This window comes from Camellia sinensis, chromosome 3, assembly GCF_055761805.1.
Source record: "Camellia sinensis isolate YWXY chromosome 3, ASM5576180v1, whole genome shotgun sequence".
NCBI lineage: Eukaryota > Viridiplantae > Streptophyta > Magnoliopsida > Ericales > Theaceae > Camellia > Camellia sinensis.
In genome coordinates, this window is record NC_138963.1 from 23,008,422 (window position 1) to 23,080,510 (window position 72,089).

A 72,089-nucleotide genomic window follows, 5' to 3' on the forward strand; every position below is an offset into this window, starting at 1 on the left:
CTTGTTTTTTGCCATTTACGCTATGTAAGTGTATTAAACGTCAGAGGTGGAGAGAGACCAATAAGTTTCCCATTTGACTTGGTCAAGATGTGGGCATCTTTTTAACTATGCTAATATGCTATCTTCAATTTTTTATTTTACTTTTAAAAAAAGAAAAAGAAAAAGAAAAAGATTATGCAACTAAAAAAATAATTGATCTTCCAATTAATAGGTAGTATAACCCAAAGCATAGGGTGCAACATTTCATGGCAGTGTACCCACACAACTTGACATTGAAAAATGGAAGGAATGCATCCCTAGCTACAGGGCTTTTGTTTGTATCCCATTTTAACTCTCTCTCTCTCTCTCTCTCTCTCTCTCTCTCTCTGCATTTGAATTTTGGACCCTTGGATACAAACCCTACTGCATAGTTAAATTTTGGGATAGGTTAAATTAAAAAACCTATAACAAAGACAAATGGTTTTTTTTTTTTTTTTTTCGGTCTATATCTGGATTGAAAGGTGTTGTCAAGATTCATGAAACCTACCGTAGGTAATGGGTTTTGAATATGAATTATTTATTTCCTAGCATCTTCTATATATCATTTATAAAAAAAAAAAATTAGATTAAGCCTCCGTTTGGGAAGTGGGTTGGCTTTTTGGCTTTTTGGCTTTTTTGGCTATTTTAGCCTGGGCTAAAAAGCTTGGTTTGGGAAGGGCTTTTTGGCTTTTTGACTTTTTTGACTTTTTTTGTGAGAGAAGAATGTAATGATTATAGGTTGGATGTGATATTTTGTTTGTTATGGCTAAAATAGCCTATTTTGTTTTTTGTGGCTAAAATAGCCAAAAAAAGCCTGAAAAAGCCCTTGCCAAACACAGGCTAATTTGATAATTATAACTTATTCATTTTCTTGCGTTTATCTAAAAAAAAAAAAAAGAACAAGTGTATTTTTTAAAATATATCATTCAAATTTTCTTTAGACAAACATGTTAAGACAAAATGGTTACGATTATTTAATCGATCGAATTTATTTTATGCGTGATATACATAGAGAACATTACAAAATGAATAATTGAAATCACCAAAACACATGAAATATTATGGATTAGAGAGGTCACACCCAAGACTCATTACTTTAAAACAAAAACAAAAAATTTGTTGCCATGTCATTCTCATGGAACATTATGCAAAATAAAACTAAACAAAATAAAAATTCTCTTTTAGAATAGGCCACCACTTGATGCTGTGTGATGGAGTAATTGACTTGATTTTTATCATGCTTCCCGAGTGGAGGCTACCAGACATATATGCATGGAACATGCTAGTTGTAATATTCTTTAAAAGTTAAAAAAATTTAAAAAGGAAAAATTACACATACACCTATTGAGGTTTGAATTTAATATATATCATTCTTTGACGTTTGAAAATTACACTAATCGTCTGTCATTGTAATTATTTAGACGGAATAAAAATGTTGAACTTATGCACTCTCTCTTTTTTTACTTTTCTTTACTTCCTCTGTTCTGTTTTTTTTTTTTTTTTTTTATCCATTTCCTTTCCTTTGTTCTTTTTTGGATAAATTACAAACACACCTCCTGTGGTTTACTTAAATTATAAATTACCCCTTGTGGTTCTAGAAATTACATTATGCACCATAAGGTTTCTAATTGCATAACAAATAGGTCATTTAATAAATCATCAAGTTAATTAGCAATTTTAAATAATGTTAAAATTTTATTTCAATTAATAATTCAGATAATTTTATTATTGCATAAGTGAACAGTTAGAAATTTTACTTTTTTAATTAATTCTATTAAATAAAAAATTTTGACAGGGAAGAATTTGTAATTTTCCAAATCACAAGAGGCGATTCGTATTTTAAGCAAATCTCAATGGGTGTATTTGTAATTTACCTTTTTTTTCAATGTAATTTTCTTTATTTTTCTATGTAATTTTCTTTATTTTTCTAATAGGAGTTATTGCCTTTTATTTAAGTAAGGGTTTGTGAAATGAGACTATTAACCACAGGTAGGGCTGCAAATGAATAGAGTTATTCGTGAACTGACTCGAGTTCGGCTCGGTAAGAGTTCGTTCGAACTTAGTTCATTAAATTTCTTTTGCGTTCGAGTTCGAACTCGAGCTCTTTAAATTTTTAATAAACAAGTCCAAACATTTTAAAGTTCAGCTCATAAGATTGGCTCGTTTAATATTTATTATTTATATATTAAATAATGTAAAAATATGTATAAAAAATAAGATAAATATGTTATTTATATATTTAAAAAATATAAATGTAAATAATAGTTGACTATAGATAGTACATTTATATAATAGTGGTAGTAGATATTATTATTTTGATAAAATATTAACTTTTTTTTTAGAATGTTTATATATATTGTATATATAAATGTATAATCAAAATTTTAATTGTAACTTTAATTTCTTACACGAATATGAATTTATAAATTTTTTGGCTCGTTAAGGCTCATGAACAGGCTTGAGCTCGAGTCAAGCCTAAACCAACTACATTCGAGCTCAGTTTGTTAAATTTTTATTGAGCTCAAGCTCGAACTTGAGCTCGAGTTCGTTAAAATCTTAATAAACAAGCCTAAACATACTAAAACTTGGTTCGGTTCAACTCGTTTGCAGCCCTAACCAAAGAGGTGAAAATGTAATTTCACAAAACGTCAGGAGAGGGGATGTAATTAGACCAAATCTCAAGGTATCAGTGTAATTTACCTTTTAAAAAAATAGTAAGAGAATGATTTACACTAATTTGGACTCACATGTAGACCCTATCCCCGATCACTTGTTTCTAAGAAAAAGGTTGAGACCTCCTTTTTCCTTGACCCCCACCAGCCCCAATGTTTTGGGATTGGCTAACTTTTTGCTTTTTGTTTCTTGTTTTTTTTTCCCCCTCTCCTATCACTCACTACTCACTGACATGTGTTTGTGGAGGTTGTCAAGGTTAAGGAAAAAGGGAGCCTCTATCATTTCTGCTTGTTTCTAAAGCTGCAAACGAGCCAAACCGAGCCGAGTTTTAGTATGTTTGGGCTTATTTATTAAAATTTTAACGAACTTGAACTCGAACTCGAACTCGAACTCAATAAAAGTTTAACGAATCGAGCTCAAGCCGAGTTGACTTAGGCTTGACTCGAGCTCGAGCCTGTTCGTGAGTCTTAGCGAGCCAAAAAAATTATAAATTTATACTTGCATATGAGATTAAAGTTACAATTAAAACTTTAACTATACAATTATATATACAATATATATAATATATATAATATTCTAAAAAAAAAAGTCAATATTTTATCAAAATAATAATATCTACTACCACTATTATATAAAGGTACCATCTATAGTTAACTATTATTTACATTTATATTTTTGAAATATATAAATAACATATTTATCTTATTTTTTATACATATTTTTACATTATGTAATATATAAATAATAAATATTAAACGAGCCGAGCTTACAAGTTGAGCTTTAGAATGTTTGGGCTTATTTATTAAAAATTTAATGAGCTCGAGCTCAAGCTCAAGCTCGAATGCAAAAAAAAATTAACGAATCGAGTTCAAGCGAGTTCTTACTGAGCTGATATCAAACCTGTTCACGAACGACTCTATTCATTTGCAACCTACTTATTTCTCATCTGTAGAATTTTATTTATTTAGTTTTGTGCAAATAGCAGAGTTGCTATGATCACATGGCACACAACTGTATCAACAGTGACAGTTATGTACCAGGGCACATGGTAACTTTTCTCATGTGGCCCCCCAACACCACTGGCATTCTTCAAAGTGGAGAATACCATTGCAATAGACTCACTTAAGTTCCATTAAAAGGAACTGTCTCTCATAAATATATCACATTGTTATTACAGTCCTAAAAGCATGGAAGACTTTGATTTTTCCTTTCAAGAGAAGAGAGCACAAAGTGTATACAATGTTCATAACCCTCGAAACCAATTTTTAGGGCATTCTATGAGTTTCTTGAGCAAAGTTGGATTTTCCTTCAAATTGAATTACAGACAAACCCTTCAAAAAAAGAAAAGAAAAACAACCTAGAACAACTCATGTTCCATTGAGTCCATATTACATCATACAATTCATATAAAGTCTAATCCCTACCACCTTTCAAAAGTTCATGTTTGTGTAGTCACTAGATGATGATCATAGCTATAACAAATAATCTTAAAGAGTAAAAATTCTGTTAAAAAAAATGTAGGTCATTAACAAGCTGTTGTGTTATTGAGAGTCTGAAAACCAGAGAGGCAAGTACGGGCTATTTTCTTGACTTGTCACTGCTTTCGAGTTCCTTCTCAAGTTCATCGAATTCCCATCCACCAATCTCCTCCGTTGACTGTTCTTTGCTATCCGATGCCTTTTCTTTAGACAGTTCATTGTGTTTGCATTCCAATGTCTCAGTCTTCTGTTTGTCAGTGGGAGATGGACTTTCAGTGCCTGTTTCTTTTGATGGTGTCTCTATTGTTCGTGTTGGTGTCTCAGTTTCCAACTTTGGTCTCTCCATGGATTCAATTTTGTCATTTGGGGACTGTTTATGAGTAGGAGATGCACTTTTCTTGGGACTTTCTTTTGATTGAGTCTCAATAACCATCTTTGATCTCTCAATGGACTTTGATGGTGTCTCTGCTCTTTGAGTTGGAGTCTCGGATCTCTCAGTGGATTCAACTTGAGACCTCTCCTTAGATTCTGCCTCTGCTTTTCGGGTTGGACTTTCAATTTCCAATATCGGTCTCTCAATGGATTCAAATTCGTCTTTGATTTTATCAAGATCATCAAATAACTCTCTGACCCTATGATCACCATGCCTGATCACAAGTTACCATGCTCCCACTTTAAAGGGTGAACCACATGTTGCCAAAGGCTAGTAGGGGCAAAAAAACATGAAAGTGGAAACAGGAAATGAACCCTAACAGCTTCCAGGATCAACTCACCTGAAAATCGCTTCGTTTTGAGAGGAGAACTGCTTTTTTATGCTTTCCACTACACTGAATGTGGATATAAACTGAAAATGAGACAAGAAATGCAAAGAATGATATCTTTAAAGTTTAAGTAGATAGATGACAAACTTCTGTAGAGACCTTTAGAACTCATCCACAAAGTTTTTGCCTGTTTGGTATTGTTTTCATCTTTTTTAAAAAACACAGAAAAATTGTCCGGCAAACTGTATCTGAAAATTATTTTCGTGAAAATGTTCAGCAAAGTCACTTTTTAGGAAAGATCAGAAAGCTTACTTTGATTTTCAAAAACTGTTTTCACGCAAAAATGAAAACGATATGAAAATGATGATTGTTTTTTTCATTTTTTTATTTCCAAAAATATGAAAAACGAAAGCAAGAAATGAAAACAGAAAATGGAAACACAATCAAACAGACCACTTATTTCTAAAAGAAACTTTTCAGATTTAAAGGGCCCTTATAACGGACCTACATGAAGTGCAACATGTTAGAATTTCCCATCTTTACCTTCACCTACTCCACTACACACTCCACTTCACCTACCTCTACTCCACTACACACTCCACTTCACCTAACCCACTATCACCTCCACTACACCTACTACCACATTACCTTCACCTACTCCACTACACACTCCACTTCACCTACCTCTACTCCACTACACACTCCACTTCACCTAACCCACTATCACCTCCACTACACCTACTACCACATTTTCTTCTATATATAGATTGTATAGGAATTGTAATTAATGAATCTTGTAATCTATCAATCAAGACATCAATCAATAATACATAAATTCTTACATGGTATCAGAGCAAGGTTAAGAATTTAATATTTTTTCGCTTCACCGGCGGGCGGCAACCTCGCCTTGGCCGCCCGCCGGACCTCAACCTAGTCCGCTAGAATTGTCTACTACATACCTACCTCCTCATCATATCTTCATAACATCTCATTCTCTCTCGGCATCATAGTAGCCGTGATACTGCTCATACTTCTGGACAGCGGAGAGAACATCGTCTTTCTCGATCTTTCCGCCGACGCCGGTGGCGAGATCCAAGGCTCCGGCTTTCGACATCACTCTCCCCAAATAGTCCATAGCAGCTTCTCCACCGGAAAGATACTCCTAACAGCAGCGGAAAAAAGGTGTTTCCCTCAGCCAAACAAGGCTCAATAGCTGTGGTCCTCATCAAAATACGTGTAATTGCTACTCCTGAACTTGGTTTCCCTATCCTTGCTAACAAGCTTCTCAAATGCTTCCGGGCCATGTTCTTCTATGTACTTCTCAGCAGCAGTTAGAATGTCATCTGGCTTACTGAAGATGTCCTTCTTCCTTGGGACATACTAGACGTTAACAGTCTGCTGTGGGTTAAGAAAGAAAGGCCTCAAATAATGCTCATAAACATATGCAGCACCACTGATACTCTTTATGATGGTGGATATTTCAATGCCATTACAACACAGCACCTTGAAATTTATTTTATTTTATTTTCTTATCTCTCTTTCTGACCATTACAACACAGCACCAGCACACTTGTTCCCACCTTTCATCATGGTCTCCACTTTCTTTTTCTTTTTTTATATTTATTTTAATCCATCTTTTTGAAAACAAAACCAATATCACTTTTTTTAATTCCTTAATTTATTTTAATAACATGAGTGGCCTCTCTTTTCCACCATCTCCCTCTTTTTCTACACAATATTTTTGTACCACCGCCCACTCCATGATTTCCATATTAATATTATTATTATTATTATTATTATTATTATTATTTTCACAAAAAAAAAAAAAAAAAAAAAAAAAAATTCATTCCAGTTGATTTTTCTGCCTTACCACACCTACCATTCGAGTTTGCCAAACACACTTATTTTATTCATGTCAGGATCAACCCCGATCATAATTTTACACGAGAAAAAAAAAAAAAAAAACAAAAAAAAAAAAAAAAAAAAACCACCATAACACACCCAACACCCACAGTGGGATTTTTCTTCTCTACTCTGCTGCAGATCTCTTCTTCTTTCCTCCGTCCTGGGCGGCCCTTGACGGTGCTGCCTCCGTGTTTCCTACGCCGCCGAGCACGTTCACTCCTCCATACTCCTCCACTGCAGCATACGGCGGACCTCCAAATCGGAACATCACAGTGGCCTTCCGCTTCAGCTCCTTATTTTCTGCTTTCAGCACACTTATCTCTGCTCGCGCATCCTTATACATGCGTTGGAGCAGAGCCAGCTGGGAATTTAAATGCTGCACCTCATTTGTCCTACTCTGCAGCCGGTTCGACAAATTTGTGACCGCCGTCATGGTTTCCACGCATGACTTCAGCGTATACTGATTAGCCTCAATATCAGTTTGCACCGCCATTTTTTGCTCCACCGACCGCATCGGAAAGTTCAATGGAGCAAAACCAGAGATGTTTGGTTGAGGTTCACTGGCCACCGCACCAGTTATTTCTCTTGTGGGCTCGTTCAGTTCTGGAAAGAGCATGAGCAGGTTCTGGGTAGCTGGACGGGAAGAAGAGGCCATGTTTTTGGGTTGCTAAGTGTTTCAGCGAAATAGCAATTTCAGACTGGTAATGTTCGGAAGGGTTGGTGACAGAATGGCAACAAAGTGTTCCACAGTTTCTCTCTCCGCAGAGGCAGAGTTTTTTCAGCGAAGGGTTGGTTTCAGAGGTTTCAGAATGGTATGCCTCAGCCTCAGCCTTCGTCTTGGTTAAATAGCCGAGGCAGCCACGCGTATCGCGCGCCTCTTGCCGCCCGACAAACTGGCACGCCTTTTCATGGCACATCTTTTGACAAAGTGGGCACGCCTTTTGAGGGCGCGACTTTTGAGGGCTCACTATATATATCCATATATATATATATTTGGGCAGCCTATATACACCATCATACAGTGTATTTTTTATGGGTCCGACAAGACTCTGTAAACTGTCCCGACATCATACAGTGTATTTTTTATGGGTCCGACAAGACTCTGTAAACTGTCCCGACATTGATTCCGGTTAGCTCCTTTATGGGTCCGACAAGACTCTGTAAACTGTCCCGACATTGATTCCGGTTAGCTCCTTTATGGGTCCGACAAGACTCTGTAAACTGTCCCGACATTGATTCCGGTTAGTTTCTACAAGGGTCCAGCAAGACTCCGTAAACTGTCACAACATTGTCTTCTACAACGGTCCGACATGACCCCATAAACTGTCTTCTACATCGGTCTGACACCACCATACAGTGTCCTCTACAACGTTATGACACCCCATACAGTGTCTTCACCAACGGTCTGACACGACCATACAGTGTCTCCTATCCTTTTTTATTTTTATGTATTTTCTTGTTTTGTTACTCTCTCCAAACTCAAGTTGGTTAGTTTCTCTCCTCCTTGAGTTTGCGGGGGGCTACCTCTACTCCACTACACACTCCACTTCACCTAACCCACTATCACCTCCACTACACCTACTACCACATTTTCTTCTATATATAGATTGTATAGGAATTGTAATTAATGAATCTTGTAATCTATCAATCAAGACATCAATCAATAATACATAAATTCTTACACAACAGATGAGAAGTATTAAGAATGATTATCACTACCAATTGATTATTCTTAGGCTGTGTTTGGATCTTGGATTTGAGAAGATATTTTTCACTTTCCCTTTGCTTTTTCATTTCCCTCCTCAAACCCAAGATCCATACACAACCTTAGAGATAACAACAAAAAAATGTTAAAAATGAAAGACATCCATACCTTGGTTTCAAAATCAAGATAATCTTCTTCAAGATTTCTTCTTGGGTTTATTGCATGGGAATTTTCATCATCTTTACAAGCTGCTAAGTCTGACCTGGTGCAGGCTAATAATTATTAGTGCAAATCAACTTGAGATTGTGATTTTAAAGTTAAATTATGAATACCTTCCAATTGAATTCAAGTTTTCCACAAGTTTCCTAAAAGTGGTGATAGAAGGTCCCAATCCTTCCTGATAGGAAAACAAGATGGAAACATAAAATATACATACACACACACATATATTTACATAAATATGAGAATTAAAATGCATCATAGCATTATGTGGCAAGCCTAGGTGACAAGAGTTCATTAATGTAGATGGCTGTGAGTGAATAAATACCTTGTAAGCAGATAAAAGACAAATAGCTAAGTTCACAAAATAGTCTCCGTGTCTCGCCAATTCATCACTTGTACATTGTAAACAAAACCAAACAAATATGTTAAAGATAAAATATTCATGAGCTACTTGTAACTGAACAATGGGGCAAATAAAACATGAACGTGAAAAACACACAATTTCTGTTCTATTATTGAAACAATTCTCTGATAATTGAAGAGTGACAAAGTAGTCCTTACTTGATCAGCTTCTCCTTTTGTTCCGTGTGTTTGGACTGGAACACATAGGTATCTTCCAGAAAATTAACAAATGCATTGCAAACATCTGCTTCCTCTTTATAACACGCAATAGATCTTGACAGTTCGTCTTCCTACCGTTTCAAATTGTGAAAATAAAATAAAATTCTGGTATCAGTGATTGAAAGTTTCCAACTGTGTGCTTTGATATAATGGTGTAAACCGTAAAGCATGCTAGAAAATGATTCTCAATTGGTTTTAAATTGTATATATAGTAAGTGCAAACACCATAATACCTTTGTCTTGAAATGTTCAAGAATCTGGTTACTTGCTTCATCAAACTGCTCTCTTTCTTCCCTGGCATTATGAAGACGTGCTCGGGCAGAAGCTAATGAGGTTTTGACCTATGGCAACCATTCATTCTCATAAGATGTCTTATGGTTAGTCACCATGGAGATGTTAATGACCAAAAATGATCTGACTATAGAATGGAAGTCACGGTTTCAATTTTTAAGTTTTGAATACATCATTTACTACATTTCTGTGAAGTCAAAGGACACCAAACACTTCATTTTATAGGAATGCATAAACTTAGTATCCTTTGCGAAAGCTGATGAAGCACTACATATTGTTCATGCAAGTACAAAGTACACAATGATAGTTGCAATTATTATGAAATGGCATTGACTGAGATTATTAAAAAAAGAAAGGTGACCCAATGCTTGAGGCTCCTGCTTAAGCATGGTCTGGGGAAGGCAAGAGGCCAAAAAACGTATGTTATCTTCCTAAATGTCAGCGGTTAACTCCATTCCTAATGGAAATGGAATGGAAAATTCATTTATCTCCATTTTCTTCCTTGAACTAGTTACACTTCTTCAAGAGGCCAAGCAAAAATTTCGCTCATTTTGCTGTTGAAATAAATTTATCAGGATTCAGGAAACTAAAATGGTAGCAACATTTTTTACCATGATCAATTTCACTTCATGTTTTATCTTTAACTAAAACATGTAAAGACACGTATCAGATATCTATACCCCTGCTGTGTCATATTATATGCAGGTAATGCCACATGTACTGAAGTGTTCATGTTCAGCAGGGAAAAACTAAATTAGTGATCAACCTATGTACACAAGGCCAGGTACAAGTGTACAACATTATGCATGCGACACAAATGAAAAAATAGGTAGAACTGAAAACTTGAGTAAACATTTAATGAAGAGAATTCTGCAATTGCAATAATGGGGTTTTTCAGGTGATGGGGGACCACCAGGTAAGCACCTTTTTCAATTCATCTTCAAGTTCATCTCTTTGCTTTTCAAGTGTTCCAATCTCGCCCATCAATTCCTGGAAAAGGCTGTGATACTTCAGGCATTTGAAAATCCTCATGAATAAAATAGATAAGACAATTGTAACATACCCAGATGCAAATATATTAAAACGAAAATTTATGATCTTATTTATCAATTAGATTCAACCAACTAGTGCATAAATGTGAAACCTCATGAGGCTAAAGAGTATGGCTTATAAATGCGCAAAAAAAAAAAAAAACGACGACAACAACAACAAACAAACAAACAAACAAACCTTACCAAGCCGTAGAATACTGCTTATTTCAGTCACAGTTTACAAGAAAATGGTCAGGAATCATGCGAATATTTTTGAAGAACGTCAACAATATTAACATACAGAAACAATGTTACCCTGAAAAGAATATTGAAGTGTAGCTATGCAGGATCTGCACATCAGGATAAGCAAACAACATGGGCAGATGAAAAAAAAAATTGAAAACTTCAGAAAGGCAAAACCCAATCTAACAATCATTTCATTTAAGTCAAACCGACATTATAGTAAACAAGGGGAGAAAATGGATACTCAGAAAGAAAAGAGAAAAAGTTGTGGCAAAAGTTAGTCATATATGTAAAACACCTTATGCAACAGAAAGAAATTTGGTTCTGCCCTTGATGTTAAGAAGAGCTAGTTTAAAACACATGTCAAAAAATGTAATCATAACATTTAAAATCATCCAATTTGATAATCCTCTCCCAAACAATGCCTAAGTTGACTAATTCCACGGGGTAGTTTGATAGATTTTTTTTCAAGAAAATGGTGTTATTTTTGCATGGAGGTTTACCTTTTCGATTTGGCTGACTTCACTGGTTCTGGTTACACGAAAATTAAGGGCTTCTTCTTTCTGTAATCTGCTTACAAATGGAGAAAAAACAAGAAATATTTTATCCTAATATTCGTACTTAGGAAATACAAGACAGTAAACAAGGAAAGAAATATTAATCTGTCAGGTATAGACAAAAGTCCACCTTTTTGAAAATTGGACACTAATCAAGTCCACTTCATTAGGAAATAATATTGAATTGAAGACAAGTATTCTAAAGAACCATTCAATTGGATATTTACTTCAAAAAGTCCACCCCCCAAAAAAAAAAAATGTATTAAAGAATTGTTTCTGCTTTACACTTCAAGAAATACACAATGGCCATTGAACAGTAGGGTGAACAAACCCTTCAAACATATAACATATGCAGCAAATTTGACAAATGTGTTCCAGATTTTGAATTTGAGCAGCTTTTATGATTGTAACTTATTGTCAAACCCCTCATCGACCACATTAACAATTGAAAAACAGAATTTTATTTTTTGGTCTGACAAATTGAAACTATGCTATAATGCTATGAAACAAATTGACCCTAACCACATTTCCATTTTATAGCTTGATCTCAATCAATCAAAACCCATCTGGTGTGCAAAATGAATAGTCCCCCATCATTTACACAGGAACACTGTGTGAATAAGGTCCGCAAGCATTGCCTGTATCTGCTTCAACACTCACTTTATTTATATACTACATATTTCCATTTATTTAGTTAATTATCTTTTTCTTTTCCTTTCTTTCCTCTTTTTTTTTTTTTTTTTCATCTTCTTCGGGGGAAAGGAGGGAATTAGATGATTGTGATCCATAACATCAGCCAATAAAATTAGATGTCAGAAAAATATGTGCAGCTTCTAAATAGGTCGTCAGTTAGTCAATGGAAAATTTTAATAAAAGTAAACCTAATCTCTGTAATAACAAAATCCAATCAAATGGTAATCACTAAACTGTTACTTCCTATAGTCCACAGAAAATATCTTAAACATCATCGTCCAAAAATTAAAAACCTCCAAGCTATCCCTGATGAATTTAGATTCCTATTTTTTGTTTCTTTGAGTTGTAAAAAATTGCACTAATTGAAGAACATGTCTAATAGCCTTGAAAAATGTAAATGCATCTTTCAGATAAATCTCTGTAGGCATGTAGCTAATAAGGCCACAAAGTAATCTACCTCCCAGCTCTTTCTTTTCGTATGTCAAGGAAGGAAGAACTATTTCGAGGTGTGGTACACATTCTTGGAAGAGGTGCACCACTATACAAAAACAAATAAAGACAGGCATAGCTAATAACCTGTGGTCTGAAATACGCTTTTCAGCTTTTGAAGCAGAGTTAGCAAGCGATTCTGATAAAATTTTTAATTTATCAACCTGCATATTAATCACAGTGAAAATGAGAAATGATGAAGTAGGTTTTTAAATAAGCATAGAATAGAAACAAATCTAATCATTGCCCAACTGCACAATCAACTCTAAGAATAGACAATATTATCATTTGCATATAAACTATACTGCCTTATCACATTGTACTTTTTTAAATGCAGTCCTTAACTTGGAAAGTTGATGTATTGGCCTTTCAAATTTTATTTATTATTTTTTTTAAACAGAAAACAGTATGGCCACTGACCATCTAGCCCGTTTGTATCAAATGTTTGGTCCTGAGGAGTTGAGAGGTTTAAGCATCCTTTTTTTTCTCCTTTTTTATTTTGTTGGGGGGTGGGGGGTCTTTGGGGTTTAACCCACAGTGACTACAGGTGTGGAAGAGAGATTGCCATATGGGCTAACACTTTGGGATGGAATTTATGAAAAGATAACACAATGTCCAAATTACACATGCCTGGCAGATGGGATGCTTACCTCAACAAGACAAACCACATTTCTTAAGAGAGGCAGACTTACTTGTGGAACCCAAGAAAACAGTCTTCAAGAGGAAAACCATACCTTTTTTGCATGAATGTCTGGAGAATCCCCGTTCTTTAAGAGTTTCTTCTTTAGTAAAAGTTCCTCCAGCCTGGAACACAGTTGAACTTGTTCAAAGGCTTCTTTCAAAGCCTACAGGAAAAACAAAAAATCCATTTGGTTTTATGAGTTTTACCATTTTCAGTAATTCAAAAGACATGTGTATAATATATACACACACAAACATAAACTTAGTAATCCTAAAAATCATTCAAAATGAACCTAATGATCAACAATAGAACTCTAGTAACTTTTCTATTAAATAAAAGAACAACACATGTTGATTTTATTTCAATAGAATAACAATTTCAAGTGTCGCTTGTAGTATTGAAAGATTAAAATCCAAAAACATTACAATCATTCCAAAGGTTTTTTCAAATCAGTAATTGGCCCAGATATGTAATCTCACTATTAGACGTGTGCGAGTATTGAATCAATCTCACCTCTACTGGTGCAACAGTTGTTTCTTCAGTTGAGGGCTTTTGGGGCTTCTCTCCATCTAGAATTTTATGTATGTCGGAGACTTCGAAATCTATTCTGAGAGCAGATCACAAAACAAGGGAACAAAAAGAATTACAATTTTAGTTTTAACACTTGCACGATAATGATGTACATGCACATGGCTGCAAAAAAAAAATCTAATGTATCAAAAAGAAAACTTAAACCTGAGCTAAAACTCAAAAAATTCAACATTTCAATTAGTACAAAAAAAAACTATTAAGTAATGAATTACAAGGACAGGATTAGTATAGTCAAAGCATACGGGAGAACTGCCCCCTCGGTAGACATAGGAAGTTAGGAACACACCTCAATAGATATGGGCACATGCACGTTCACACTTACATATTGAATCCAAGACAAATATATGTGAACTTCATTCTAAAAGGAAAAACAATGACACTTCAACACCCAACTCCTGCAACAGACAAAATAAATGTTCCTTAACAACCTTGCAATATCAGCATTTAGTTTCAGCCCTGCAATAGCACCTTGAGCATATTGAAGCAGTTCTTCCCGCTTAACCTGAAATAAAAACAAAGGGTCAGGGGCCAAAGGTCAATAAACTCATAAGTTTTGGCCTGAAAAAATACTGTAAACTATATAGATGCTTCTAAATGGACGGATGTGCATGTCGTCTGTACCAGTACTTCCTCCTCATAGCTTGAGAAAGCTTTTGCCAAATTTTGTATGCAGCACATTGTTGTTTTATGAACTTCCTTTCCTCCTATGAAACAAAGCCTAAATACAACCATATTAGGAACATATTTTGCCTAAAATTCCATCAATAACTTTTTACCCATTCAGGAGGAGGGTAGACAACCCTCTAAGAAGCACGGGCATGGATAGGTGACATGACACAGATATGAAATAAACACACCGACATGGATATTTTCAAAAAATGTAAGAGAGGACATGTGCAAAATTTATAATTTTATATATTTATTATATATCATATATATGGATAAATAATTATTATATGTCATATGTGTAAATATTTAACTCAATGATAATAATTTTTAAAATATGAAGGAGGAGCATGGATATGAATTTACATTGCTTTTGTTTTATTAGTAGATTTCAAGTTATTTTATTCAAATTCGTAGTATGTTATGTATGTCTAAGTGTTGAGAAGTATCCGATGAGAGTTGTGTCAAGTCGGTGTTAAACACGGTGTCAGACAGGACACATGAAATTCTTAGAAGTGTATGTGCTTATTAGATAACCCTTATAAGCAACGTTCATTTTTCTCATAACTAACTCATCGTATAATCCCAAGTAATTAGTTGAGCCTTTATAAAGCAATTGGTAAAAAATCATGAGAGTGAGAAGAATTACCCAAATATCTCTAGAAGTAGAGAAACTTCCTCCTCATTTGGTTCTTCAAGAATCTGAGTCAGACAAAAGAGTTAACCTGCGGTTAACCTCCATGGATCAGCAAGTACAAAACCACATTTATGTTTAACTAGCAAATATCACATTGAATTAAAGAGGAAGGTAGGGAGATGATGCTCTACATCATATGCCACAGCTCTCTGGTACAATATAATTTGCAGGAAAATCTCGTTTACTGATGAAAGCATACAAAGCAGTTGAAGTTCCTTTCTAAGAAGTAATGTTTATGGTCTACTATAATGCCATTGAGTGTATATATTACTTTAAATGGCTGTGGCCTTTTCAGTGGAGAGTGGAAATACAATAACGCAAGCCCAATGCATCTAAACTAAAACAATCAATGCATACCATGCAATTACAGTAATGATTTAAATCTAACTTTTTATGTCTGCCACAAATACAACAATACATCATGTGTAGCATATTTTGTCACAATTCTATCACATATTGGAATAAATAACCCTAACAATATAAAGATCAAAAGACACTAAACAAAAGAAAAATGAAATGTTGTAAACATGCTACTATGCATGAAAAAGAATACAGTAAACTGTATAGATTGGATATCAAGACAAATCAAGATTCTACCAGAAAAGGTAGGAGAAGACTGCAGCAAAAAAATAACATTACGTAAAACAAATATTCTATGGTTGTAACATGTAATTTGCAATTTATGACTCATAATAAGGAATAATCAACTATATTACCCAAAAACATAAATGGCAAGGAACACTAAACATATGCTTCCATATGTAGAAACATTTAAGTGTAACATATATAGGTACTTGCATAATTATGATCATTCCCATGTTAAAAATTCATGCAAGTTAATTGTGTCTTAATTATGGTAAAATTTAAATAATTCCTTAATTCGATTTTTTTTATTTATGATTATAGGCTTTGTTATATACTAAACAAAAGCCATACCCAAACACCCCAAATTTCTTGGTCATATGTCGACAAGTGTCCAAGCATCCAAAATTCTAAATTTAATTTTAATGTATAGAGTCGTCCACAAGATGCCAAACACGTGTTGAAAACTGTCCAAGAATGTCAGTGTTTGACCCAGACACACTTTATTTCATATAGATCATAAGAAGAAAAATTATCATACTGTTACAAATCTAGAATTGAGTAATACGATACCACATAGATCACTCGAAGGCTTTAAATTCCAATTCTTCTTTTGTATCTTAAAGAAAATCTTCTCACTATAACAAGCAAGCAAAAAAGAGCACAATGACATGGAACTTTAAGATACCACAAAGTCCTCTTTCAAGGTGCTTCCAAGGCTGAAATCCAGTTAATCAAGCTTCTCAAATAAAGACATCTGGAGAAGAGCAATCTCAGCTAAAAAGAGTAACTTTCTTCATATCACTTCAGCAGACAAAAGCCTGTAAGTATGTCATCTAATAAGCTGTACTTCAATCTCACCAAACAGATGTTCCACTCAATCAGTTACCCACTTGACAGTTTTATTTTATTTTATTTTTACGAGTAGCATGATCAATGTTGTTTCAGTAGCATATTGCTACAGTATTAAGTTGAAGAATTTACCAAAAGGTTGGCCTTGCTATAAGCCCTTACATTTTATAGGCTAGAGTTTTGATCCTGGTTGCAGCTTTCATACAAAGCCATAAGAATCTATGGAATCAGGGCAATGTAAATAAACTACATCTGACAATATTTTAAATTATCTGAGTTTGTGAACAAAGTTGAGTAAGCTAGAGAGAGAAAGAGAGAAGTGTGACCTTTGAGTAATACCAAATTATGGCTGTTAGTTTACCAGGACAAACATCGGAAGATGGAGCAGCTTATAGAAACCATTGATATTTTTTGAACTTACCATCGACAATGTCATGCCTTCAAGAGCTTCACTGTGAAGAAAGACATCAAAGAAATTCATGGGTTCTCCCCCAAGATCAGGGTCATAATACAAAACCTGTCAACGGATAAATAAATACACAAAAAGCTACTCAAACAGAAGAAGAAGAAAAAAATAGTATAGAATTATTTTCAAGTTTGATAAGCACTAGGAACTGTTATTAAGCATGTAGAAAATGACAGAAAGAAAAGCCAAGCCATTTTTGGCATTTATACACTGAGGTAAGGAGCCTGTCTCTAGTATAAAATAAAGACAGCCATAGTTATGTAACTTCTACCATCAATACACAGATTGAACTACAGCTTAAGTAGAATTTTCAAATTATCTGAGGCACTCACGCTTTTGATAAAAGTTGACAGAATTTATAGTATTATGTGCTTGCTGATGCTGACAAAGTGTGTCATAACTTCATAAGATGCAGTATGCTTAATAATAATATATTAGTTTAAAAGTGTAAGAATGTGAAACAGAAGTAATTTAGTCACTTACTCACCAAAGTAGGCTTTCTCGGAGAATCCTTTGATTCATCAGATATAGGAAGCTGCTCAGAGTTCTTTCCACTAATCTCAGCAGAATCTCCAGATATTCTTTCAACCTCTTTAAGTGCAACCAGCCACCTTCTTAGTAACTGAACTCTTTCTATCCCTCTGCAAGAAACGGAAAGTTCTTCCAATCTCTTGACGGCTTGCTTCAAGCTTTTGAGACTCCGAGATGACTGCAATGGCATGCAGTTTTTGTCAAAACAATGGTACTAAATAAGCAACCCAATATGAAAGATGCAAAATGCAAGTATCTGATATGATCTACAACCAAACAAAATTGATGATTTATATAACAGGATCCCAATGCTTTTAGTTGAATCTATTAATCTAAGATTTATCTTATTATTATATGTTGCAGTTTATATGTCATAGGCTTTTGCTGTTTTGTACTATTTCCCATAAGGGTCTGTTTGTCTAGTTTTGAATTTTGAATCTTTTGATTAGTTGTTCATGAGTTTTCAGACAGTATGCCACTCAGGTTTAGTGGTTTTGCTAGACTATCCACCTGCAAGTTACATTTTCATTCATTTTTTTTAAATTCTACTTAATGAAGGTTTAAAAAAATAGGGGAAATTACTTATCAGTTGTACTATCAGGCCCTGTTTCTTTTCCGTTGTAGCAATCCACTCCAGACTCCTAGTGATGAACAGTGAACATAAATCATGTTTGTTTGGTTTATGGGACTCTGGAATGAAAGGCCTTGGGCGAGGGTATTAGCAGTCTAGGTTGGGAAATGGTATTAGAAAATAGTCCGTTCAGCTTAAGGTGTTACCGGTCGTCCGCAAGGACTTCTAGCCAGACAACTGGCCGGTCAACTGGTCAACTGCAAGTTTTTTTTTTTATTTTTTTTATTTTACATGATGGGCATTTTTTTCCAACATTAATGTTTAATGATTTTGTTTTTTTTGTTAAGTAAAAATCATAATTTAATTTTCTTTATCATTTTCTATTTATTTAATTTAACAATTCCTATAATAACAACTATCATCAAAATAAACACAATTTTACTAATCCCCTCACTATCAATTTCCTCCTCACTAACAATCCACTCACAAACAATCCCCTCCATTCTACCTCTGAAAACCAATGGACCCTCAAAAAATTTATTACAAAATCATAAAAAAGTTTGACTTTAATTATTAATGTGTATATAGTTTACCACTTATCTGCCATTTTTTTTAAAAGCTTACGCAGAATTGAAATTCCCCCAAAAAATAAAAGCTTCATTTCTTTTCGTTCTTTTACATTCATAATATAAATCAAATTATATTGTTTTTAAGCTATTCCCCAGCCCATTGAAACTCCATAACTAGGTTATATCTTTAAAGTTTTAAACTCAAAAGAAATTGTAGCAACAGCTTAAAAATTGGGTCAAAGAGCTCTAAAAATACAAGCTTGAGCAGAGACTTAAACCATCAGTTTTTGGATTTTAGGTTTTTTTTATTAGGGCAAACTATTTTGATACCAATGTTGAATCACATAAAAAATAACAAGCATACACATCTATAGATACACATTCATAAAACCAATATAGAGCTCCCTATTAGATATTCATAAAAATTGTTTCATAAATAGCTACATTCTGGTCAATTTATGCAGATCATGAAACAATTCCACTTATCTTTTCAGAAATGTTTAGCAATACTGGTCAATCAAATTGTAATCAAAACAGAGTATAAATTAAAAAGTCAAAGGCACAAGATAATTATTTGAATTGTAGAGAGAGAGAGAATACAATGCGATCTTGTAAAATCTTAGCGCCCTCGGCGACGGCTTGACCGGCATGTTGAACGACCGAATCGGCATAGTTACGGACGGTGCGAGTGAGATTGTTGTTGCCGCCAACTTCGACAGCTCTGTGCACTGCGGACCTTAGCCACGACATCACCACCACCACCACCACCTCCTCCTCCTCCTCCTCCTCTCTTCTTCACCCCAAATTCTAGAGAGATAAATATGATATATATATATATATAGAGAGAGAGAGAGAGATGTATATATAATGTATATACAGGTCGATTGTGTTGTTTGAATCAGAGAAATGTATGTATGAGGTGATGTTGATGGAATTGAGAGAGAGAGAGAGAGAGAGAGAGAGAGAGAGAGTGGAGATGGCGAGGCTGGAGAGAGGGGGTCAACGGTTTCGTATTCCCAGTGAACGTTCGTTACGAGTCTGTCGCCGTTCATTTCGCGTTTTTTGATTTGCTAGTTTTACCATATTGCCCTTGGGGACTGATTGCGCGGGAATTACACTCCGTTTGGTTTGCCTATTTTTTTGATGGAAAAGGAATAACAAATCACCTTTTCCTTGTTTGATTCCTAAGAAAGAAAAAGAAAAAAAAAAAAAAAGGGAAAAATTACAGCACAATGGTTATAATTACAAATTCATGACAAAACTTATGAATTTAAGCTTGCATGTTTTCATTTTTCAGAAAATTCTACTTTCTTATTTTTCATATTTTTTTATTTTTATTAATTTTTTTTAATATTTTAAGTAATTTTTTTATTTTTTAGACACACTTAACATAAATACACCTAAAAAGTAAAAAAATTATAAAAAAAATCTTTTAAAAATTCACTAAATACCAAAAATACAAAAAAATACAAGAATTCAATACATTTTTTGTATTTTTATGTATTTATTAATTTTTTAAAATATTTTTTCACAAATTTTTTACTTTTTAGATACATCTAACTAAGGTGCATCTAAAAAAGTAAAAAAAAATGTTTAAAATTTAAAAAATATTCACTAAAAACAAAATAATACGAAAACTAAAAAACTCAATTTTCAAAAAATTTAATCCAGAAAACTCGAACCAAGCACACTGATTATTTTTTATCACTTATTTGAAATTATTTTTAAAAACATACCTGACTAGTAATTATCCCAAAAAAAATTACAGGGAAAGCATATGAAGAGAAGATAATTTCTTTTGTTATAATGAAAATAGTAGAAAGTGAGAAAAAATAATGATAATAATAATAATAATTTTTCCTGAGTTTACTTAACATTGAAAATGTTGAAAGTTATATTAAAAAAAATTTAATTTTGTTTTACAGTTGATAACTACACTTTTAGTTTCTTGCAAAAAATATATATAATTAATTTATTATAAAAGTAATTATTTATAATTAGAATTCTTATCTTCTTGTAAAATCTTCATCATAATTAAATCCATACAAGAAAATTACTGTTTTACAAATGTTAGTTTTTGCTTTCTTAATTTCTGACCATTTTAAAAGGAAAGAAAAAAATAATAATTTGTGCTTTCAAGTTTGAATAAAATACGCAAATCAAACTTTTTTGAAATAAAATTTGAAGGAGCTAAGAAAATATGATGGGAAAAAGTTTTTTTCTTCGACAAAAAATATTAGCTTGAAAGAAGAAAGAAAATATGGTGGAAATTAGTTTTTTCTTTTCTTTTTTTTTGTTTTGTTTTCCCTCGATCGTTGATTTATCAAAATAATCCCCCATAAAAAATATAAAAAATAAAAGATATCATTTTTTCTTGTTGCCAATAAAACATAAAATATAAAATAAACAACTTACTTTTCTTCACTCTCATAGTTTTGATCAAAAAATGACAAGAAAGATGAAATTAATTATGTTTATTTATTTCTCTACATAACCAAACAATACACAATTTTTTGAGAAAAGCATATCAATTTTCTTGTTTTTATTTCTAACCAAACAATCAATAAATTTAAGTTATACTTGGTAACATTTGTCAATTTTTATTTTTTGCCAATAGAAAACGACAGCACGTTTTTATTTTTCTTTTCCAATAAAAAAACAAAAATAAATAAAACATAATTAGTACACGTAGATATTTTCAAAACAAAAATAAGAAAACAAATTTAACTTCTTGCATTTTCTTTTCCCCTTCCTTTCATACTGCCTTGACAAATCCAAATTCTAAACATAGCCTAATAGGGAGGAAAAGAGGAGAGTGACCCGAGCTTTAGCCCAAGTGGTCAGGAGGGATACTTAGGCCCACCTCAAGTGAGTGCCCACTTAGATTCGAGTCAATAGAGTGATATCGACCTGCTATAGTAATCTACTAACATCTTATCCTGTGACCCAAAAATAAAGAGAAATCTTCGACTTGCCCTAAAACCTTTTATTCACTAAAGGAAGCTGTATGGTCCTTTATGAGTACAAAAGATCAATTGTATACAATTTTACATCAGTGCTAATAAATAAGAAGGAGCATCTTAGCGTCATTTCTAGGATGAATTTTGGGAATTAATTGGAGTTATCTTGGTTGTGAATGCATCTCTGTAAGACACCATGGCAGTGTACATCTTGTCTGCAAAAAGCCACAAAACAATTACTATGAACTTTCATTCAAGGTCTGCAATCGGCATTTTCCAGTAATTCCATGAGTTGAAATCTTCCTGCATAGATATTAATTACCAGAATGTTAATGAGACGTTAGACGATAGAATGAGAATCAGATTTGCTAGTAGTGAAAAAAAATAATGAGAATCATTAGTGAAAAATGATGATCTGTTTGGCCATGTACTTCATTTATTTTATGTTTATGTTTATGTTTTCTTTCAACATATGTTTTCCATTTCAGTTTGAAATGAGGAATATGCAATCGGCAAACTTTTTACCTGCTCAACCATTGAAGTTGGTGGGAACATGTCATTGACCAGTGTGTGTAAAGAGGTGTATGACTTCACATCAATGCGATGACTGATGGCTACCTCGCCCTGTTAGTTTACACGGAACTAATCAGAAGACCAAGAAAAAAGGGAGAGAGAGTTTATGCACCCAGATGGGTATCGGTGGAACAAATTGACAGAAGACAAACAAATACCTTTGGATTAATGATAAAGATTTTGCCCTTTGGGATCCCAATTTTCCTGTAACTGAGTTCATCAGTGTCTCGATTCCCAAAACCCGCATAGAATGGATTGTAATCAGTAGGGAAGAGTGCTTTAATATCCTGCACGACACATTTACTTTCAGCTGAAAAAGTTGAGCAGATCGTTGCAAACAGTAGTTTAACTGGTTATGAGACAGTTCCGTTCTATGTCAACTCAAATGATTTGGCCTAGAAGAATTACCTCTAAACACGCGATCTTGAACTCGTGAGGTGCTCTCCTTATCACTGTCACAACAAGATCAAAAGTAGGGCATTAGATCAGAAATTAACTTAAAAGTCAGTTTCTTATTGAAAGAAGGCAGGGAGCCTTATCAAACAAGCATGCGAACATGGACTACCTTCGAGGAGAACCAAAAAAAAAAAGTGACTAATTTCCAATTTAGGGGTCAGTGATTCAACAACAAATGACAAAGACAAAAGTCAGTATGGGATAATAACATTACAAGATAAACCCACAATATAATCTTATTGTCTTTTACAAGAAACTAGAAGAAAAAAGAAATTAAAAGAAAACAATCTTGAGGATCTTCTAGATGCAGAGACTGATGCACAATTGCACACAATCAGTCCACATTTCAAGTGCCTACATGAAAACAATTCAACAGTGGTAGGTGCAGTGCATACGCTGCAAAAGTTTCAAAATCAATTCAAAGAGGTGAGACAATTTTGTTGTATCATAAGTGGATCTGTACATCTTAACATACATGTCTCTCACTGAGCATCACTATTTTTTTTCAATATGCATTCATAGCAAGCTGAAACAAAAGATATCCATGGCCATCATCATCAAAAAAATAAGTAAATAAAGTTCCCAAAAAGCATAAAGCTGTTCTGTATCATCTATTACAGTTTAAAGCAGTTCATTACAGATTAGAGGCAACAAATAATTATTCCAGGAATAGGAGCTCACCTTCTCGGTACAATGAGGGAAATAGACCATCAGGTGAAATAACAACAGGTCCATTGGGTAAAGCTTTTCCATCCTGCAATCATTAATAAAGTTACAAAAGTTCATCTTATAAAGTTCTTTTGGCATGGTAGCAAAACTGTCAAGACAGGCAAGACAGAAAACGGCAAGAGTAGAGACCAAATGCACTCGTGGAAATAGTCTATCATATTTAGGGAACCAGATGTGAAACATGGCATGTAAATATTCATCCACGTGAAGCATTAGGTCCTACAGTTAACATGAAAGCTAAAGGCTAAAGGCCACACACAATATTAAACTACTAATTTTCAACCATCACTCATTTAGCCTACATGGAAAGTCCCAACTGATTGGTTCTGTTAATCGATAACTAATAATTTCAATAATTCAATAGCCTTAATATAAGAAGAACGAAAAAGAATACCAAATTTGAGGGCATTTTATTACCTGTTTGAGATTGAGTAGAAAACTTCTAGTTAGATATGCTTGAACAATTGCGCGCGCACTCAAAAAAAGCAGCTGATACCCATTCTCCTGAAGTAGAAGTTCAATATTAAACACTAATTTTCAGGGGGGGGAATTCCTAGCGTTCAATAAAAACACAACAAATGCAACTAAAAAAATAGTGTTCAGAAAATATCTAACCACAGGGTGCCATAAAATGTATTTAATCAGACCAAACTCCAAAGCACAGGAGACATATATATAGATGGTTAAACTAATTTAAATAAGATCAGTGGTCAAAAATAAAGCAAGGCACCCCATCTCCCCCTGTTTTTGCATAAGGCAACAATTAATAAGCACTCTGGAATTATAAAAACTAAAGCTAGTTGAGCTCAACTGCACATTGGACGACAAACCATGGTATATAGAAACCACTTGGATCTTTTGCTGAATATCACAGCCTAATAATATCCCAGTTATAAATGTTAACTTGCGGATGATACTAGACCTTAAACATTAGAAATAGGAAAAACAAACCTTAATTGCAGAGAAAAGCCGAGCTACCCCAGATTGTGTCCAATCCTTTCCAACCAAAGGCATGAATTGACCAAGAACATCAGACCTGGAAAACAAGCATGAAGGTAATGTACAAATCATTGTAATCATTATTGGACTGTGTGCAACAGATGCTAAGTCAAGAATTAATTAATAAGTTGTCTTAGCCGTAACAAGATTGAGTTTACTTCTTTATTCATTGTTTGAAAAACATAACACCATTGCTACAAATGCTCTTTTCTTTTCAGGTTATTAGTTCTGCAACAACTTTACACAATGATGTGTTTTATGAGCATGTACTACATTCAGTTTGTTAGAAAATATTATAGGTCCCATAAGATGCCCTTCCACTGCTCTAGAGACCAGCATAAATAAAAGGACCACCATAAACATCAGATTGTTTGTTACTATTTGTTAAGCCTTATCTTCAGCTTCATGTTCATGGTAAAGCAAATTACTCACCCCAATGTGTTTTAAAACATTCTAAGATGAATAATCATGTGCATGACAAAACACAAAGTGTGCAATACACAACTTCAAAATATGAAAAAAAGAAAAAACAACAAATAAGTTTTAAAAAAAGGGTCTTGCTAAAAAGTGCCCCTAGCGTGCAAGTAAAAGACAAAAAAATTGAAGAACACATGACACTTTTTATTAAATTCCATGCAATTTTATTAAAATCAATACACTTTTTAACATTTTTACATATTTTCTAGACACTTTTTACATACTTCCCAACATTAAACAATGCATAAGGGGCACTTGTTAGCATTTGCTTTAAAAAAAAAAAGTAATAGAAAGTAACTAAATTATACACATGCCATCTGTGGAGCTTTATCTTCCACAATTTGCATTATTAAAGTGGAAATATATAAATAATAAATTAGATTAAACATTTTTTCTAGAATGACTTCCATAAAAGATACACTAATACATTAATATATTCCATTTCCTGGCCGTGTTGTCTTCTGTACAGTGTCATGCCCTGTATACGTGTCCATGTTTGTCCCATCCCATGTCTGTGTCCATGCTACATAGAATGTTATTTAGCATATTCCCATAAGTTGATAGCTAACAAATTTAGCAGCCTAGTAAATCTTACTTGGTTATTGTCCCATCAACGTCTGAAATTACAATTCGTGCATTCCACTTCCACAAGTAAATATGAGCATCAACCTGTCGAACGAGAATGTAGCTGAGCAATTGAAACAGAAGGGAACCCAATAAAACAGATTATCACCTTGAAAACGCAAGCATTAATACCAGAAAGAATGGTATACCTGTTGCATTCCTAAGACCCTAGTAGAGAAACTGAAAGTCACCATATTTTGTCCTTCCTTCAGGTTCAGTGATGCTATTTGCTCAGTGGTGGGGACATTTGTCCTTAAAAGTTGCTTGTGAGGAGATTCACCGCCACTACTGGATGTTGGTGTTTGTACTGGAGGGAAGTTCTGTGAGCCAGATTCAGAATCAACAAATACCTCCTCACTAGAAGCATTACTGGTAGTGTGTTCGAGTGTTTTGACCCTTCGAAATGGATTGGGCCACAGCCTCCATCTGCGCCCAGAAGGAGTGGAAGTGATTACAGAACCATCATCTCCAGCTTTTGGTGTCTCATCGTGCTCCACAAGAATCGCATCTTTGGCCTCAACAGGTAAATCTGAGCCATATGCAGCCACTCCAAGAACAACATGAGCAGCTTTATCCCATGGCAAGTACCTATCATGAAATCTGACAACTAAGTTTTCATTCTTGGTAATTGATGCTGCAGAAAGTTTAAATGCCTCCTCAGATATACGATGTGCATCAAACACTTCAGCAGCCGCATTCAAACCCATACCAGCATGAAGTAAGTTCCCACAAAGAGAGATCTCAAGCCCTGCAAAATTAGATGATATATTATTTTTTAGAACAAGCAACAAGAAGAGAGTCCATAATCATATGTAAAGCCAGCTAACAGCCCTTACTTGAATCAGTTTTGATCTCATCACCAGAAGTTACTGTCTGAGGTTCCACAATCTCACTTTTACTGCATTCATCTTCGGGAGCAGATCCTTGTGGGCTACATTGTATCCCTTCAACTGCTAGTGTATTATCAACCTGTTCCTCTAGCTCTTCATTGTGACTAACAGAATCAACAGGACTGTTGTCAGAATCCATATGATCTGAACTTGCTTTATCCTCAATGAGTTCCACTTCAACCTTTAAATCTGGACCCATCACACTGTCAGAAGCACCAGAACTAGAGGGAGTTAACTCACCACTATTTCTTGATTCACCAACTTCTCCATCTCCAGTTTCATTGACAGATCGAAGATTGCAAGGAGATTTTTCAAACTCGCTATTTCTTGATTCACCAACATCTCCATCTCCAGTTTCATTGGCAGATCGAAGATTGCAAGGAGATTTTTCTAGCTCCCTATTTCTTGATTCACCAACATCTCCATCTCCCGTTTCATTAGCAGATAGAAGATTGCGAGGAGATTTTTCTAACTCCCTATTTCTTGATTCACCAACATCTCCATCTCCAGTTTCATTGGCAGTGCAAGAAGATTTTTCTTGTGAATTGTCTGTATTATCATGAATCTCCAATGGCGAGTCCACATCTTGTTGATTGACATTTCCATCTCGTGTGGCCAATGTTGTTAGCTCCAAACAGCTCTTGAATATGTCTCCCCCCCTAATACCAGTTGAAGCAGCTTCCAGATTACCATTGACACAAAGGTCTTGTTCCTGGTGTGCGACATTCTCAACTTCTTGAACATGACAAAGATGCTCCCCGTCTCCTTCACAAACTTCCATCTGCTGCCCAACAGCATTACCAGCATTGCTTACACTGCAGCTGTTTTCAGAAGCAACTTCAGGTGCAGAAGTGCCCAAATCACCTAAGTAATCAGCAGCCCATGTCTCTTCACCTGGGCTGAAGTCAACATTGCCCTCAACAAAATCAGCCTCTTGGCCTGGGCCCAGATGAAACTGGGGTGTGCTTAATTGCAGAATATCAGTGTTCGTTTCCGATGAGGAGATGGGTGCTGTCAGTATGTGACCATCTATGCTCACCAAAACCACTTCTGCATTCAAATTCTGTGATTCCACAAAATGTTCCACACTGTCCAAATTATCATACCGATTAGACCCATATTCCGATAACTCACCCGAATCATCAAGAGAGGATTGATCATCTGGAAATTCATAGAATCTCCTTTCACTATCAGATTCGGTCATCTCACTCAGGTCGACACCCAATGCAACATGTTCATCTTGCAATTGAACCTCACCATTAGAAACACCACCCTCTTGCTCACGAAGATTCCCATTATTCCTTTGATTAATTACATTGTTATTATCACTAATACTACTATCTTGTCGTGTAACTACCAAACTATCAGAATCATTCAGAACCGCACTTGCATTACTCCCTTCACCAGAAACCACCTCCCTGACGAAATACGCCTCACCCGAATTGTCAAGATGCATATTGAAATTGGCCTCGACGCCATTAACAGATATCCGAACTATCTTTTCTGCCCCTTTAAGAACACCCTGAAATTTACCGAACCGCACGTACCAAGGCGCACTTCGGAATGTCCCATCCTGCTGCTGAACAACAATTATGTCAACTGCCCCACCAAAGGGATGGAATGGGGTAGCAACAGAGTATACACCTTGTGATATAAAGCTCCCAACTCTTCCCACCACATTCATTTGATCAATTCACCTCCCAAAACCCTATAATCCCAAAAAAAAGACCAAAATAAATAAATTCTTTTTTTTCCCCACAATACCTGCATGCAGTTCAAGATTCGAAATGAACACAATCAATGCGAATTCAAATCCATTGAACATAAATCGAAACCCTAATTCATGAATTTGCATCAAGAAATTCAAAAAATAGCGAAACAAAGCGACATTAAAAATGAGAGTTGACTTCGGATCCACACAGATTAAACTGAAAATCGACTTACAGATTCAAAATCGACGAATTCGAAGAAAGATTTCGCTGTGAGAGACGATTGTCGACGAAGACAGAGAAGAAATCAGACAGCTGAAGCAAACCAAGACGATTCTCTCTCTCCTCTCCTTCTCTCTCTATATAGGCAAGAAAATGTGAAGCTTTTGCAGGAAATTGATGTTCTCTCTCCTCGTTCTCCTCGTTCTCTCTCTAGAAGGAGTTCATATATGAAGTGTTTGTATGTCGTTTGTTCTTGATTTTTCTAACGTTTTTGTGTTGTGTTGTGTAGCGTGTCAATCCAAAAACACATGTCATTTTACAATAATAAGAATAAAAATTTCTTGGGCTGCCAAGTTTTTTAGATTTTCGACTTTATACGAAACCAACCCAGCCAGAGCCATAAATTTCCTACAATTTCAATTTTCAATCAATAAATAGGTAAATGTTTGAGCAACGAAGGGTTTGGTTACTTATTTGCCCCTACTTTTTTGTTAAATTTACGGAAAAAACCTATGAAGTGTTTGGGAGGAAAGTTAGCTTAAAATAGACTTCCGTACTAAACAAATAACATAAGTTAAAATAATTAATAATATAAAATATATATTTAATTTATCAAAAAAAATTCTAATAATCATTAAATTAATTATAAAAAAAATTAATTAATTTTTCAAATACACCTATTTTAATCAAATTAAAATAATCAAAAATTAAATAACTAACTCAAATAACCCCCTCACCAACCAAAGCTCAGTTGTGTTGGTCTGGTAGGTGGCATGGGCTTTGAAACGCATTGGTCTTGTTCATACAAAACGAATCTTCCGTGTTACACGTGTCTTGACCTTACATTTGGTGGTGGTTTTCCGAGTCGGTAAAAAATTAATTTTTTTAATTTATTTTATCTTTTATAAATAAAAAATATGAATAATAATATAATCTAAAATAAGTAAAAAATTAAAAACTAACTTTTTATTTAGTCGTCAAAGCATCTCAAATGAACCTTCCCCTCCTATCAAACAAAAATACTTGCAACTCGTTTTTTTTTTTTAATCTCACAATTCTCTTTAAATTTTAATCATTGATGGTGTAGGTCTCACACATACAAGAGTGAATTCCACACATATATCAATAGTTGAGATTCAAAAGGGATTGTGGGATCCCAAAAAAAGGTCTCAATCATTATTGCCTATCAAATCTCATTTTAATTTTTTTTAAATTATAAAATAAATTACAAATATTTGTTTAAAATATCAATTTTCTCTTGTAATTTTAAAAATTATAAATACACCTTTGTATTAATTTTTATTTAAGAAAATTAACCCCAAAAAAATAAAAATTTTAACTACTCTTCTAAACAATAATAAAATTATTTAAATTATTAATTTAAATATATTTTTGATATCATTAAAATTATTAATTAACTTTATAATTTTTTAATAACAATAGTCATTTATTATCTGATTAAAAACTTTAAGGAACGAGATGTAATTTTTATAACCACAATAGGCAATTTATATTTTAGACAAACCTTAGAAAGTGTATTTGTTATCACACTTATGCCTATTTTAAAAAGTCAAAGTTTTTAGTCAAAAAGTCACTACAAAAAGTTAACTATTTTATTTTCTTTTTATGTTAAGGTTGCATTTGATAGAATTTTAGAATTGTGATTTGCTAATAGAATTGTATTTTGAGTTTGTGAGTTTTGAAATTATGATTTGAGTGTGAAAAATTTGTTTAGTTATTAGTTTTGAAAAGAGTTTTGAATTAAGTTTGGAAAAATTAATGTGACATATGATATTTGATTCAAAAACTTACAACTCATAACTAACAGACACAATCCAAAATTATATTCAAAGCTTATGAAAAAAATTTAAAAATTGGAAAAATATTTTTTTATTTAATATATAAAGAATTACAGGTGCCAATTGCCCCAAAAAAAATTACACTATTTCGGTTAACTGACTAGACATCCAGGAGGACAACCAGGTAGGCAAAATTCCAAAATTCAAATCCCGCCTGAAACGAGTTTTTAAAAGTGGTGTGGAATTAATTTTTGAACGCTCTATCCAAACAAAGGGTACAAGGAAAGGGGTGAAATCATATTTCAAAACCCTCTCCAAACACAGTCTAAGGCTCCATTTGGTAAGAATTTCTAAGTATGATTTGAGAATATGAGTTGTATTTTGAGTTTGTATGTTTTGAAATTATGATTTGAGTGTAGAAAATTTGTTTGGTTATGATTTTTGAATAGAATGTTAAATTGAGTTTTGAATTGAGTGTGGAATTGAGTTTTGAAACTTTGATTTGACATGTGAAGCAAGAAAATGTGTTTAATTATGAGTTTTTGAAAGAGTTTTCAAAACTTAATTCAAATTGTTATAACTCATAACAAAACACACTATTTCACACTATTAAAAATTCTGATCAACACTCATAACTAAACTCTTTTTAAAATTCAATTAAATTTTTTTTATTATTAACAGAAAATAACATTAATCAATTTTTTTAATTGAAAATATTGCAAAGGAAATAATTTTTTTTCAAAATAAATATTCAAAAAATTTAAATCATAAATATTTAAATAATTTAAATAATCTAAAAAATTTAAAAAGTAAAAAATTAAAATAAATATTCAAAAAATTTAAATCGTAAAAATTAAAAGTTTAAATAATTTGAATATTCAAAAAATTTAAATAATGTAAAATTTTAATATTTTAAATTTAAAAACAACTCTACACTCAAATTGTAACCAAACACATAAAACAAAACTCAATTAAGAAATTATTTTTAAAACTCATAACCAAACACATAACTCGAAACTCCATACTACTTTCACAGCTCTACACTCAAATCGTAACCAAATACATAGTAAAAAAATTAAAATATTTAAAAATATTTTTATACAATAGTGTTTGAATTTATTTTTATAAAATATTTTAAAATTCAAAAAATTAAAATCGTAATATTTAAAAATTAAAATATTTAAAAATATTCAAAAAATTAAAAAAATTGTAACATATTTAAATATTAAAATATTTAAAATCTTAACAAAATTAAAATATTTTTAAAATATTTAAATATTTAAAATATTTAAAAAATTAAAATACTTATTTGAATTGAGTTTTGAAAAAAGTTTTGAATTATATGTTTGGTTATGAGTTTTGAAAAGTAATGATTATGTTTTGAATTAAGTTTTGAGAAATGAGTGTAGAATTATGATTTGAAAGCTCAAAACAAACACTACACTCAAATCAATGAGTGGAACTATAATTTGAGAGGTTTACCAAACAGAGCCTAAATTTTTCTTAAAAAGTCAATTCTCAAAAGGGGCACTTGGGTGATAAATCTACTTTTGGATTTTCTTTGGGTAATTCTATTTTCACACACTAATTTCCCTCAATATACACACTTAATGAACACTTTCTCAATACACACATTATAAAAATATAAATTTTCAGTACACATCTCTATATTCTAATATTACTCTCATTTTCAATTTTAAAACCTTAAGACTATGTTTGGTTTTAATTTTTGAATCAAAATTTTAAAATTTTTATGAGAAAAATATAAATTAATTTGACAAAAATAAATGTCAAGAATTTTTTTTTTTTTCATTTTTAAATCTCTTTACTCCTGAAAAGATGAAACCATATTAATAAGAATTTTATTTTTTTTTTATGTTTTAAAACATATTCTAAAACTATACCAAATAAAATCTTCTTTTTTTTTTCCATTCATCCACTCATCTTTTACTGTCGTTGCCGCCACTTTCAACCCTCCATCACCACTTTTAGCTCACCCCCCTCCATCCTAGACTACCAGAGTCAACATTGAGTGATTCGTGGTGAGAGACTTGTGGGAGTATATGATTCATGGCGGAAAGTAATCGCAAGCGGATAAGAAAAGAGGTATCGGGAGGGGATAACGGATGAGAGAGGTGGCGTTGGCGATAGAGGATGGTTGTGGCGTTTTAGAAATACAGTTTGAGTAGAAGAAAATGAGAGTATTATGATATTTTTATTCTAATACAAAATTGTATTAATGAAAATTTTCATTAAATATGTGAACGGAGTGAAATTAATATATAGAAATAGAATTGCCTTTTTCCTTGCCTAAAGGTCCAAACACTAAAACATTATGGGATTGTTTGGGATGATCTAAATAAGTATACTTTTTGACTTTTTATGAAATATGAGTTGGCATTATGGGATTGTTTGAAATGATCTAAATAAGTACACTTTTTGACCTTTTTATGAAATATGGATTGGGTATGGTTTCGGTTTGAAGAGAGGTGATATAACTTAAATAAGATAATAACTTTAACTTTTTGACTTTTTTAGTTTATAACAAACAAGGCCTATATCATAAGGATAGACTATTACAGAAGAGTAATGTTAGGAATCATGAAAAAAATATCATGAAATACATCATGAAAATTTTTCATCATTTAATTAGTGTGTGGTATTTTATTGTATGTATAACCCAAAAGTAAAGAATCTTTCATGATCATTTTCATGACATTTTTTTTTTTTATGATCCTAGCATTACAAAATAATCAAACTACCATGTATATATATATATATATATATATATCTATATAACAATGGAAGGGTTCATTTAAAACAATCTTTGAAATTAATGGTTCAGATCTATCAAATTTAAAAAGCAATGGCTCATATTTGTTTTTAAAAATATCTCTCTCACAAACTATCTTTAATGGTTTAGATTTGTCCAATTCAAAAATAATGGCTGAGATTGAAAAGGGTTTCAATGGTCTAGATTTATCAATGACTAAAATTCAATGGTTCAGCTTTGTTTACCTCTCTACTCTCACCAACCCACTGCACTTACCAGGTAAGGCACTCTTCACATCATATGTATCAATGAACAAAGCTCTAAGAAAGCTTTGAAGAAGGAAGAAAGCTCTGAAGAGGAAGAACAAAGCTCAATCGAAAGCTCTCTTCTCCACCATCACCAGGTAAAGCACTCTTCTCTCCTCACTTTCTTTCTGTTTTTCCATTCATTTTTTTTACCTCTGTTTTTTTTTTTTTCATCATTCCGTCATCCACCATCACCTTCAGTTTTACCTCTGTTTTTTTACCTTCAGTTTGTTTTTTTCTGAAGCAAAAAAAAAAATTCTGAAAATCAAACATCTATGGGTTAAGATGATTTGTTTGTGTCTCTTCACTATTACAGCATATAAGATCAAAATGTGTCTCTTCACTATTACAGCATATAAGATCATCTGTTTTAGCTTTTTCCCTCTAAAATTTTAATTTGCTAAATAAGATCATTTGTTGTTTAATTTGCTAAATATTACAGCATATAAGATCTGCTATTATTAGAGCTTGAGAGGGAGATTTATGGTCTGGAATTGGGCCGGAGTAACGGCCGAGCAGGTTGAGAGTCTAATGGTGCATGGGGCCGAGATGATCGGCGATCCGCCCGCTGACGGGCTGCCAGGAATTGGGCCGGGCAGAAATTGGGCCAAGCATGTGCCGACCAGACCGTAAAGAAGCTGCTCGGCAGGAAGTGCTCGGTTGGACCGAGCTCCTTGATCAGGCAAAGGCGGAGCCAGTCAAGATGAATGACCGGCGCCCGGAAAGGCGTGGTTTACTAAGGTAATCATTTGATCGGCAATAAGGCCGACCACAGGAGGTGCCTCGGGCTAGGCTTCGCCGAGATGCAACCTAGCCCGGTCCTCCTTGGGCTTAGCCAGTGAAGTGCTTGGGTATGAAGCACGGCACGGCAGTGGATAGAGCTGCTCGGCTGCCGAGCTCCAACTGTGAAGGCAGGCAGTTGAGATTAGGTGATGTTCAGCAAGGTTTATGCTGACAGATAGGATAGCAGAGCCACGTGTCGAGAGACCAATGAGAGTAGATTTGGGGCGCAGAAGGGTATATAAGCATGTCTGCGCCCCCCATACGTGGGACAGGAACATTTTGGTAAAGAAATTCTTACACTTAAACACTCCTCTCTCTCTCTCTATCCTAAGGTGTGTGCTAACTTGATCGTCGGAGGGTTTTTCCGGCCACACACCGCCGGGTAGCTCACCCTTATTGGCTCGCAGGTGATCGGACAGAGACGGAGCTTGGAAGAAAGGAGTACGGGCTTGCCGGAATATTTGCTCCCCGTACAGAGCTTATTCAGAAACCCATCACAATCTATATGTCATTTGAATCCACCCCTTTGCATCATCAGTAGTAGCAACACTGAAACCACTCTAAATCAACTCTCATTCACAGTGACTTACTTCATAAACTCATGTGGGTTCTCTCAGAAAGACTCTTTAAGAAGCAAAATCCATTGTTTCTCTTTCCCATGTTAAGAGATAGATTCATCTCTTTCTCTTCTTACATACTCCACCAACTCTCCATTTTCCTCTCTGCTTTTAGTGATCGGGGATGCTGCTACTCTTCAGGCGCAGCAGCAACTGCTACGAGATTAAATGACATCGTTTTTAGTTGTTTTGGACCTCATCTGTGTACTGCACTTCTTTCCACTTTATTTCTCATCTCTTTTTACTAAACCTCTCAGAAATAAAATATCAGGTTAAATTACATTCGTCTCTTTTAATGTTTAAAAAAAAAAAAAACTACAGTTTATGTTATATTTTTGATATAATTACACTGATAATCTTTAAGTATTAAGTAATTTTTAATCAATAATTCTTGAATTGTACAAATGAAAAAAAAAATAATATTATCATTTCTCATCTACTCAAATAATTTATTTATTTATTTCAACATTTAGTCACCATCTATTAAAATATAAAAATTGAAGAAATTTGTGTTAGAAGAAATAGCATTTCAGTGGAACAATTACAAAATAATTGTACATAATTTATTTTTTATTTTTTGGTGCAAGTCTCACAAAAAATAATTGCACCAAAATATTAAAAAAACAATTACACCACACGAAGGACTTGCAGCCTATTAAAAATAATGAGATTTTTCCGTTGTGCAAGTAAAATGAAAATTTTTCTTTATGTTATGCATTTCTAAAAAGACATTACGTAGTGTTAGTTATGCTACTTTATAATAAAAGTTATGTAGGAGTGAATTTGAATTGTGCACGTGAATTGAAAATTATGAACCATTATTTTTATGTTATGAATAGTATAGCTTAAATTTTAGGAATAACATGTGGTGAAATCTGTCCCCCCAAAAAAAAAAAAAATGTGAAATTTTTTAGAATCATTTTGGTGAAAATACAGCTAATCATTTATTTTTGACATAATTAAACTAACGTCCATTTTAATAAGGTTAGTGCGACGGAAACTAATGTTGCAGACATTGAAATAAATAAAGATAAATACATATTTTGGAATAAAATAGACTACAATATCATTTCTTTTACTAATAAATTATTGATTAAAAATATCTTAACTATTATGTAAATTAATTTTTTTTTAAAAAACCAATGTAATTACTTAAAAAATGTAAAAGTAATTATATTTTTTTTTTAAATTTGAAAGGTGGTAAGTATAACTTATTATATTTTATTTAGTCTGGCAAAGAGAGTTGAGAAAGTTGGGAGATTTTGACAAAGAAAGGAGTAATGTATACATGTTGGGTATACCTCCTTATTAGAGTGTGGGACCCAATTGATTTTTGAAAAAGAGTTTAATTTGATTTAGTATTAATTATAATATATTTTTATATATTATATTTAATTTGTGGAGACCTAATTCAATTTAATAATAATTAGGGTTTGATTATAAAACCTAAGATTTAATTATATATATATATATATATATATATATGTGGCGTGGTTTTTTGGTGTAACACACAGTTTCGGAATTGGTGAACTAATAGCAGAGGCTACAGTTTGATATTGAATTGTTTCTTCCGAAGCAGAGGATAGCAATTTTGTCATCATATAGATTCAATTCGGTGAGTGTGCTGGAAGAATTCATTGGTTTTCAAGGGTTGGTGCTTATTTGGCTACTTCGGTAGAATTAATTTGGATTATTATTTTGGGTCTTGTACAATTTTGATTTTGAAGATTTTGGTTCATCTATTTGGTGAGGTCTTTCCTCTTTGTTTATTTGTGATTATTTGAAATTCACCTAAGGGTGTTTTTTGTGAGACCATTCGTGTCTCGTTTGTAATCGTTTGGAACTTATTTGATTGATAGTGGAATTGGATTTCGATCCCGTGGACGTACCTTATATTGAGAGAACCACGTAAAAATTCTTGTGTTGCCTTTGATTTAATTTTTTCGCATTAGTTTTTATTCCCATTGATTGATTTACTTGTGGGAAATCACATATTCTCCCTAACGACTGGTATCAGAGCTTACGGTTTATTTGGGTTTATTTATTTGTGTAAATCAATGGAGGGGAATGTGGGTCGTATGTCTAGCTTCAATGGAAGCAATTGGGTAACTTGGAAAACAAAAATAAGAGGTCCAAGCTTGATAGTAAGTCAAGAAAATGTATTTTTCTTGGCTATGGGCGTGATGAATTTAGGTATAGATTGTGGGATCCGGTCAACAAGAAAGTCATTCGAAGTCGTGATGTTTTGTTTCTTGAAGACCAAACAATTGAAGAATTTGGCAAAGTTGACCAACCGGAGCCAAAAACTAGTGATCTCATTGACATGGATCTATCTCCTTCATCTTCAGTTAATGATGAAAATGGGAGAGATGTGCAGCCACCCATTGAAGATGTAGAAGATGATGCTAATCCTAATGAAGTTGAGCCAAAAATTGAGGAAGAGCATCCAACTCAAGAACCGCCACTACAACTTGAGTTAAGAAAATCTACAAGGGACCGACAACCTTCAAGAAAGTATCCTCCCAATGAATTTGTGTTGATTTCTGATCAAAGGGAGTCGGAGAGCTACCAAGAAGCAATTGAGCATGCAAAGAAAGGTGATTGGAAAAAGGCCATGGAAGAGGAGATGAACTCCTTACTTGAAAATCACACCTATGACTTAGTGAAGTTGCCTAAGGGGAGGAAAATTCTGAAAAATAAGTGGGTTTTCAAATTGAAGAATGATGGCAAGAATCTGAGGTACAAGGCACGTCTTGTTGTGAAAGGCTTTGGGCAAAAGAAAGGTATTGACTTTGACGAGATTTTCTCACCTGTTGTAAAGATGTCTTCTATTCGGGTTGTACTTGGCATGGCTGCAAGTATGAACCTTAAAGTTGAGCAACTTGATGTGAAGACCGCATTTCTTCATGGTGACTTTGAAGAAGAAATTTACATGGAACAACCGGAAGGTTTTGTAGAGAAAGGGAAAGAGAAATTTGTTTGCAAATTGAAGAAAAGCTTGTATGGCCTCAAGCAAGCCCTGCGGCAGTGGTATAAAAAATTTGACTCTTTCATGATGAATAATGGTTTTTCTAAAACCACTTCGGACCATTGTGTGTTTGTGAAAAAATTTTCGAATGGCAAATTTATTATTCTTTTGCTTTATGTTGATGACATGTTAATTGTGGGTCAAGATTCTACCATGATAAACAGGTTGAAATTGGAGTTGAGCAAGTCTTTTGCTATGAAAGATTTGGGACCGGCAAAGCAAATTCTTGGTATGAAAATTGTTTGTGATCGCAAAGAGAGGCTGATTTGGTTGTCTCAAGAAAGCTACATTGAGAAAGTTCTTGAGAGGTTCAACATGAATAAAGCAAAGCCGGTTGGTTGTCCACTTGCAGGTCACTTCAAACTTAGTTCGAATCAATGTCCTACAAGTGAGAAAGACAAAGAAGAGATGTTGAAAGTTCCTTATGCTTTAGCAGTTGGTTCTTTGATGTACGCCATGGTTTGTACAAGGCCAGATATTACTCACGCTGTTGGTGTGGTGAGTCGTTTTCTCTCTAATCCGGGTAAAGAACATTGGGCAGCGGTAAAATGGATTCTAAGGTATCTTCGAGGGACTTCGAAGGTGTGTTTGTGTTTTGGGGATGGTAAGCCGATGCTTGATGGGTTCACAGATTCTGACATGGCTGGTGATGTTGATTCTAGGAAATCTACTTCGGGGTATTTGATGACTTTTGCAGGGGGAGCTGTGGCATGGCAATCTAAATTACAAAAATGTGTTGCTCTCTCAACTACCGAAGCTGAATTTATTGCTATTACAAAAGCTTAAGCAAGAAAGATATGTGCTTTATTGTGATAGTCAAAGTGCTATTCACTTGAGCAAAAATTCTACTTTTCATTCGAGATCGGAACACATTGATGTGAGATACCACTGGATTCGTGATGTGTTAGATTCGAAATTGTTACAACTCGAAAAGGTTCACACAGATGATAATATTTCAGATATGTTGACAAAGACTTTGTCGAGGGACGAACATTTAAAGTGTCGAACTTTGGCAGATATGGTTGATGTCTCCACCTAAGTCGGTAGGGGGAGAATTGTTGGGTATACCTCCTTATTAAAGTGTGGGACCCAATTGATTTTGGAAAAAGAGTTTAATTTGGTTTAGTATTAATTATAATATATTTTTATATATTATATTTAATTTGTGGAGACCTAATTCAATTTAATAACAATTAGGGTTTGATTACAAAACCTAAGATTTAATTATATATATATATATATATATATATATATGTGGCGTGGTTTTTTGGTGTAACACACAGTTTCGGAATTGGTGAACTAATAGCAGAGGCTACAGTTTGATATTGAATTGTTTCTTCCGAAGCAGAGGATAGCAATTTTGTCATCATATAGATTCAATTCGGTGAGTGTGCTGGAAGAATTCATTGGTTTTCAAGGGTTGGTGCTTATTCGGCTACTTCGGTGGAATTAATTTGGATTATTATTTTGGGTCTTGTACAATTTTAGTTTTGAAGATTTTGGTTCATCTATTTGGTGAGGTCTTTCCTCTTTGTTTATTTGTAATTATTTGAAATTCACCTAAGGGTGTTTTTTATGAGACCATTCGTGTCTCGTTTGTAATCGTTTGGAACTTATTTGGTTGATAGTGGAATCGGATTTCGATCCCGTGGATGTACCTTACATTGAGGGAACCACGTAAAAATTCTTGTGTTGCCTTTGATTTAATTTTTTCGCATTAGTTTTTATTCCCATTGATTGATTTACTTGTGGGAAATCACATATTTTTCCTAACAGTACAGTAGGAATATGACGCTCAAAACAACCAAAACGACATCATTTAATCACATAGCAGTCACTGCTGCGCGTGAAGCGCAACAAGATCCCCGTTCCCCTGGTTTTAGCTCAAATTTTTCTCTCAGTTTCGGTTCTGCAATCTCCAGCAACTCTTCATAGGTGACACTCCTATTCTTCTCTACTCTTTCACTCTTCTAACCTATGAAATGGATTTCTATTTCTGTAAATATTGAAATGGGTTAAGAATATGATGGATTTTGATTTCATTGAAGTGGGTTTCTGTTTCTGTATGTATTTTAGAAAATATGATGGTTGAAAATTTATATTTTCTTTTTGTACGTTTGAAATTAGTTGCAAATATGATGGGTTTATATATTTATATTTCATTGATGGGTTTTATCAACTAACCTATGATTATAATGGGTTTCGATTTTGGTTTTGTATTTTCAAATGGGTTTATATTTCGATTTTGGATTTCTATGAAATGATTTTCGATTTTAGGTTCATATCTGTTGGTTTCATCAACTAAACCTATGAGGATTTCAGAAAATTATTGAATAAGATTTCTATGAGTACATGGGTGCTGATGTCTATTTTGGGATTGAAACATTAGCATTCTGTCTTTGGTTTGATTTTGTTGCATTATAGGGCTGTTTGCACCCTGTTTTATTTTGTTGCATAATCAAAAGCCCATTTTATTTTGCATCCTGTTTTTGGTGATAATAATTCCTATAATCTATTAAATGTTGTTGTTGAGGATGCGCTTTAATAGCAAAAACAAAAATGTTAAACATTTTAAAAAAATTATCAAATGTTAAACAAAATAAAATTTTGTATTGCGTTTTTTTCTTTAATAATCAATTGGGTTTCAACACCCACTTCTCTCTCTCTCTATCAAATGGGGGTTAAGGAAAAATGGATTTCAAATTAAGAATCATTTTTATTTCATCTTGTTGGGTTGAGACTCTCTATAATTATTAATGGTTATAATTATCAATAGTCATATTTTTACTCACCAAATATGGGTTGACAAAATGACGGTTTGTCAAGATTTTAAAAATTTTATCAAATATCTCAAATGTCTCAAAATACAAAATAAAATTTTGTATTGTGTTTTTTTTTCTTTAATAATCAATTGGGTTTCAACACCCACTTCTCTCTCTCTCTCTCTCTCTCAAATGGGGGGTTAAGGAAAAATGGATTTCAAATTAAGAATCATTTTTATTTCATCTTAGTTAAATGGGTTGAGACTCTATTTAATTATCAATAGTCATATTTTTACTCACCAAATATGGGTTGACAAAATGAAGGTTTGTCAGAATTGTTTTTTTTTTTTGTGATTTTTATTTTGCTCTTTTTCATTTTTTTGTTTGATTTTTGATTTTGTTTTGTTCTTACTTGCAGATTGTTTCTAGAGAATACTTATTTAGTTTATTTTTTTTAATAATGATATACAAGCTCATTTTTTATAACCACTTTATAGACCCAGTGATGTGTCAAGAAGGTGATTGGTTGATTCTTGACATATCACTGGACCTATAAAGTAGGTCTAACTTTTGAGCCTAAATAACTATTATTTATTTATTAATTTTTTACAAAGATTTTGTTACAGTTTAATTTTGTAATATGATAGGTCTTTTTTTTCTTTTTTTTTTCCATCTGTCTTAAGTTGTATTTGGATTTAGGATTTGAAGGGAATTTGTTGATTGAAAGGAAAAGGAAACATTAAAAAATTAACCATTTTTTTATTTGATGACCATTTTTTTTGTTTTTAGTGAACTATTTTTAATTTGGTTTTTTTTTATTGAACTGCTATTTTAAAATGTTTAGGCTTCTCTCTCTCTAAAAAATTAGTTTTTTAAATTTTATTTTTGGAATTTTTTTTTAAAAAAAAAAGACTTTTTAGATGTTTATCAAGACTTTTGAAAAAACTTAAACTTATTTTAAAATTTTGTTTTAATAATTTTTTTAATGATTTTTATGAGAGTATTACTCCTTGGAGTAAATAAACTACTGTGTAGAAAATTTTTTATGATGTGTATTGAAAAAGGCATTTGTAATTATATAGATAATACAAAAGATATTTGTAATTATCCAGTTACAGTGTGGTGAGCCCTTTTATAAAATTTTATTATACTTTTTTACTTATTTTTTTTTTCACATTTTAAAATGCAAAATTAGTAATTAAATTTTTGTAATTAAGTTTTTCTAAAATTTTATTCATAAGTAGTATAATTTATATTTTTTTATAATTTACTTAGTTGTTAGTAGGAAAAGTGGGCAATACAATCTATAAGAATCAACCTTTGTCAATGCAAAATTACTATATAGAATCAACCAGAAAATCATGTTTTGCAATAGTTCTACATTTTGGCCAATAGAGAAAAATTATGAAGATTTCTATGAGAGAATTTAATTTTTCTTCTATCATTTTTAATGTATATTGAAGGCATTAAAAAAATTATTATTTTTCTTCTATCCTGTAGTAGTTCAATTTTCCCATCTGTGATATTCATGCAATGATGAACTTTTTAAAGTAGGTTATTAACTAAAATATGTTATAAGGCTATTAATTCTGTGTCAATTAATTTTTCTTTATGGCAATTATTAAACCTCATTCTGCCTTCTTACAGTTATATTTCATGTCAACAATCATTTTTATTTCATCTTAATCAAATGGGTTGAGGTTCTTATTAGTCATTAATGGTCATATTCTTATTCGTCAAATATGAAAATATATTCGTGTACATTTTTAGTGTTGAGGAGTGCTCTTAGTAATTGTGTTTTTCTTTTTATCCTTCTATCTCAGATTTCTTTAATTTTGCTTCTCAAGCAGATACTCAGGTTAAGAAGTCTCTCCCTTGCAATTCTTTATCAGTTCCTCGCTTTCTTTTTTGAATTGCAGTGGATTAATGAATGTTCTAGATTAATGAATGAACTCTCTCAGATTTCTTTAATGCTCTAGAATTTTCATGTTTGGTCTTCGAATTTTCAATAATTAGATTAAGCATTAAGCTTTTAATGTTTGGTTTAGAAAGAAGTCTAATATAGTATGTATAGTTATATATCTTGGTATATAGCTGTTCAATTTCAAGAGAATACTTTCTCTTTTTTTTTTTCTTTTTTTTTTTGTGTATAGTTGGAATGTATGATGAATTATGTGAATACTTATGTCTTTTTTTATTTTTTTTATTTTAATAATGATATACAAGTTCATTTTTTATACCCATTTTATAGACCAAGTGATGTGTCAAGAAGATGATTGGTTGATAATTAGATAATATTTAATTATCAACCAGTCCTCTTCTTGACATATCACCGGACCTATAAAATAGGTCTAACTTTTGGGCCTGAATAACTATTCTTTTTTGTTTAAAAAAAAAATTAACAAAGATTTTGTTATAATTTAATATTGTAATGTGATAGGTCTTTTTTTTTTTTTTTTTTTTTTCCCCATCTCTCTTAGGCTGTATTTGGATTTATGATTTGAAGGGAATTAGTTGATTGAAAGGAAAAGGGAACATTAAGAAGTTAACCTTTGAGTGAACTGTTTTGTAATATGATAGGTCTTATTTTTTTTGCTTTTAGTGAACTTTTTTAATTTGGTTTTTTATTAAACTGCTATTTTAAAATGTTTAGTCTTCTCTCTCTTTAAAAAGAGTCCAGTTTATTTAGCTTTTTCTATTTTATTTTTGGAATTTTTCAAACAAAAAAAAAAGACTTTTTAGATGTTTATCAGGACTTTTGAAAAAACTTAAACTTATTTTAAAAATATGTTTTAATAATTTTTTAATGACTTTTATGAGAGTATTACTCCTTGGAGTAAATAAACTACTGTGTAATATAATTTTTTATTATGTGTCTTTGAAAAAGGCATTTGTAATTATATAGATGATACAAAAGGTATTTGTAATTTTCCAGTTAGTGTGTGGTGAGCCCTTTTGTAAATTTTTATTGTAGTTTTTTACTTATTTTGTTTTCACATTTTAAAATGCAAATTTAGTAATTAAATTTCTATAATTAAGTTTTGCTAAAATTTTATTCATTAGTATAATTTATATTTTTTTATAATTTACTTAGTTGTTAGCAGGAAAAATGGGCAATACAATCCATAAGAATTAACCTTTGTCAATGCAAAGTTACTATATAGAATAAACCACAAAATCATATATTGCAATAGTTCTACATTTGGCCAATAGAGAAAAATTATGAAGATTTCTATGAGAGTATTTAATTTTTTTTCTATCCTTTTTAATGTATATTGAAGACATAAAAAAATTATAATTTTTCTTCTATCCTGTAGTAATTCAATTTCTCTATCTGTGATATTCATGCCAAAACGAGCTTCTTAAACTAGGTTGTTAACTAAAATAAGTTAGGAGGTTATTAATTTTGTAGCGATTAATTTTCTTTATGGAAATTATTAAACCTCATGTTGCCTTCATACAGTTATCTTTGTCAAATTTACATAACCAGGCACTTTCAGGTTGAGACACCATTGACATTCAATCGCTAATTATGGACAACATTACTATTTTTGGTCACGTAAATTGTTTTCTTTTTTATTTATTTGAAAAAAAAAACATTTTTCTTTTAAGCAAAAGTCACTTTTCTTTTCATTTCATTATTTTTTATCTAATTCGTTATAACAAAATGCTCTTTTCTTATAATTTACAGATGGATGGAGACCTACGTCGAACTGTAATATTGACTCATTTACTCATTTTCTTACAGGTATAATTTTTTTTTTACCTCTAATTTTTTTGTATTTTTAGGTCCAATTTCTTCAAGAAAGAAATGTTAATGTTATTATCTGTGATGAGCATGACCTTGTCATCCGTGTTCGAGAGGAAGGTTCAATTTAATTATATAGATTTTTTTTATTCAAAACACCGTATACACCGTATATTCTTATTTATATATTTTTTAAAAAAATTCTACATATATATATATATATATATATATTTTATTTTTTGTAGGCTAAGGAAAAGGAAATTGCCAAGGCATTGTTGAAGAAAAACGAAAAGACTACCGTTTCGGGCAAAGAAAAGGAAAATGCATGTTCAGTAGTATGGCTCTTCAACATTTCCATTTAAAGTTATTTTTTTGAAATATTTATTTTGGATAATGAACCTTGATTATTTATTTATTTTTTTTAAAATGTAAAATTGATATACTACTTGCACAGTGACATATACTGTTTTTATAGTAAACAGTTTTATGTAAATTTGCGAAATGTTTTTTTTGAAGCATGCTAAAATAGCATTTGAACAAAAACATTATATTTGTTTTAAATTATTATTATTCTTTTTTGGCTTTTTGCTATTGACATGAACATCTACAAGAGAAGAAAAAAGGAATAGAACAAAAAAGGAATGAGGGGAGGAGGGATACAGAATAAAAAGTTTTCAATTTTTTTACAAAATATCAGAAGGAAAGGGAATTAAGATAAAATAAATTAATAGAAATAAAAAATGAAGAGAAAAGTATAAAACAATAAATGATAATATTCATATTTTAGGCATCTTATGAAATTAATCTTCATGTTTTAGGCACATAACAATAATGTTATATCGAAAGTTGCATTGGCTCAACGTGCACGGGGAGAACGCGAAAGAAATGATAATGCAAGCTCTTCATATCAATTGGGACAACGTCCACAACGTGAACGAGAGAGATCGAGAGAATTGATTCCATCAAGCATAACTTGTTGGAACAATCTTCTGTGTATATAAAATAACTTGAAATAAAATCAAACAAAATAAATAAATAACATACCGTATTTATTTTGTCGAACCAAATAAAAATTACAAGACCAAGTCGAGTATGTGACACTTTGTCCTTAAGACAGATTCGCCCCGCTATGGTATTTACAGTTGAGTGGCGTCTATCTCCCAGGATACAATGATCTACACAAATTTATAGAAGCACTTCAAATAAATTTGTTCGACGAACTAGAACCTGTGTTCTATACTCTCTCTGTAATTTCCTAAAACTAGAATGAAGGAAAATCTCCTAAATAAAAGTTGGACAGCAATAAATAATGCAGACTAAATCTCAGACTGTTTTTCCGACCCCATGGACTGCTGAAAAACAAATAGTATTTATAGGCAAACAATAGGACCCGAACAGGTAGAATCTGTAAATGAATAGGTACAAAAGAAAACTGAATCACACCGTTTGAATCTAGAACATATTTTCAAAAAGTTTGAAAATAGGACCGTTGACCGTTGGTGAAACAAATTAACCTGTTGGAATTGTAGGTTCATTTATTAGTTATATTATTTCAAATATATATATATATATATTAAACTATTGAAATAGTTAAATAAATAAATAAATGAATGAAGAGGTACAAACTTTAGGAAACTTTTAAGGAATCTAAATTTTGAATTTAGAATTAAATTAAATTCTCACAATTATAAATTTTAGGAAACCACTTAGGAACCCAAAATTTGAATTTAGAATTAAATTAAATTCCCACGATAATTTTTATTGAAAAAATTCAAAAGAATTTTATCTAAATAAAAATTAATGTTAGATCTGAAAACGACGTCAACTTCCCATTCACTCATAAATGGTTTTGACGTTCCGTCTTCACCGTGTGACTTGCCACGCGGTAAGGAACACGTCACCTCTTCAGACCCACCCCAAAAGACGTTTAAGGCCCACTTAACTTGGGCTCAAAAATATTCCTATAATAAACCATTTTTTCCAACAATCCCCCACAAGAATGGAATTTGACAGAGAGAAAATGCAACAACATGATCTAATTACAGAGAGTACAGAAATTGAAAATATTCTGCAAAAGATAGGTAGCTTTTGGCTTTGAACCTTCCCTTGTGAGACACTATCGGATTTACTAGCTAACCAGTGAACATGATGTCTTGAACTATTCAGCCGTTTGTGTAAACCAAGACAATAGAACTCACACAGTATATCCCCAGACACAGTTTAGTTCTCATTATTGTGTTCATTTTGGCCCTGAACAACCTGGTCTTCATGAGTGCTCTAAAGACTTGTAGCCCTTCACAAATCTTATAGAACCGGCCCAGTTCACACTCACATAGGTGATGCTTATGAAGAGTATCCTGCCATACTCCACTAGGTTTACCTAGATATAAGCATCATTAAAATTTACTTAACCTCAAACGTTGCAGACATCACTATTTCATCATAGAAATGGGTAGGAGTTAGACTCCCCAGTGATCCTTCTGAGTCATTCACAACTCAGTTGTCCCTTTGAACCTAGATCTTGGGATCTCCAGTCAACTAGGTTGGGTTGCCGTTGTGGTAACTCTTATTTAATAGGCTTAAGTCCCATTCCCCTCGATGAATTCTCAACTAACTCTCTTGCTAACCCTTTGGTTAGTGGATCCGCTATGTTGTCTTTAGACTTAACATATTCTATGGAAATAATTCCATTAAAGAGTAGTTGTCTTACGGTATTATGTCGATGACGAATGTGTCAAGACTTGCCGTTATACATATGACTCTGTGTTCTACCTATTGCTGATTGACTATCACAATGTATGCATATAGCACGCACCGGTTTTGGCCAAATTGGAATATCTTCAAGGAAGTGGTGAAGCCATTCTGTCTCTTTCCCTGCTTTGTCTAAAGCTATGAATTCAGATTCCATAGTAGACCTAGCAATACAAGTCTGTTTGGAAGATTTCCAAGATACAGCCGCCCTACCAAGAGTAAAGACATACCCACTGGTGGACTTCGAGTCTCTAGTATCCGATATCCAATTTGCATCATAGTATCCTTCAAGTAATGCTGGATATCTAGTATAGTTAAGCCCAATGTTACGAGTAAATCGGAGATATCTTAGAACCCTTATTATTGCTTTCCAGTGTTCTACTCCCGGATTACTCGTATATCTACTTAATTTACTTACTGCATAAGCTATATCTGGGCGGGTGCAGTTCATCAAGTACATTAAGCTTCCAATAATTTGGGTATACTCTAATTGAGAAATACTTTCCTGTACATTTTTAGAAAGATACAAATTAACATCTACAGGTGTTCTAGCAAGATGATCATCATCTTTGCTGAATTTGTCAAGTATTTTCTCAATGTAATGAGATTGTGACAAAGCATATCCTTCTGATGTTTTGGTAATTTTCATACCAAGAATTACATCAGCAATGCCCATGTCCTTCATGTCAAAATGTTTATTCAACATTTTCTTGGTAGTTTTAATCATGTCATTATTACTGCCTATGATGAGCATATCATCTACATAAAGACATACAATGACATAACCTTTATCTGTGTTTTTAATATAAACACATTTGTCACACTCATTAATTTTAAATCCATTTGACATCATTGCCTTGTCAAATTTCTCATGCCATTGCTTTGGCGCTTGTTTTAAACCATATAATGATTTAACCAATTTACACACTTTCTTTTCTTTCCCTGGAATAGAAAACCCTTCTAGTTGTTCCATGTAAATTTCTTCATTTAACTCACCATTTAAGAAAGTGGTTTTAGCATCCATTTGATGAATTTCTAGATTGTATAGAGATGCAATGGCAATTAGCATTCTAATAGATGTTATTCTAGTAACCGATGAGTACGTGTCAAAGCAATCAAGACCTTCTTTTTGTCTAAATCCTTTGACTACAAGTCTTGCCTTGTATTTGTCAATTGATCCATCCGCTTTCATTTTCTTTTTGAAAATCCACTTATATCCAAGAGGTTTACAACCTGGTGGTAAGTCCACTAATTCCCAAGTGTGATTTTGCAAGATGGATTCAACTTCACTGTTGACAGCTTCTTTCCATAAAGGAGCTTCAGGACTAGACATAGCCTCTTTAAAAGTTAAAGGCTCATTTTCTAACAAAAATGTTAGGAAATCAGGACCAAAAGATTTTGAAGTTTTAGCACGTTTACTACGCCTAGGTTCCTCTTCCTCATTTTGATCTAACTCTTGCTCTTGATCCTGTTCTTGATCATTACTAGTAATAGCATCAAAAGATCTCTTATTATTACTAGTCTCTTGTCCAGTCTTATTTGGAAATACATGTTCAAAGAATGATGCATTTCGAGACTCAATAATAGTATTTACATGCATTTCGGAATGTTCTGATTTATGAATCAAAAACCGATATGCACTACTATTCTTGGCATAACCAATGAAAATGCAATCAATGGTTTTAGGACCTATCTTAGTCTTTTTAGGACTAGGAATAGCCACTTTAGCCAAACACCCCCACACTTTTAAGTATTTGTAGGATGGTACTCTTCCATGCCACAATTCATAAGGTGTTTGATTTATGTTCTTTCGGGGTAATTTATTTAAAATATAATTAGCAGAAAGTATTGCTTCCCCCCACAAGTTCTGAGGTAATCTAGAACTTATTAACATGGCATTCATCATTTCTTTTAAAGTCCTATTTTTCCTTTCAGCAATTCCATTTTGCTGAGGTGAGTAAGGAGCGGTGGTTTGATGAATTATTCCATGTTCTTTACAAAATTCACCAAAAGGTGATTCATATTCACCACCTCTATCACTTCTAAGTTTCTTGATTTTCTTACCAAGTTGATTTTCAACTTCATTCTTATATTGAATGAAAGTTTCCAAAGCTTCATCCTTGGTTCGAATTAAATAAATATAACTATATCTAGTATAGTCATCTATTAAAGTGATTACATACTTTTTTCCACCTCTGGTTTGAATTGATTTAAAATCACAAATGTTACTATGAATTAATTCAAGTGGTTCCGTACTTCTTTCAATTGAATGAAAAGGAGTTTTAGATGATTTTGCCTCAACGCAAACTTCACATTTATGATTTGAATCAATGTTAAATTTAGGTAAACATTCCATATTAATTAATCTACGCAAAGATCCATAATTAACATGTCCTAGTCTACCATGCCATAAATTTGAAGACTCAAGCAAGTAAGAAGAAGATGTAGTATTATTAATAACTGAGGGTACAACGGTCATTACATTTAACTTGAAAATGCCATCAGACATGTAACCTTTTCCTACATACATCCCGTTTTTGGTAAGTACAAATTTGTCACTTTCAAAAACTAGCCTAAACCCATTCTTACTCAACAAAGATCCGGAAACTAAATTCTTGCGAATGTCCGGTACATGCAGCACATTGTTGAGAGTGAGTTCCTTTCCTGATGTCATCTCGAGTACAATCTTTCCTTGTCCTTCAACTTTGGAAGTTGAGGAGTTGCCCATAAAGAGTTGTTCACCATTGTCCACTATAGAATAAGATGTGAACATCTTTTTGTCGGCACAAATATGGCGAGTAGCACCAGTGTCCACCCACCATTCTTTAGGATTTCCGACAAGATTAGCCTTGGAAACAACTGCAGAAAGATTGATGTCATCGACACCATTGGAAATATTGTCCACTTCGGTCATATGGGCTTGAGCAGGCTTCTTGCTTGTTCTTTTCTTGCTTTTGCCTTTGCTACAGCAATCTTTGGCCCGATGTCCCTCTTTGTCACAGATGTAACATTTGCCATTATACTTGTACTTTTTATTTCCCCCCCTATAGAGCCTTGTGATGAACTTTCTCCAGAAGACTTTCGTTTCTTGGTTTTTGAAGCATGTTCCACCACATTTGCCTTAGACTCCATAGGAAGTTTACCAGCCCGCTTTTCAGAATTGCGGTTGTCCTCCTCAATCCTCAAACGCACAATTAACTCGTCCATAGAAATTTCTTTGCACTTGTGTTTGAAATAGTTCTTGAATTCCTTCCAGCCTTTTGGTAATTTTTCAATTAAGGCTGCAACTTTGAAGGATTCACTGAGAGACATACCTTCCGCATGAATGTCATGCAGAATGAGTTGGAAATCTTGAGCTTGGCTGATCACAGTTTTTGAATCAACCATTACAAAATCTAAGAATCTGCCAACCACAAATTTCTTTGAGCCGGCATCTTCCGTTTTGTACTTTTTCTCCAACGATTCCCAAAGTTCATTTGCTGTCTTGATTTGACTGTGGACGTTGTATAATGTGTTGTCAAGTCCGTTTAAGACGTAATTTCGGCAAAGGAAATCGGCATGTTTCCAGGCATCAACCACAGCAACCACTTGCCGGTCGGTTTCATCCTCTTTCAGGATAGGAGCATCTTTACGGAGAAAACGAGCCAGGTTCAGAGTTGTAAGATAAAACAACATTTTCTGTTGTCATCTTTTAAAATCAGTTCCTGAGAACTTCTCTGGCTTTTCACCGTGATTTACCGGTACTGTTACAACAGGAGAGGGGGTTGGCGTCATTGCAGCCACCACAGTAGTACTTGTTTGGGCATTCGTTTCAGTAGCCATCAATTCTAATATATAAAACAAAATTATAATTAGAATTTATACTACACAGAAAATTAAACCAAATTCACAGAATTAAATTCTGTAAAAATAAAAGAAACAAGAATGTAACTTTTATTTTCCAATTAATTTGAAAATAAAATAAAATTTATTTAAATAAATTAATTCCACTCAGAAAGTAAATTCTGTAAAAATAAAAGAAATAAAAATTACAACTTTTATTTTTCAATTAATTTGGAAATAAAATAAAATTTTATTTAACCAAATTAATTCTACACAGAAAATTAAATTTCTATAACACTTCAATAATTAAAATACTGAAACAGAATTTTAATTAAAGAAAACTCAGAAAATAATTTCTAAAAACCAAAATTAGTTTTCTGACAAAATTCCACAAAAATATATTCTGAATTGTTAATGACACCAGTATCGTACTAGTAGTTGTTGTCAAAGAAAAGAGACAGTATATTACTACTATCTGTCAAATAGCATATAATCACTATTTATTTTTCCAACCAGAATATTATTTTGTAAATTCACAGAAAATAATTTTTCTTCCGAAATTATTTACGAAGAATGAAAAGGGAAAACAAACGAAAAATTCTGTAAACAGAATAATTCGAATCTGTCTTAAGATTGTTGGAACAATCTTCTGTGTATATAAAATAACTTGAAATAAAATCAAACAAAATAAATAAATAACATACCGAATTTATTTTGTCGAACCAAATAAAAATTACAAAACCAAGTCGAGTGTGTGACACTCTGTCCTTAAGACAGATTCGCCTCGCTATGGTACTTACGGTTGAGTGGCGTCTATCTCCCAGGATACAATGATCTACACAAATTTATAGAAGCACTTCAAATAAATTTGTTCGACGAACTAGAACCTGTGTTCTATACTCTCTCTGTAATTTCCTAAAACTAGAATGAAGGAAAATCTCCTATATAAAAGTTGGACAGCAATAAATAATGCAGACTAAATCTCAGACTGTTTTTCCGACCCCATGGACTGCTGAAAAACAAATAGTATTTATAGGCAAACAATAGGACCCGAACAGGTAGAATCTGTAAATGAATAGGTACAAAAGAAAACTGAATCACACTGTTTGAATCTAGAACATATTTTCAAAAAGTTTGAAAATAGGACCGTTGACCGTTGGTGAAACAAATTAACCTGTTGGAACTGTAGGTTCATTTATTAGTTATATTATTTCAAATATATATATATATATATATATATTAAACTAATTAAATATATATATATATATATATTAAACTATTGAAATAGTTAAATAAATAAATAAATGAATGAAGAGGTACAAACTTTAGGAAACTTTTAAGGAATCTAAATTTTGAATTTAGAATTAAATTAAATTCTCACAATTATAAATTTTAGGAAACCACTTAGGAACCCAAAATTTGAATTTAGAATTAAATTAAATTCCCACGATAATTTTTATTGAAAAAATTCAAAAGAATTTTATCTAAATAAAAATTAATGTTAGATCTGAAAACGACGTCAACTTCCCATTCACTCATAAATGGTTTTGACGTTCTGTCTTCACCGTGTGACTTGCCACGCGGCAAGGAACACGTCACCTCTTCGGACCCACCCCAAAAAACGTTTGAGGCCCACTTAACTTGGGCTCAAAAATATGCCTATAATAAACCATTTTTTCCAACATAACTAATACTCCATCAGCTCAGAAAGGAGTAATGTTTACACTTCTTACTTCGCCAAGCACATCTTTAGCTTCACAAAGGAATTGGTAAAACATTGTATTTAATTATACAAATACATATTCTTATTGTTAAGATTTTATTTTATAAATTTTATTTTGTACACAACAAATATTTGTAGGCCTACTCACGCAAGCCCATTCCTCCATGAGACTAGGAATATTGGTGTTGTTATTCGCGATGACTGCAATCTTAATATTATCCGTAATTCTACGGTAAGTAGAAAAATCAAGTTCACCATATTCTTTTTTTGTAATCTTAATAAATTCTATAAATACATGTTCTTTTTTCGTATTCTGAATAAATTTTATTTATTTTTGATAGGCAAAGGAAAAGGAAAAGGTGTCACGCCCTAAAAAAAAAACCCATTATATATATCATTGACATGCATTGTTTAAAGAGAACACTTTAATAATTCATTATAATATCCATCAGAGTCTTACAAAAACAAAAGCATTACATGTAACATCAAAGTAAATGCCCTACCGGCTTACATCTTCCCAAGCCAACACTTGGACACAAAGTATGAGTTCTAACTCAAATATAAATAAAGCCCTAGGCTTGAGTGTTTACATGTATTAACAATGAAAACAAATAACTAAAAGTAGTCTTCCAAAATCCAAGTCCTTCCAAGCTAAGTCCTTGGAGGTAGCTTATCACCTGAACCTGAAAATGATGTTCCCATAAAGGGTGAGCCACAGCCCAGTAGAAATATACTAAACCACATATAAGCAATGAATAAAGCAATGGCATTCAACAGATGGTTAACTAAGATAGTCCATTACTTCATTTTACAGTCTCATGACACTATTGTCAAAAACTCATTTTACTTTCCAATTTTATCAACATGGCTCAGAACCTGGCCAAACTTACAACAGTGAATTACATATGTCATATTCACATCCTTCCATTATCAACAAACAAATAAGACTCAAGCTCAAATCAAACACTTCATACTTCTAGATTGATACACATTTTAGTGCTGTATCAATAAAACACTTCTATAAATAAGCACACACAAAAGTGATGCTAATGGAGTCCATCCCCTATCTCCTCCCAAACAAAATCCGGTTTAGAGGTCCATCCCCTATCTTCCCCTAAACCGTGGAGTACATCCCCTATCTCCTCCCACACAAAAACAATGTATGCAAATGCAATGCTCAACCAATACACGTATTTTCTGAATCAATGCAACAGTCAAAATCAATGACTTAACCAATATGATTAGTTTCAGTTATTCCTAATCCACATGCAATGTCTACAACAATCACGACTATCCTCCACCGATAGCCCAAAACAGTTATTTCTAAACTGAAAATAACTATGTTAACAATTCAATAGACAAATGATTCAAATTATCCAACTATGCCATTTAATCAATGAATTCCTCAATTTCATGAATTTAACCATCTTTTCCCAATTCCATGAATTAATTACACAAATTAATGTAATAATACGACTAGGGTTTTTTTCCCAAAATTTACCAAAGTATCCCAACATATCAAAATACCAAAACTTAGAACAAAACCCATACAATGGAGTAGGAAATCCCTACCTCAAAGAAAACAACCCAAAAGGTGAAGACAGAGATGAGTGCCCAAATTCCAATGTGCTCCAAATCACCAAATGTTCAGATTAGAATGAAGCCCAAGCTGCCCTCTATCTTTCTTACAAGGAACTTAAGATGGATTCACACTAGAAGTAGATGAACACCTAAAGAGAAGATGAGTTTTGAGGGAGAGAAGTCGGACCTAGGGTTTAGAACCAAAAAGAATAAGAAAAGACTGATCAAAACCCGCTGCTGGGTATATAAACTGGACAGGCTCGCTCGAGCGAAGACTTGGTTGCTCGAGCGACCAGACACAGAGAAACTACGCTCGAGCCAAGGAAGCCTTGCTCGAGCCAACAACTCAAAAGCTCGCTCGAGCGAAAGAAAGCTCGATCGAGCGAAGAACTCAAACCCTCAGGTCTGCAACAAGACACACGCTCGAGCGAAGGAACTATTGCTCGAGCGAAGGACGAACTAACTCGCTCGAGCGAAGAAAATCTCGCTCGAGCCAAGAATGAACAGCTACAGGTCCAAATCAAACGCAACCATTCGCTCGAGCGAACAACTCCTCGCTCGAGCGAAGAACCAAAAACCTGGACAGCAACACTTGGTTCCTAAACCCAACCAACCTGAAACAAACCTGCCCAATACATCCTATAATTCCAAATGAGAAAATAAGGGACAACAACAACAATTATACAATGACAGAATCTACGGAACCTAAGTCCGGATACAATAATCAAGTGGGAAAAGACCGGGGTCGCTATAAAAGGCCAAGGCAATGTCTAAAGGAAAAGAAAAGGCAACTTCTTTTGACAAAAGAAAGGAAAACGCATGCCCAATGGTATATATTCAACATTTTAAAAAAAATATTTATCGAGTAAAACAAAGCCAATCATATTGTTAAAGTAAACATTGATCATGTATATTTTTAAAAATGTAAACTGTGTTGTCAATTTTTTTTTTTTTTTTTGTGTGCTCTTTGCTTTCTCTACACTCAAACAAAGCATTTTTTAGCTCTCTTTAACATTTCCTAAAAAATAATTGCAACCGTTATCAACTCCAAGAAAAAATTTATAACATCTAAGCAAAGGAACAGAGGAACATAGGCATAGAAAATATTTTTAATTTTCTTCAAATTATCATGAGGCAAGAAGAAAGAGAAAACAATAATTAAAAAACAAATTGTTATATCACAAGGCATGAAGAGGGAAAATGAAGCAAATTGGAAAGGGAAGTAGGACAAAGAAAATGTAAAAATATTCTTAAAATTATCACAAGGCATGAAGAAAAAGTAAAATAACAAAATTATTGAGTCAAGAAATAAAATAGTATACGATAATATTTGTATTTTAGGTATCAATGATATAATGTTCACATTTTAGGCACACAATAACAATGTTACATCGAAAGCTACATTGGCCCAACGTGCACGGTGAGAACGAGAGAAATCAAGAGAATGTATTCAACCAAGACAAACTTCTTTAATACCGTGTCGTCGTAGTCGTGCTTGCTTGGAACTAGGAGCAAAGGCAACTGAGGATACTCATTCGGCGCAAAAACGAACAATGGTTGCACATCCTTCCACATTTTCCCAACAAATAAAATAAATTACATTTTAACCCACTAATTTTATATTCAATTACATTTTCATTCCAATAATATTTTCACCGTGCCTTCAGGCACGGGCATACCCTAGTATATATATGTCATACAGTGAAATACCAACAAATGACACCCCCCATCTCTTTCTCTCTTCATCTCCCTCTGTTCATGTTCGTCAACACCACAATCCTAACACTTATCTCCGATACCACCACCGTCTCAACACCATCGCCCTACAAACCCTAACCAAAACCACGTTCTCTCTCTCCATCGTCCTCTTTCTCTCACTCTCTCCTCATGGCCAATGGTGAATCCGCCATCGTTGCTGTGGTACGGTGGTGAATTGACGGCGATGATCCTCTACCTACTCCAGCTTCACCATATGCAAATGGCGAAGCTCTCCAAGCCATTCGACGTCTTGGATTTCGTGATCAACAAAGGCAATGGAGTCAAGGGCCTTTCAGACACAGGCTTCAAAACTTCCCCCAACCTATGAAAGATCAGATCTACGTGGCACCACCACTGTCATCTGATTCATCATCATCGTCTTCCATACTAGTTCTCTAATTTGGATCTCCAAAGGACATGTAAACTTAGGTACACTATATATATGTGTGTTTATAGCGACTCTCTGGTTTCTTTAATGCTCTGATTTCTTCTCTTTTTTAGATTATGTTCATATCTCAATCTCGCCGGAAGCTTTTCTTTGATCAACAGATCTAATGTTGCGTTAATTACTGATCTAATGCAGCATTTCTATCTATTTATTTTTATTATTATTATTATTATTTAACTTTTGATCTTTATTATTTTCACAGATTAGATTCAAGATCTAGATCCGTTGATCGGTTTCCGTCGTAAGATCCATATCTATCCAGATTCAAATATCACAGATCTGATGTGTTATTTATTTTTATTTTTTTTTCTCTTGTTGATTTATGGTGTTGTTGATGATGATGATCTGGATATTTATTATTATTGTTTTTGTTCTTCTTGTTGGTTGCAACAGACTAAAAAAAAGATTTGAACAGACAACAATAACAAATGTTATGCCACAGATAAGTGAAATATACAATAAAACAGATAAGTGACAGATATGACAGATTTGTTAAAATATCAGTAGATAAAAAATTAGAACAAAATTTTTTACAGATAGGAAAAGATAGGACAAGAACTTCAACAAATTAAATTTTACACGGATAAAAATATTTGTGTTTTGTTTGTGTTCGATCTGTTCAATTTTTCTCTCCCATAAGAATTTCACACAGATAGGGGATTAATTGTAATTTTGTTATGTGGTGTGTTGTCTCATTGATTAGATAAAGAGAGAAACCCACAAAATCTGAACAAATAGCGGAAAAAATTAAATAGATAAGGAAAAAAATTCAACAGATACATATAAATTTGAATAGATAGTAAAAAAAAATTTGAACAAACAGTCAACGAAAGGCAACATATAAATTAAGGGGTAAAATTAAAAATAAAATATTGTTCAAAATAAACAAAATGACTTCTCACCAAACTATTTCATAAAGAGTGAATTTTTCACTAACAAAAAAATATCTACTAGACCTAATGCTTTACAACATCCTTAGATTCGATTTACCACCAATTTACTTTAAGCTATGTTTGGTTTGATTTTCATAAGCTTGTTTCAGATTTTTTTTTACAAAACTAAAAATTAGTTTCGAGAAAAAAAAATTAAAAAACTGAAAAACACTCATCATTTTATATAGTTTTATATTTTTTGAGGACTAAAATAATTTTAAAATATTTTTTTGATATTTATTTTTATCAAACTGATGTATATTTTTTTAAAAATAAAAATAAAAAATAGCTTTAGAAACTCAAACAAACATTAATTTTTTAATTTTTTTTTTTGATCAAATTGTAATGTGATCCTTTTGTTAATTCATTGTTAAATTATTTGACAAAAATTGTCAACCCTTACATGAGAACTTTTTAAAAAAATAAAAATGTAATATTCTTCTCTTTATTATTTATTCTTTATTTTTCATAATATTTTATCTTTGTACTATATTTTTTAACTTAAGGAAGAAGTGGTTGGTAGTGGAGAGTTTAGAAAATAAAATAAAAAATAATGTTAAAAAATATAAATAAAGTAGAAAATATAAGAAAATTATAATTTTGTCTTAAAAAATGAGGTCATTTTTAACAGTTTTCATTTTAAAATTTACAACTAAAATAATAAAATAGTCACATCGTAATTTGATTAAAAGTACAAGAGATTAATTATGACAATTGACTAATAAGTAATCAAAATACAAAGGTGTGAATTGTAATTTACCCTTATGTAATTTAGAAAATGCAAAGAGAAATAACAAGAAAATTAGATTAAGGCAACAAACAACCTATAATTTAGGTTGTTTAATTCACAAATGGTTAATTTAAGATCATGTTTGATATATGATGTTAGTTGAGTAGGTTTATGAATTTGTTGAGACATATAAGTTGGAGATGTATAAAAGTTTGGAAATTCTAATAGACACACCGTTGAAAATGGTGTATTATGTGCACTCCTAATTATGCTATCATTTTTTAGTTATGACTAATTTCATTTCTTTAAATATGATATTATTTTAGTTCTATCTCATATTGTGATTGGTTATGACAATTTTTTTTTATGTTATGAGTCGAAAAGTATAAAATTATGTCATTTTCTTATTTAGTTATAAGGTACATATGATATACACTTTTTACGGGTGTATACAATAGTATTTCCCTACAGGTTAGTAATCTTTGTTTACTATTAGGTTTGTTTGTTTTCCGAAGTAGACGTCTGAACTGAATTGTTAGTGAGCTCCTCTTCATTAATATCATGTTTATTTGCAAAATGGAGGTTCGAATTGGGAGTTTGTTTGGAATATGAAAGTTGTGATATCCCTGTTCCGTAATATGTTAATTGGTCCTTAATATGAGTATGATTATGTGTTTAATATGATTTTGTGTGCCATTAGGTGAAAATATGTGGTTTTGAATTTCTATCTGTTCGTTGTAGGAATATTTGTTTGATTATCTGCTTTGGAAATTAAATTGAAGGCCTTATCGGCCACAGAACCCAAAATTGATTGCGCCATTGTGATTAGCGTAATTTTTAGAGCCTATGGTGAAATTTAATTTGGAAATTGATTCGGATCAGATTAAATTGATTTAATTGATCATAAAGTGCTCAATTGTCTATTATTAAATTAATGTGACTTAGTGGGGCACTATGTACTCAAACATCCTCTTTGTTATTCTTCTTGGCTGATTCTAACTCAAGAAAAAGATAGAGGGGTCGGCTAGAGAGAGAGAAAGAAGGAGAGTTGGGTGTTTGGCTCAATTTTGTGAAGATTGGAGGATTAAACTCAAGATTTTGTCATAGATTGGGAGAATTAAGCCTCTAGGTAAGTGAGTGCATGAATTGTAATTAGTAATTTTGTGAATTGAAGGTTGAAAAATGATTAAGAACATGAATTAAATTGTTTATGAGGAGATTGAGTTGTATGTATTGAATTTAAAGTCAATAGATGCATGCATGTAGGCAATTACTATGAATTTCCATATTTGAACACAATGTGTATAATCTATGTTGAATCTTGTTTGAAATCCATGTATTTGATCACCTCTTCACCAATTAAGTTGATATGAATGAATATTTCTCACATGCAAGAGTAGATCATGGAGGTATGAGCTTTGCATGTTTGAATTTGATGTGTTGGTAATGAGTTTGGGTTAATTTGAGGCATGCATGTAAGTAATTCAAGAAATTGAGCTTCATTGTGTTGTAATTTGGTGTTGGTATCATGTTAGTATATGTATATGTGAAATTTAAGCCATGGCATGCAAGAAATGTTGGTTAGAGTGTTGAATTCGAGCTCAAGAACCATTCTGGAAAACCCAGAATTTTTTATGTCCGCTCGAGCGGGGATTTCGAGCTCCCAGTATTTTCTTACAGGCACCACTCGAGCGGGGAAGTTCACGTACGAGCGGGGAGCTATGTAGGATGAACTTCTGCTCGAGCGTCCGAGTTCACGCTCGAGCGTAAAAATGATACAACCAGTACTTTTACAGACCTAATGGGTCCGCTCGAGCAGGGAATCCCATGCTCGAGCGAGGACCCTGTTTTCTGAAATTTTGAAAGTGTATTCTGTGTTTCGTTTTCCATTCTCTTTCACTTGCAAGCACTCTTAGGCATGCATTGAGCATTGTAATTGAGTTAAAGAGATAAGAATGAAGCCTAAAGAAGAATATGCGAATTAAAGAACGGATTGAATCGTTTGTGACCCATATGTGCTATATGATGTGTAGGGTCAAGATCCAGGACAAACCCACAAGCCGATCACTGTGAGTAATATCTTAACAGAGATATATGAAATATGTTGTTGTCCAATTGCTTACTTCTATGTAAGTTTTATAAGTTCATTGATTCGATTGGTGGGTAATATTTGCCATACCAAATGAGTGGGCTAGAGACCAGTCTGATCTGAATAATAGTATGAATGGGCCAGAGGCCATTTGACATGAATGAATGGGCCGGAGGCCGTTTCGACATAAATGAATGGGTCGGAGGCCATTTCAACATAAATGAATGGGCCGGAGGCCGTTTTGACATGAATGAATGCGCCAGAGGCCATTTGACATGAAAGAATGGGCCGGAGGCCATTTTGACATGAATGAATGGGCCAGAGGCCTTTTCGACATGAACGAATGAATGGGCCAAAGGCCAGTTTGTCATCTGAATGGGCCAAAGGCCGTTTTGACATAAATGAAAGTTTAAATGGGCCAAAGGCCAATTTGTTCGGAACTGCAGACACTTGACCTAAATTGTGTATATATATTAGATTGAAATATGAATTGGGCCCAAGGCCGTTTGAAGCATGTTGTTCTACATATTGTTTGTATAACTTCTCTATTTGATATTATTCACTAGACTATCGCTCACGCTCATTCATGTGTTTGTAGGTGAGCCCAGAGAAGTCCAAACCCAGCCCAGTGATGACTATGTGGAACAACAAAGGTTTTGGGAGAGTCACCCTTGTGTCTCACGCACGAGACCCGTCTTCGCCCTTTTGTTATGTATTTATATTATGTCATGTTGGCGAAGACTTTGCATATGTTGTATATAGTCATGATGGGTTGACTTAGACTTATATGATCCTGTATGTACAGAACCCTATGTAGTACATATTTCGCTGTGAGTTATTAATATGCATATAGATGTTTTGTTATGATGTGTCATGTAAGCACAGCTCTATGGACAAAGTTTTAAATTGCTTCCGTTTGACCCCCGTTAACTCTGTTAAAATATGTTTGGTTTGGTTTGAGGCTGTAGGTAATCTCATGATTACTGGCCGGTTATGTCCTTAACCTACGGGGGCGGGTTCGGGTCATGACAGAGTGGTATCAGAACACACTTGTCCAAATGAGCAATAAACGTCTAGAAAAGATCTAGGATGCATTCATGTGATAAGTCTGAATTTGAAAGCATCAAGTATATGCTTAAATGTTTTGATATGAACAACTATGCATTATAAGTTATGATTTGCTTGCATTGCAAATTATTTGAATATGTATGCTCTTTAATATATGCATACTTATAAATATTTTGTATGAAGTATAATGTAAGTTTAATCAGATGGTGAGAACAAGAGGTGATGAGATAGAAGAGTCCTCTACTGCCAGAATAGATAGAATGGAAAGGTTGATTCAGGAAATGGCAGAAGCTTTGAGACAGCAACAAGAGTGGCAACAACAGTGGCAGCAACCACATCCTCCACCTCCACCTCCACCTCCGACACTACCCGTGCCAGATAATCAGAACGATGATCAGATAATAGCTCTCACCAAAGAATTCAAGAAGATGAAACCACCACAGTTCCATGGTGGATTAGATTCGTTGAAAGCCGAGGCATGGGTTCTCGGTATTGAGAAATTGTTTGAAGTGTTCCCTTACTCGGAGACACAGAAAGTGCTTCTAGTCACTTTTATGCTAGAAGACGAGGCAAGAAGATGGTGGATGTTAATGCAAGAAAATCACAAGGATGTTGATTGGGTGAAATTTTTGGAAATTTTCTATGACAAGTACTTCCTGCAGTGTGTTCGGGATAGGAAAGTAGCAGAGTTCATGGAACTTAGGCAAGACAGCATAACTGTAGCTGAGTATGAGGCCAAATTCACTGAATTGGCCAGGTTTGCACCTCATGTGATTGATACAGATTACAAGAAAGCGAGACATTTTGAAGGTGGGTTTCGAAGTGACATTTTAGAGAGGGTGAATGTCTTGAAGCTGGAAACCTACATTGGGGTGCTAGATAGGGCTATCATATCAAAGGCTAACATAGCTAGACAGGCTAAGCCAACGACAGAATGGAAAGGCGACAAAAGACAAGGCTTCTTTTCGAAGAAGAAATTTCTGAAAAAGCAAAACACGGGCTCCTCAAATACTTCGAATTCTTCCCGAGACACAGCTCCCATGTGCAACATTTGTAGCAAAAGGCACCGTGGAGTTTGTTACCGTGCATCAGGAGCCTGTTTCAAATGTGGAAAACAAGGGCATATGGCCCGAGATTGTAATCAGAATGGTGGAAAGATAGCTGTTAGTTCCACTGCATCGATCCCAAAGCCGGGAAATACTTTGAGATCTGCTACCACCGGGGATACCGTGAGACAGGGGAGAGTTTTTGCGCTTGTTCCGGGCAATACACGGAATGCCAACGCAGTTGTCTCAGGTACTATTTCTATATGTAATCAGGATGCTTTTGTGTTAATTGACTCCGGATCCACACACTCTTTTGTGACATATGCATTTGCATCTAGACTGAATAGACCCTTAGAATTACTGCCATATCTGCTATGTGTGTCTTGCTCCATCTGGGGAATCTATATTGTGTGAATCTATATACCAGTTTTGTGATATGCGTGTTAAGGATGCTATCCTATATGTGGATTTGTTGCCCTTGAATTTTAGACATTTTGATATAATTTTGGGCATGGATTGGTTGACCAAATATTGTGCCACTATTGATTGTGTGACAAAACGAGTTGTGTTTAAACCACCAGAACATAAAGAGATTGTGTTTGTGGGTAATAGGGTAGTGCCTCCACCTTACTTGATATCTGCAATGAAAGCATGCAAACTGATCAGGAAATGGTGTCAGGATTATTTGTGCTATGTGTTGTCTGAACAAACTGTAAATGTTGAATTGAATGAGATCCCTATTGTTAGAGAATTTCCAGATGTGTTTCCAAATGAATTACCAGGGGAATTAGTAGACAGGGAGATAGAGTTCACTATTGAAACTGTGCCAGGCACCCAGCCAATTTCTAAAACTCCCTACAGAATGGCTACTGCCAAAATGAAAGAATTGAAAGAATAGTTGCAAGACCTGCTTGACAAGGGGTTTATTCGACCTAGCACTTCACTTTAGGGAGCACCAGTAGTGTTTGTGAAAAAGAATGATGGAACTTTGCGTTTGTGCATCGATTATAGGGAATTGAACAAGGTAACAATAAAGAACAAATATCCCCTACCCCGTTTTGATGACTTATTTGACCAGTTGTAGGGATCACAGGTGTTTTCTAAGATTGATTTGAGGTCCGGATATCATTAGCTGAAAGTTAAGGCAAAGGATGTTGAGAAAACCGCATTCAGAACGAGGTATGGACATTTTGAGTTTCTTGTTATGCCATTTGGAGTGACTAATGCTCCGGCAGCATTTATGGACTTAATGAATCGAATTTTTAAAACCTACCTTGACGAATTTGTTGTGGTTTTTATTGATGACATTTTGATATATTCCAAAGATAGACTTGAACATGAACATCATTTGAGAACTGTCCTACAAATACTCCGGGAAAGAAAATTATTTGCTAAACTAAAGAAATGTGAGTTTTGGTTGGATTAAGTTGTTTTCTTAGGGCATGTGATCAACAAGGAAGGAATTTCAGTGGACCCACAGAAAATAGAGGCAATTGTGAATTGGCCTGCACCGTCAAATGTGACAGAAGTCCGCAGCTTCATGGGCTTAGCCGGGTATTACAGGAGATTTGTGAAAAACTTTTCAAAGATAGCTGTACCTCTTACCTAGTTGACACGCAAAGGGCAATCAGTTCAATGGAATAACGATAAAGAAGCTGTCTTTCATGAATTGAAAACAAGATTGACCACTGCACCAATTTTGACACTACCTTCAGGTACGGAAAATTTTGTAATTTTCAGTGATGCGTCTTATAAAGGTTTGGGTTGTGTGTTAATGTAGAACGGAAAGGTTATTGCTTACGCCTCCCGACAGTTAAGGCCACACGAGAAGAATTATCCAACACATGACCTAGAATTGGCCGCAGTTGTTTTTGCTTTGAAAATCTGGCGGCATTATCTGTATGGAGCAAAGTGTGAAGTCTACATGGATCACAAAAATTTGAAATACTTTGTCACACAGAAAGAGTTGAATATGCAGCAGAGGAGATGGCTGGAATTAATAAAGGATTATGATTCAGAGATTCAGTATCACCCCGGGAAAGCTAACACAGTTGCTGATGCCTTGAGCAGAAAATCAACGGGGAGTATGGCTTGTTTACTTACTGAACAGAAAGAGATCTTGGAAGATTTTGAGAAGTCTGAAATTGAAGTGGTAATGTGTGAACAAGGCAGACTGATAGCCGTTATTACAGCCGAGCCGGCAATCATTGGTGAAATCAAGCAGAAATAGAAAGAGGATAAACTCCTCAAGAAGGTGATAGATGAATTTGAGACAAGTTCGAAAGCAGAGTTTGGCATTGAGAATGAAGTGTTGAGATTTCAGAACAGAATGTGTGTCCCAGATATTCCGAAACTAAAGAAGAGGGTTTTAGATGAAGCCCACAGATCCGTATTTGCTATGCATCCGGGTAACAATAAAATGTATTGGGATTTGAAACAGACCTATTGGTGGCCTAAGATGAAGAAAGAGATTGCAGAATATGTGTCCAAATGTCTTCAGTGTCAGCAAGTTAAAGCTGAACATCAGAAACCAAGCGGTCTACTTCAACCTCTTCCTATTCTTGAATGGAAGTGGGAGCATGTGACTATGGATTTTGTTGTTGGCCTACCTCGGACTCATCGAGGTATGGATTCTATTTGGGTTGTAGTAGATAGACTGACTAAATCTGTACATTTTCTGCCTGTCAAAACTACATTTAATGCGTATAGATTGGCTATTATTTATATTGATGAGATCGTCCGTTTACACGGAGTTCCGGCATCTATTGTGTCGGATAGAGATCCGAAATTTTTATCTAGATTGTGGAAGAGTTTGTAGGAAGCTATGGGGACGGAACTAAGATTCAGTACTGCATTCCACCCACAGACATATGGGCAATCAGAACGAGCAATACAGACTTTGGAAGATATGCTTCAGATGTGTGCTTTGGACTTTCAGGGGAGTTGGAAAGATTATTTGCCACTTACAGAGTTTGCATACAATAACAGCTTCCACTCCAGCATCGGTATGGCACCATACGAGGCTTTGTATGGTAGAAGGTGTAGATCACCTATTTGTTGGACAGAAGTCGGGAATAGAGTTTTACTTGGGCCTGAAATTGTGCAAGACACATCTGAGAAAATCAAGATTATTCGGCAAAGGCTCAAAACAGCTCAGGGTCGACAAAAGAATTATGCAGATGTTCGGAGAAGACCTCTTGAGTATGAGGTTGGTGACCATGTATTCATCCGTGTATCTCCGATGAAAGGCCAAGTCAGGTTTGGAAAAAAGGGCAAGTTGTCGCCCCGTTACATTGGCCCGTTTCAGATTCTGGAAAGGTTTGGCCTAGTTGCCTATAGAGTTACTTTGCCACCGGGATTCGAACAAATCCATAATGTGTTTCATGTGTTGATGTTGAGGGGTTACCTCTGAGACCCATTTCACGTGATTGATTATCACTGGGTAGCTATTGATGAAAATATGGAATACACCGAATGGCCGGAACGAATTATTGATCGGCAAGTGAAATAATTCAGAAGCAAGTCCATCCCAATAGTGAAAGCGGAATGGAAAGAACATTATGGGACGGATGCTACATGGGAAAAAGAGGAGGAAATGCGACTACGCTATCCACATTTGTTTCCCGACAAAGGTAAATTAAGTTTGGAGGACCAAACTTCCTAAAAGGGGGAAGACTGTGATATCTCTATTCCGTAATATGTTAATTGGTCCTTAGTATGAGTATGATTTATGTGTTTAATATGATTTTGTGTGCCATTATGTGAAAATATGTGGTTTTGAATTTCCATTTGTTCACTGTAGGAATATTTGTTTGATTATCTACTTTGGAAATTAAATTGAAGGCCTTATCGGCCACAGAACCCGAAATTGAGTGCGCTATTGTGATTAGCGTAATTTTTAAAGCCTACGGTGAAATTTAATTTGGAAATTGATTCAGATCAGATTAAATTGATTTAATTAATCATAAAGTGCTCAATTGTCTATTATTAAATTAATGTGACTTAGTGGGGCACTATGTACTCAAACATCCTCTTTGTTATTCTACTTGGCTGATTCTAACTCAAGAAAAAGAGAGAGGGGTCCGCTAGAGAGAGAGAAAGAAGGAGAGTTGGGTGTTTGGCTCAATTTTGTGAAGATTGGAGGATTAAACTCAAGATTTTGCCATAGATTGGGAGAATTAAGCCCCTAGGTAAGTGAGTGCATGAATTGTAATTAGTAATTTTGTGAATTGAAGGTTGAAAAATGATTAAGAATATGAATTAAATTGTTTATGAGGAGATTGAGTTGTATGTGTTGAATTTAAAGTCAATAGATGCATGCATGTAGGCAATTACTATGAATTTTCATATTTGAACACAATCTGTATAATCTATGTTGAATCTTGTTTGAAATCCATGTATTTGATCACCTCTTCACCAATTAAGTTGATATGAATGAATATTTCTCACATGCAAGAGTAGATCATGGAGGTATGAGCTTTGCATGTTTGAATTTGATGGGTTGGTGATGAGTTTGGGTTAATTTGAGGCATGCATGTAAGTAATTCAAGAAATTGAGCTTCATTGTGTTGTAATTTGGTGTTAGTATCATGTTAGTATATGTATATGTGAAATTTGAGCCATGGCATGCAAGAAATGTTGGTTAGAGTGTTGAATTCGAGATCAAGAACCATTCTGGAAAACCCAGAATTTTTTATGTCCGCTCGAGTGGGGGGGAACCGCCGCTCGAGCGGGGATTTCGTGCTCTCAGTATTTTCTTGCAGGCACCTCTCGAGCGGGGAAGTTCACGCTCGAGCGGGGAGCTATATAGGATGAACTTCTGCTCGAGCGTTCGAGTTCACGCTCGAGCGTAAAAATGATACAACCAGCACTTTTCCAAGCTTAATGGGTCCGCTCGAGCGGGGAATCCCACGCTCGAGCAGGGACCTTGTTTTCTGAAATTTTGAAAGTGTATTATGTGTTTCGTTTTCCGTTCTCTTTCACTTGCAAGCACTCTTAGGCATGCATTAAGCATTGTAATTGAGTTAAAGAGATAAGAATGAAGCCTAAAGAGGAATATGTGGATTAAAGAACGGATTGAATCGTTTGTGACCCATATGTGCTATATGATGTGTAGGGTCAAGCTCCAGGACAAATCCACAAGCAGATCACTGTGAGTAATATCTTAATAGAGATATCTGAAATATGTTGTTGTCTAATTGCTTACTTCTATGTAAGTTTTATAAGTTCTTTGATTCGATTGGTGGATAATATTTGCCATACCAAATTAGTGGGCCAGAGGCCAGTCTGATCTGAATAATAGAATAAATGGGACAGAAGCCGTTTGACATGAATGAATGGGCCGGAGGCCGTTTTGACATGAATGGATAGGCCGGAGGCCGTTTGACATGAATGAATGGGCCGGAGGCCGTTTTGACATGAACGAATGGGCTAGAGGCCGTTTCGACATGAACGAATGAATGGGCCAAAGGCCAGTTTGTCGTTTGAATGGGCCAAAGTCCGTTTTGACATAAATGAAAGTTTAAATGGGCCAAAGGCCAGTTTGTTCGGAACCGCAGACATTTGACCTAAATTGTGTATATATGTTAAATTGAAATATGAATTGGGCCCAAGGCCGTTTGAAGCATGTTGTTCTACATATCGTTTGTATAACTTCTGTATTTGATATTATTCACTTGGCTATCGCTCACGCTCATTCATGTGTTTGTAGGTGAGCCCAGAGAAGTCCAAACCCAGCCCCAGTGAAGTCTATGTGGAACAACAAAGGTTTTGGGAGAGTCAGCCTTGTGTCTCACGCACGAGACCCGTCTTCGCCCTTTTGTATTGTATTTATATTATGTCATGTTGGTGAAGACTTTGCATATGTTATATATAGTCATGATGGGTTAACTTAAACTTATATGATCCTGTATGTACAAAACCCTATGTAGTACATATTTCGCTGTGAGCTATTAATATGCATATGGATGTTTTGTTATGATGTGCCATGTAAACATAGCTCTATGGACAAAGTTTTAAATTGCTTCCGTTTGGCCCCCGCTAACTCTGTTAAAATACGTTTGGTTTGGTTTGAGGCCGTAGGTAATCTCATGATTACTAGTCGGTTATGTCCTTAACCCACGAGGGCGGGTTCGAATCATGACAAAAGTCTTTCGAGTGGACTAGCAGTTTGGGTGAGAAAATGATATTTAGAAATAGTCGGTTGGGATTAAAATGTAACCGACATCTAATTGTGTGGCCCAAGTGCAAATATATATTTTTTTACCAAACATTAATTGAAGTTCAAAGTCATGGTTTCTAGTGAAAAACCAATGGGTTGTTTTGAAAAAACATGGTCTCTCATTATTTTATATAAAAATAATTTAACATTTTTCACACTAACAACTATCATCAAATAAATACAATTTTACTTAATGGATTTGGCTTGTCTCCAGTTGAAAGTTGAACGCCGACCAGTAAGAGTCATTAAACAAAAGACTCTTACCGATAAAAGTTTATTAAAATATGGTCCAGTTGAATTTACCAGTCAGAGTCTTCCGTTTAATGACTTTTATCAGTCAGAAACCTCAATTGTCTAGTCCAGTTGAAATTTCAACTAGAGACAAGCCATTCCATTACTTAATCCCTTCACTAATAATCTTATTTATCCTACATCTGAAAACAAATAGGGCGTTAGAATTATGACATTAACACTAATAAGCTTTGTACTAATTAATTGAGATTAAATCCATGAAATTCTAATATCCTTTGCTTGACTATATAAATTTCTACATCCTTTTGGCATGACCTTCGGTGAAATTCAACCACCAACTCCACCAACCCTCACTGCCTGGCCACAATCTCCAATAATTCATTAAATATGTTTTTTTTTTTTAAAAAAATCAAAATAATTTTTAATGACAATTTTTTTTTTAAATATAGACATAAATGACATTTAATTGAAGAGGCTGATAGTTACCTAACCACCGCTTCCTCATTTTCTTTTTTTTTTTAATTATAATTTCTTCATTTTAAAATCCTACTCAAATTATTATTATTATTTTTTTTTGAGAATATGAAAAGCAGTTATATTAAAATAAAGCAAATAACATACAACAAATGAAAACAATACCCTAAAGTGCCAAACAAACAACTAAATAACAAAAAATAAAATCCGTCAAAAAAATTAGTTACGATTAAGGAAAACTACTGATTTTCTCATAGATGTGATTTGAAAAGTTAGATAAACAAGATCTGCATCAACACCTGCTGTCACCGTCGATATCGTCCCCGTCACTGCTGTCCAACTCTGCTACCGTCGCTGTACTTTGAACACCGCCAAAAGTTAGAGTTAAAGAGTAAGAATACCTACAATGATATGAGAGATAAATTTCTTCTCTTTTTCATCTATTTTTGTCATAACTATTTCAAAATTTTAAAAACATAAAAGAAATACTAAAATCAAATATATATATATATATATATATATAATTTTATACTGTGCTAACAATAATAGTAGACAAACACCATGTTAGGTCGAAGCATACTAGATAATAAAAGTATATATGTCATCCTAAAGCCGGCCCAGTCTGAAATTGGGCTTACTTAACCATCTTAAACACGATCCTAGTAACTATCTAAATCCTAACTCTACCTACTTAACCTAATAGATGTAAGTCACTAATTTTATTTTATTCCATCTTCAAGAGCTATTAAATTATTTAGACTATTTTAATAATTATTTAAATTCGAAATATTAATAAAATTCAATTGTAAGCTCCAAAAAAATGCATATATGTAATTTTTTTCTTATCTTTTACTAATTTTCAAATTTATTTTGTAAATAAATGATATAAAATTAAAATAATATTTTATAAATATACAAGTTAGGTTGGATTTTACTAAAACTCTTTATTCCAAATTTAATTTGAAAATTAAATGAAATAAAAATTTTGATCCAATTCAATTCTACAAAATAAATATTTTTTTAAAATTTTAAAAATATCAAATTAAATTGGACGGAGTTGACGAACCATCGGATCATGGCAACTCCTAGCTCACGTATTACACTGACATCCAACAACATCTTAATTAGGGGCATAAAAACGGCCCACGGCCCGTGGGCGGCCCGAGCCCATGGGCTAGGGCTTGGGCCATTGTTTTGAAGTCCGACTTGACCCATCGACTCGGCCCGTTTGCCTGGCTCACCGGCCCGCTTAAAGGCCCACTTAGGGCCTAGCCTGAAGCCCAGTCTACCTGGCTCGCCCAAGGCCCATTGTATTTTTTAATAGAAAATAATAAAATTTTGGTAAAAAAAATTTTTAAAAAAAGAGAGGTTAGGCCCGCCCAGGCCCATTGGCCTGACCCATTGGCCCGCCCAAGGCCTGAATACCCATGGGCTTGGCCCTGGGCTAGGTCGGACCAAACCGGCCTGAATTTTGGCGAGAGCGCCCGACAAGCCCAGCCCTAGCCCGAGCTCGAGTGAGCCGGGTCGGGCCAGATTTACACCCACATTAGGGTAGGACATTTAGCGGAACGTCGCCTATACTAATACAGCGACGTTTTTCAAACGCCATAAAGTTATAGTGACAGTCGTGTTGTCAGTGTTCGGTACTAAACGTCACAAAAAGAATTAGCGACATTTTTTGGACCTATAGCAGTGTTTTTTAAACGTCGCTAAATGTGTATTTTCCAGCAGTGTAGATTGTAGAAAGCACTGGAAATATCGGACCACTAATACTGGTGAAGGAGGACATTGGGTTAAGAAAAACTTATCTAATAATGATGTAGGTTTTTTGAGGCCCAAGTCTAGAGAGCCGAAAGAAAAAGCTAAGGAGATTACTAAGAAAATGAGAGAAAGTTTACACGGTGAGCCGATGGATTTGCCCTCCATATTTAAGAGATATGCTGGGGATGAGAGCTCATATAATGTGTCTGGAAGTGATTCAGGAAGTGAATCAGAACTGATAATATCGACTCTTAGAAAGACCTTTCACTAGAGTAACCAACCTAGACCTTCATCATGGCTTTCGACTGAGTCATCTGTAAGTAGGGAGGCCAAGAAGAGACTCTCAGAGAGGTGGAAGATGTCCCAAAAGTATCAGAATGTTGGAGCAATTGGTAAGGCCAGCACTTTAGGTCAAATGCTTTCTATTCGTGATACGGAAATGAGGCCTAAGAATTGTTATCCAATGACTGGTTTGGATGGATCTAGTGACAAATTTGTTAGCAATGATGAAATTGTTGAGTGGGTTAGTCCTTTGGGTATTAGTAGTAGGGATGGTTGGAGGGATAGTATCAGAATTTCATCCAGATTGAGATCTTTTGCTACTTTATTTGTTAGCTCTGGTGGCCCTAAAACAAACATGCAATGTGAAACTCTTGACCGGGACAGTTCTTTGATGGTTGGAGAAGCCATGAATCAGGGTAAAAATAAGGCAATTAGGAGAAATTCCAATAAGAAAGAAGATTCTTCATCCAGAAAAACAAGATCCAACAATAAGAAATCTTAATCCTCTCGCCGTACCTATAGTGGTAGTACTGATTCCTTTGGGAAAGAGCAATTTAACCTATCTCAGGTGGAGATCAACCTTGGAAAGAAAGATCCTGTAGAATAGAAGTCTTTAGTTTCTCAGATGCGGACTCATAACATCAACGGTAAAAGTTCAATTAATGATACTGAGGCGGATAGTGGACATGCGAATATGTATTCTGAATCTCTTGATGAGGAGTTGCCCTCAAAACCATCATCTTGTTTGTTAGGACATCCTACTTCTTATAGCCCTGGTCCAGAGGATTCAAAAGCACGGGTTTG

General features: G+C 33.8%; 2 protein-coding genes across 4 annotated transcripts; both read right to left on the reverse strand.

The window, feature by feature from the left end:
• Positions 1-3,937: 3,937 nt before the first annotated feature.
• LOC114297497 (uncharacterized) lies at positions 3,938-19,928 on the reverse strand. Of its 2 annotated transcripts, none has more exons than XM_028241936.2 (18): positions 19,495-19,928; positions 17,711-17,932; positions 17,179-17,274; positions 15,276-15,328; positions 14,582-14,678; positions 14,389-14,462; positions 13,883-13,976; positions 13,422-13,532; positions 12,775-12,851; positions 11,452-11,518; positions 10,599-10,664; positions 9,617-9,724; positions 9,324-9,454; positions 9,088-9,154; positions 8,873-8,937; positions 8,709-8,802; positions 4,943-5,013; positions 3,938-4,816 (listed from the first exon to the last, which is right to left on the reverse strand). In XM_028241936.2, the coding sequence occupies exons 1-18, from the start codon at positions 19,642-19,644 to the stop codon at positions 4,270-4,272; spliced, it is 2,190 nt and encodes a 729-aa protein (XP_028097737.2). In that variant the 5' UTR covers positions 19,645-19,928; the 3' UTR covers positions 3,938-4,269. The 2 variants fall into 2 exon arrangements, with proteins under 2 accessions (XP_028097737.2, XP_082775415.1); XM_082919289.1 differs by having other exon boundaries at positions 17,707-17,932; positions 19,495-19,835.
• A 1,661-nt stretch (positions 19,929-21,589) lies between these two features.
• On the reverse strand, positions 21,590-28,952 carry PAH1 (Lipin family protein). 2 transcript variants are annotated; one of them, XM_028241935.2, is made up of 11 exons: positions 28,547-28,952; positions 26,549-28,310; positions 25,862-26,460; positions 25,684-25,757; positions 24,564-24,648; positions 24,030-24,116; positions 23,565-23,637; positions 22,836-22,879; positions 22,586-22,714; positions 22,380-22,478; positions 21,590-22,157 (listed from the first exon to the last, which is right to left on the reverse strand). In XM_028241935.2, exons 2-11 carry the CDS (start codon positions 28,284-28,286, stop codon positions 22,104-22,106), a joined length of 2,982 nt encoding a protein of 993 aa, XP_028097736.2. In that variant the 5' UTR covers positions 28,287-28,310; positions 28,547-28,952; the 3' UTR covers positions 21,590-22,103. The 2 variants fall into 2 exon arrangements, with proteins under 2 accessions (XP_028097736.2, XP_028097735.2); XM_028241934.2 differs by having other exon boundaries at positions 26,549-28,366.
• Between the last annotated feature and the right edge of the window lie 43,137 nt (positions 28,953-72,089).

Excerpts from the sequence above, each read along its gene's own strand:
- LOC114297497 (XM_028241936.2), bottom strand. The coding sequence starts at position 19,644 with ATGTCGTGGCTAAGGTCCGCAGTGCACAGAGCTGTCGAAGTTGGCGGC. Across the intron at positions 17,275-17,710 it reads CTCCGAGAAAGCCTACTTTG|GTTTTGTATTATGACCCTGA; the intron begins GTGAGTAAGTGA and ends ATCCGTTGACAG. Across the intron at positions 14,463-14,581 it reads GCTATGAGGAGGAAGTACTG|GTTAAGCGGGAAGAACTGCT; the intron begins GTACAGACGACA and ends TTTTTATTTCAG.
- PAH1 (XM_028241935.2), bottom strand. The coding sequence starts at position 28,286 with ATGAATGTGGTGGGAAGAGTTGGGAGCTTTATATCACAAGGTGTATAC. Across the intron at positions 26,461-26,548 it reads TGAGATCAAAACTGATTCAA|GGCTTGAGATCTCTCTTTGT; the intron begins GTAAGGGCTGTT and ends CTAATTTTGCAG. Across the intron at positions 22,158-22,379 it reads CAACTTCAATGGTTGAGCAG|GAAGATTTCAACTCATGGAA; the intron begins GTAAAAAGTTTG and ends ATATCTATGCAG.